At 44.3% G+C, this 72,089-nt stretch overlaps 3 protein-coding genes and 1 pseudogene across 3 annotated transcripts; 2 read left to right on the top strand and 2 right to left on the bottom strand.

Annotated features, from left to right (window-relative positions):
* The first annotated feature begins 14,990 nt into the window (after window positions 1-14,990).
* On the top strand, window positions 14,991-16,449 carry LOC123114860 (uncharacterized). The gene is made up of 2 exons (XM_044536246.1): window positions 14,991-15,270; window positions 15,521-16,449. The coding sequence occupies exons 1-2, from the start codon at window positions 14,991-14,993 to the stop codon at window positions 15,748-15,750; spliced, it is 510 nt and encodes a 169-aa protein (XP_044392181.1). The 3' UTR covers window positions 15,751-16,449.
* Window positions 16,450-17,943: 1,494 nt separating this feature from the next.
* LOC123114859 (uncharacterized) lies at window positions 17,944-19,989 on the bottom strand. Its single transcript, XM_044536245.1, has 5 exons — window positions 19,723-19,989; window positions 19,099-19,613; window positions 18,941-19,011; window positions 18,612-18,811; window positions 17,944-18,211 (listed from the first exon to the last, which is right to left on the bottom strand). The coding sequence occupies exons 1-5, from the start codon at window positions 19,987-19,989 to the stop codon at window positions 18,104-18,106; spliced, it is 1,161 nt and encodes a 386-aa protein (XP_044392180.1). The 3' UTR covers window positions 17,944-18,103.
* A 14,497-nt stretch (window positions 19,990-34,486) lies between these two features.
* Window positions 34,487-50,132, top strand: LOC123116393 (L-type lectin-domain containing receptor kinase IX.1-like; annotated as a pseudogene).
* Window positions 50,133-53,559: 3,427 nt separating this feature from the next.
* On the bottom strand, window positions 53,560-56,252 carry LOC123116392 (tonoplast dicarboxylate transporter). Its single transcript, XM_044537356.1, has 6 exons — window positions 55,613-56,252; window positions 55,054-55,540; window positions 54,689-54,732; window positions 54,482-54,577; window positions 53,880-54,390; window positions 53,560-53,809 (listed from the first exon to the last, which is right to left on the bottom strand). Exons 1-6 carry the CDS (start codon window positions 56,066-56,068, stop codon window positions 53,775-53,777), a joined length of 1,629 nt encoding a protein of 542 aa, XP_044393291.1. The 5' UTR covers window positions 56,069-56,252; the 3' UTR covers window positions 53,560-53,774.
* Between the last annotated feature and the right edge of the window lie 15,837 nt (window positions 56,253-72,089).

The following is a 72,089-nucleotide window of genomic DNA, read 5'->3' as shown; positions in this document are numbered from 1 at the left end:
CGAGTTCATACCAGCTTTTCCCATCTCAGTCAATCCATCATATATCATCATAATTGCCTTTCACTTGACGACCGAATGGTGTGAATAATAATAAGAGTGCACGTGCATTGGACTAAGCTGGAATCTATGAGCATTCAATAAACAGGAGAAGACAAGGCAATATGGGCTCTTGGTTAAATCAACAATGATGCGTATAAGAGCCACTTCAACAATTTAATCATGGTCTTCTCCTGCTAACCCCCAAAGAAAAGAAAAGAAATAAAAAACTATTTACACGGGAAAGCTCCCAACAAGCAAAAGAAGAACGGGAAATATTTTTGGGTTTTCCTTTTAATTACTACAACAAAGAAATAAACTACTACTAATTTTTTTGTTTTTCTTAAGGTTTATTAAACACACAAGAAGAAGGCAGGAAAAAGAAAATAATCTAGCATGGATATTACAGTGAAAGAGTATGAGCACCGACATCTAGCAATGAGTGTGTGTGAACATGAATGTAATGTCGGTGGGAAATACATACTCCCCCAAGCTTAGGCTTTTGGCCTAAGTTGGTCTATTGCCAGGGATAACCTGGCGGATACCCGTAGGTGAAGCTGGGGTCATACTGCGATGAAGAAGACTCTGACTGCCACTGGCTAGCAACCACCTCTGGATCCCAAGAATAAACAGACTGTCGTGGAGGCTCATCTTGTGGCTCCGGCTCCGGGGCTGGTGCAGGATTTCGATAGGCTTGAATAGCCGCCCACGGAACGATGTGAGGACCTACAGACAAGTTAAACAAAGAGGGAGCAGGCAAAGTAATAGTCTCAGGGTGATGTTTATCAAAGTACAATTTATATTTGAGCTCCCCTTCACGACTCTTAACAAGAAAATCATGCGCTAGCATACTCTTATAATCTAAATAAGCATGGGGTAACGATGTTTCCTCTTTCTCCTCATGCCTAATAGGTATTTCAAAATATTCAGCTAGGCGTGAAGCATAAATGCCTCCAAAGACGGGGCCCTTAGTATGGTTCAGACTTAACCATCTAGCAACAATTCCACCCATACTAACAGAGTTATTGCGGTATAAACCATGGAACAAAATGATAACATCAGGAACACTAAGGTTTCCACAGTTCCCGCGACCAATCAAGCAACGACTAGCAAATAAGGCAAAGTAGCGTAAAACGGGAAAATGTATGCTAGTAATCCTTGCATCAGAAACCTTCCTGGTTTCTCCCACCGTGATAGTGTTAATAAAAGCCTCTACTTCGTTACGGTGTGGTTCATCCAAGGTGCCCTCAAAGGATATTTTGCAAACCTCGCAAAATTCAGCTAATGGCATCTCCTTAACAACGTCATATAAACGAAACTCTACTGATGGAGGGGATTTCTTAGGGAAAAAGTAGAAGTTTTGCACAAAAGTATTTGTGAGTAAGAGATACTGATGACGTTGGTCGCGGAGGAAGTCGGTGAGGCTAGCATTCTCAATCAATAAATAGAAATCCTCATAAATCCCGGCTCTCCTCAAGAAGTCATCGGAAGGCCATTCACACGGCCGGACCTCCGCGGTGCGAGGCAAATTAAATTTGGGCTTCTGTTCTTCTTCCTTTTGTTTTTCCTTCGAGCTTCGGCTCGACGAGCCCCTCAAAAGTCTCTTCATTATTTCTGAAACAATCTGAAATTTTTAGTAACTTCAAATAAAAGTGAACCAACTTCAATAAAATTGATAGCAACTACTCCCACAAGTGCCTAGAGCCTATATCAAGCATTAGAACTACTTGGAACCATATGAATTTGACATGCAAGCTCAAGAACATGGTCACCTATGCAGCACAAATTTGCAATGAATAGAGCACTAGAACAAATACTAATTGGACCAATGGAGGAGTCACATACCAAGGAACAATCTCCCCAAGCAGTTTTGCGAGAGGTGCTTTGAGCAAGGAGATCGAAAATCACAACAACAGGGGCTGGAACTCGTGCTTGAGTTGGTTTTTCGTGTTTGTGTGAGGCAGAGGAAGAAGATGGGTGCAGGGATAAGTGGAGGAGGGCCAATGTGGGCCCACGAGGCAGGGGGGCGCGCCCTCCACCCTCGTGGCCAGGTGGCAGCTCCCCCCGTGGTAATTTTTGCACAGTAAATCCTCAAATATTCCCGAAAAAATCATATTAAATTGGCATGTCATTCTGAGGACTTCTATATTTGGGATATTTTTATATTGCACGGATAAATCAGGAAATAGACAGAAAAAATACTATTTTACTTTATTTCTACTAAATAACAGAAAATATAAAGAGCGTACAGAAGGTTGTGCTTCTAGTTTCATCCATCTCATGTTCATCAAAAAGAATCCACTAACAAAGTTGATCAAGTCTTGTTAACAAACTCATTCCGATTAACATGGAACCAGAGAAATTTCGAATAACACTATGTTACCTCAACGGGGATATGGACATCCCCAATAATAAGTATATCATATTTCTTCTTGGCAGTAGGGAGAGGAAATTCAAAACCTCCAAATATAATCGATGGAATTTTTCCAATAGAATTGATATTATAAACTTGAGGTTGTTTCCTCGGAAAGTGTACTGTATGCTCGTTACCATTAACATGCAAAGTGACATTGCCTTTGTTGCAATCAATAACAGCCCCTGCAGTATTAAGAAAATGTCTTCCAAAAATAATAGACATACTATCATCCTCGGTAATATCAAGAATAACAAAGTCAGTTAAAATAGTAACGTTTGCAACCACAACAGGCACATCCTCACAAATACCGACAGGTATAGCAGTTGATTTATCAGCCATTTGCAAAGATATTTCAGTAGGTGTCAACTTATTCAAGTCAAGTCTACGATATAAAGAGAGAGGCATAACACTAATACCAGCTCCAAGATCACAGAAAGCAGTTTTAACATAATTTCTCTTAATGGAGCATGGTATAGTAGGTACTCCGGGATCTCCAAGTTTCTTTGGTATTCCACCCTTAAAAGTATAATTAGCAAGCATGGTGGAAATTTCAGCTTCCGGTATCTTTCTTTTATTAGTAATGATATCCTTCATATACTTAGCATAAGGATTTGTTTTGAGCACATCAGTTAATCACATACGCAAAAAGATAGCTCTAATCATTTCAGCAAAGCGCTCAAAATCCTCATCATCCTTTTTCTTGGATGGTTTCGGAGGAAAAGGCATGGGTTTCTGAACCCATGGTTCCCTTTCTTTACCATGTTTCCTAGCAACGAAGTCTCTTTTATCATAACATTGATTCTTTGATTGTGGGTTATCAAGATCAACAGCAGGTTCAACTTCTGCATCATTATCATTACTAGGTTGAACATCATCATGAACATCATCATTAACATTTTCACTAGGTTCATGTTCACTACCAGATTGTGTTTCAGCATCAGACATAGAGATATCATTTGGATTCTCAGGTGGTTCAGCAATAGGTTCACTAGCTAGAAGTTTGCAAAGTCCTATCATTTTTCTTTTTCTTCCTTTTAGAGGAACTAGGTACATCAATGTTATTCCTCTGAGAATCTTGCTCGATTCTCTTAGGGTGGCCTTCAGGATACAAAGGTTCCTGAGTCATTCTACCAGTTCTAGTAGCCACTCTAACAGCATAATCATTTTTCTTGCTATTCATTTCATCCAGCACTTCTTTTGAGCCTTAAGTACTTGTTCTACTTGAGTGGTAACCATAGAAGCATGTTTGCTAACAAGTTTAAGTTCACCTCTAATATTAGCCATATAATCACCCAAGCGTTTAATCATATAAGCATCTTGTTTTATTTGTCTACCAAAATAAGCATTAAAGTCATCTTGCTTAAACATAAAGTTATCAAACTCATCCAAGCACTGACTAGCAATTTTAGTAGGAGGGACTTCATCTTTATCATATCTATAGAGAGAATTTACCTTTACTACCTGTGTGGGGATATCGGGATCAGGAGGTTCTTCAGTGAATAAGGAATTGAGATCATATACTTCTTCAACACGCGGTAAATTAAGACCGTGTATTTCTTCAATAGGAGGTAAATTCTTAACATCTTCAGCTTTAATACCTTTTTCTTTCATAGATTTCTTTGCCTCTTGCATATCTTCGGGACTAAGAAATAGAACACCTCTCTTCTTCGGAGTTGGTTTAGGAATAGGCTCAGTAATTGGCTCTGGAGCTGGCTCAAGAGGTGCCCAATTATTTTCATTTGTCAACATATTATTCAATAGAATTTCAGCTTCATCTGGTGTTCTTTCCCTGAAAAGAGAACCAGCACAACTATCCAGGTAATCTCTGGAAGCATCGGTTAGTCCATTATAAAAGATATCAAGTATTTCAGGTTTCTTAAGAGGATGATCAGGCAAAGCATTAAGTAACTTGAGAAGCCTCCCCCAAGCTTCTGGGAGACTCTCTTCTTTAATTTGCACGAAGTTGTATATTTCCATCAAGGCAGCTTGTTTCTTATGAGCAGGGAAATATTTAGCAGAGAAGTAATAAATCATATCCTGGGGACTACGCACACAACCAGGATCAAGAGAATTAAACCATATCTTAGCATCACCCTTTAATGAGAATGGAAATATTTTGAGTATATAAAGGTAGCGCGATCTCTCATCATTAGTAAATAGGGCGGCTATATCATTTAACTTAGTAAGATGTGCCACAACAGTTTTAGATTCATAGACATAAAAAGGATCAGATTCAACCAAAGTGATTATATCTGGATCAACAGAAAATTCATAATAATCCTTATCGGGAACACAGATAGGTGAAGTAGCAAAAGTAGGGTTGGGTTTCATTCTATCTCTAAGAGATTCTTTACCCCATTTAATTAGCAGCCTCTTAAGTTCATATCTATCTTGGCAGGCAAAAATAGCTGCAGAAGATTCCGCGTCAAAAAGATAACCCTCAGGAATAGCAGACATATCTTCTTCATCACTTTCATCATTGTATTCAGATTCAATAATTTCTCTTTCTCTAGACCTAGAAATTTGCTCATCTAGAAATTCACCAAGGGGCACAGTAGTATCGAGCATAGAAGTAGTTTCATCATAAGTATCATGCATAGCAGAAGTGGCATCATCAATAACATGCGACATATAGGAACGAATAGTAGAAGCAGGTTTAGATGTCGCTAACTTACTCATAACAGAGGGTGAATCAAGTGCAGAGCTAGATGGCAGTTCCTTACCTCCCCTCGTAGTTGAGGGATAAATTATTGTCTTAGCGTCTTTCAAGTTCTTCATAGTGTCCAGCTGATATAAATCCCAAGTGACTCAAGGAATAGAGCTATGCTCCCCGGCAACGGCGTCAGAAAAAGGTCTTGATAACCCACAAGTATAGGGCATCGCAACAGTTTTTGAGGATAGAGTATTCAACCCAAATTTATTGATTCGACACAAGGAGAGCCAAAGAATATTCTCAAGTATTAGCAGCTGAGTTGACAATTCAACCACACCTGAAAACTTAGTATCTGCAGCAAAGTGTTTAGTAGCAAAGTAATATGATAGTGGTGGTAACGGTAACAAAAGTAAAGGCAACAAAAGTAATGTTTTTGGTATTTTGTAGTGATTGTAACAGTAGCAATGGAAAAGTAAATAAGCGAGAACTAGTATATGGAAAACTCGTAGGCACCGGATCAGTGATGGATAATTATGTCGGATGTGGTTCTTCATGTAACAGTCATAACATAGTGTGACACAGAACTAGCTCCAATTCATCAATGTAACGTAGGCATGTATTTCGAATATAGTCATACGTGCTTATGGAAAAAAACTTGCATGACATCTTTTGTCCTACCCTCCCGTGGCAGCGGGGTCCTATTGGAAACTAAGGGATATTAAGGCCTCCTTTTAATAGAGAACCGGAACAAAGCATTAGCACATAGTGAATACATGAACTCCTCAAACTATGGTCATCACCGGGAGTGGTCCCGATTATTGTCACTTCGGGGTTGCCGGATCATAACACATAGTAGGTGACTATAGACTTGCAAGATAGAATCAAGAACTCACATATATTCATGAAAACATAATAGGTTTAGATCTGAAATCATGGCACTCGGGCCCTATTGACAAGCATTAAGCATAGCAAAGTCATAGCAACATCAATCTCAGAACATAGTGGATACTAGAAATCAAACCCTAACAAAGCTAACTCGATTACATGATAAATCTCATCCAACCCATCACCGTCCAGCAAGCCTATGATGGAATTACTCACGCACGGCGGTGAGCATCATGAAATTGGTGATGGAGGATGGTTGATGATGACGACGGCGATGAATCCCCCTCTCCGGAGCCCCGAACGGACTCCAGGTTAGCCCTTCCGAGAGAGATTAGGGCTTGACGGCGGCTCCGTATCGTAAAACGCGATGATTTCTTCTCTCTGATTTTTTTTCTCCCTGAAAGCCAATATATGGAGTTGGAGTTGGCGTCGGAGGGTCTCCAGGGGGGCCACGAGGTAGGGAGCGCGCCCAAGAGGGGGGAGGGCGCCCCCCACCCTCGTGGACAGGGTGTGGGCCCCCTGGTCTTCATCTTTGGCGATGATTTTTTATTATTTATTCTAAGATATTCCATGGAGTTTCAGGTCATTCCGAGAACTTTTATTTTCTGCACAAAAAACAACATCATGGCAATTCTGCTGAAAACAGCGTCAGTCCGGGTTAATTCCATTCAAATCATACAAGTTAGAGTCCAAAACAAGGGCAAAAGTGTTTGGAAAAGTAGATATGACGGAGACGTATTAGGAGGCCGGGCGACCGACGACCATGTGCTCGGCGGACCGACGGCCCCTCCAGAGAAACCGGGCGGACGACAAATGCCAGCCATGAGAAGGGCGTGCGCTTTGCTGACGATGGCTTCCTTCTCCTCGACATCGGCCTTGTGCCGCGGCCTCAATCGCAGCGCGCTCGGCGGCTCTCTTGGCCGCGGCGACGTTGGTTTTGGCGACCGCCCTCCGGCTCCTCCTCTTCGTTGATTCTGCGTTCAACTTGGCGATCTCCTCCGGCGTGCACTCCGACCGCGGCTTCCTTGGCGCCTTGCCCTTCTTCTTCTTGGCCATTCTGGGCGGGTCGACGGCCAGCCCGCCGGAGTTCGGCTGGGCGTCGGCCATGAACGGGGGAGGGAGTGGGACGGGCGGGACGTGGGAGGGTTTGGGAGGTGGGGGGGAATGGCGCCAAAAGGGCCGCGGTTTTTTTTTTGCTTTGTTTCACCGATATGCGGGCCAGGGGCGGACAAGCGTGCGCGTCCCGCCCGTCCGCGCGCAGTCCGTTTCGCCCTAAAAACGACGCAAACTTGAGTCGTGGATGGGTCGAAAGCGGACACAAAACGGACAAAAGTCCGTTTGCTCCCGCGCGCTGGACCGCCTCATTTGTCCGTTTTACCCAAACGGACGGGGCCGGACAGGATAAGGTCGCGCGGTGGAGTTGGCCTAATTGCAGCAGGACTGGTGGCAGTACCGCTTCTTCGCTGGACCACCGCATACCTTCTGATCGCATCTACGTCGTCGCCGTGCCAGACGGCACACGGCAGCGCCACCACCGGTCAAAGGACTCGCCCGGCTAACCTTGTAGGAGGAAGCCGATGATGGGTCACGGCGAGACGTGCTTCCCATTATTGATGGAATCTTGTAATGGCCAGTGGGCACACTGACACTGGCACATCAATTTTTACGTGTATCTAAAATTTCATGAACTTTTTTTGTGAGAGGTAAAAGTTTCATAAGAAAATATGATGTTTTGGCCTACACAAAAAAGAGAAAAACCCTGGCCCAAAAACAATAAAAAGGAAGGCCCAATTTTATAGACGTATTTGTTGTATATGTGCACTTTTTAAGGAATTATTAAGGTATATTAAATTAGGTTTCCGCCTACCAAAAATAAAGAGCTGTGTGGAGACGGGGCTCCAAATACAATGGTTTGGCCTACGCAAAAAAGAGAAAAATCCTGGCTTAATACACTACATTTGTATGTATATGTGCACTTTTTTAGAAATTTTTAAGGTATATAAAATCAGGTTTCCGCCTAACAAAAATAAAGAGCTGCGTGGAGACGGGGCTCCAAAACGCATTATCAGCCACGACATCACCTATATGACGGTTATGAGCGTCGTGTATGAGGGGTGACGCACATTTTATCGCTACGAGATTGCTAAATCTCAGCCGACTGAGACTTAATCAACTCTCATTCGTTGGTATATTCGTTGGATCTTACATGGAGATTCGTGTATAAGATTTTTTTTTCTTTCTTCTTTCTTATATGTTCTATCACGTGACTAAGACTTGGTTAAATTTCAGTCAACTAAGATCTAGCCACACCATTATCCATAATGGGCCCTGGGCTCTGTTCAGGTCGTTGTGACTTTTTTTGTGAGAAAACTTCCAATCTATTCATCTTCAATCATGGCAATACAACATACGCCTGAAATAATAAAAATTACATCCAGATTCGTAGAACACCTAGCGACAACTACAAGCACTGAAGCGAGCCGAAGGCGCGCCACCGTCATCGCCCCTCCCTCGTCGGAGCCGGGCAAAACTTGTTGTAGTAGACAGTCGGGAAGTCTTCGTGCTAAGGCCCCATAAAACCAGTGTAGCAGAACAGCAACCGCCGCCGATAAAGCGTAGCGTAGATCGGAAGGATCCAACCTGAAAAAACACAAACATAGACGAACTACGACCAGATCCGAGCAAATCCACCAAGGATAGATCTGCCGGAGATACACCTCCACACGCCCACCGACAATACTAGACACACCACCGGAACAGGAGCTAGGCAGGGAAGACCTTATTACATCTTCAGGGAGCCGCCGCCGTCTCGTCTTCCTGAATAGGACACATACCCTAACAAAACTTGAAGAAACATATAAAAATGGAGCCCTCCCGCCGGCATGGACCGGGATCCACAGCGCCGCCATGGCCCTAAGGACACCGGAGACGAGTCGAACCGGCGGCGGCGCCGCCGGGAGGCAAAGAAATCCTAAGCTTTTCTTGGGGAGGAGACTGCATTTGAACTTTTCAGGTCGTTCTGACTTCCCAACGCCAGCCTCACTATTGTTTTCAAGCGCTGGTACAATTATGTGTTAGAGATTTCTTTTCATTTTTCTTGCCAGGGTTTTTCTAATAGGTTTTTTTTGGATTTCTTCCCTGGGTATTATAATTGGTATTTAATCAAAATAAATTCTTAGTTGTGTATTAGTATAAATGTTCAAAATGTATTAAAACATTTAAAATTCTTCATTATACTTTTAAAAATTGTTCGCTGTGCATTAAAAATTTGTTCACCATGTTTAAACAGAAAAATTGTGTTTATTAAGTTTTATTTTTCATATTAAAATATTGTTCATTGTGTAATATTTTTTTTCAAACCATGTACTCAATTAATGTTTGTCGTGTTCAACAAAAGTTTCACTAATTATGAAAATATGTTCATTATGTATTAAAAATGTCCAACATGTCTAAAATTTGGTCATCTTGTCTTTTCTATAAATAAATAAAAATGGAAAATGGGGAAAACATAAAACCAAACAAACCGAAATGAAAAGGTACAACAGAAAACCTAAAAAAGTTCCAACAGCGCTGGAAAACAAAAGAACAGGAACAACTGAAAAATCCACAACAGAATACCTTCATAAACTTTGCAGCAGCACAGTGAAAGAAACAACAGGAAAACCAAAAGAAAAAACAGGAAAATCAAAAGAAAAAACATCAACATAAAACCCTCAAAACCACAGGAGCAGCACATCAAAGAAAAAACATCAACACTCAATGGCCCACTCCATCCACGTTGGACATCGTGCCATAAGCCTCAGCCTGGAGCGTCCCATAGATTGGCCCATCCACGATGCACGCACCCTACATGCGATAAGACTATCGTTCTCAAGAAAAAGAAAACGTGCGATAAGACTATCTAGGCCGATCCATTAAAAAATAGTGGGTTCTTTTTAACATATTCTCTAGCATTCATTTTCATCCATTTCATCAGAAAAATCATCAAAAATTCAGAAAACAAAAGTTCAGGAATTAAAAAAATGTTAATTTTAAAGATGTTCAAGAATTGAAAATAATTTTTTGATTCGAAAAATCATTTCTCAATTTATAAAGATGTTTTAGGATCAAAAAATTTAATGATTTTAAAGAATGTTTGTGAATTCAAAAAATATATCATGGATTCAAAAAATGTTCGTGGAAACAAACAATTATTCATGAATTATATAAATGTACATATATTCGGAAAACTACTCAAGAATTCCATAGTATATATTCATAATTCAGAAAAAATGTTTGTGAATTTGAGTATTATTTTTGAAGTCAAAAAGTATTAGCAAAATCAAAAAATGATCACCAATTTTAAAAAATGGTCATGAGTTTACAAAAATATGTACTCCCTCCGTAAACTAATATAAGAGTGTCTAGATCACTACTTTAGTGATCGAAACACTCTTATATTAGTTTACAGAGGGAGTACCTGCTTTCAAATAATGTTCAAGATTCCAAAAATTGTTTGAGGAATTTTAGAAAAATATCATGAAATTGAAAACATGTTCTCGAAATCAAAAATTGTACATGAAATTGAAAAAATGTTCACAAAATCAAAAAGTTATCATGAAATCAATTTCTTTCATGAATTTATAAAAATAAACACAAATTTGGAAATAGAAAAGAAAAAATAATACAGAATAGAACAATTAAATACAGACAAGACCGAAAGTAAAATACAGGAAAAGAAACAAGCCAGGGAAGGTATGAAAGTTGATTGGATAGATGGGCCTGCGTCACTTTGTGCAGCGTCATGTGGGAGCGACTAGTTGATGGGCGCTCCTTCGGGAGCCTCACAAGGATCAGCGCCACTTGGCGCGCTCTCAGCCGCCCGCCACATGTCGCACTCTGGGTGCTCCCTTCATTTTTTTTCCGCATGCATTTTTGGCTTTTTAAACATTTTATTTGGGTTTTTTCGACGTTTCTGTTTTCCACCGATGTTCCTTAGTTTTTGGATAAAAAAATTAGAATTGCGTGAAAAAAGATGTTTTTTTTCTTCAGTGAGAGTCACGGTTTTGCTTCCGATAGAGCCACGGTTTTGCTTTGGCGAGAGTCACGGTCGTGCCTCTCGGAGACGAAAAAACGGGTTTTCTGATTTTTTTTTTACATTCCGCGAGAGGCAAGGTTTGCTTCCGCTAGAGGCACGGTTGTGCTTTCGCGGTCGAAATCGAAAAAAATGTGTTTTCTGTTTTTTACCTTTAGCGAGAGGTCGAAAACGAAAAAAAAATTGTATCTCTATTTTTCTTCCTTTCACGAGAGGCACAGTTTTGCTTCCGAGGCATGGTTGTGCTTTCGTGAGAAGCACGGTCGTGCCTCTTCGAAAACGAAAAAATTATTTTTTTTGAAATTCTGACCATTTATGTAGAAGCAAATAATTTTTGAAATTTGTGAGAATATTGTTGAAATAGCGAACAACTTTCCAAATTCAAATTTTTTAAAGTAGCGACTTTTTTGATGATTTTAACATTTTTGAAAAAATGGCAATTTTCGAAATTCTGAACATTTTACCAAAATGTTCACAAATTTTTTAATTCCTAAACATTTATTAAAAGAAGGGGAAATTTTGTGAAGATTTGACCTGCTTTTGAAAATTATGAATTTATGAAACAATTAAAAAAAGTAAAGAAAAAAGAGAAAAGAGAAACCAAGAAACCTGTAGAAGCAAAACACTGATTCAAAAACATTCTAGAAGGTCCCAAAGCCGGTAAAACTGGAGTGGAACCTACTAGAAAGTTCCCGAAACCAAAAGGAAGAAAGCTTTTGCGTACAACTGGAAGTTATACGTTTCAGAGACGCTTTATGGCAACATGCAACAAATCAAAAATTCCGACCTACTACGCACATGCGCAATAGGAATTGCACATCAACTAATGAGATCACTAGTTAAAGGTTACCCCTTGTAAATGTCATTTTTCATCGTCCCTAGTGCTAACAAGTGGGCAGATTGCGTGTGCGCCACTTGTCGCAACCTAGGAGTTTCCTTTATTTTGATAAATTCATTTTTCAAAACGTTTTATCTCTTGGACCGTGTATCTAAATCATGAATACCTTCTTATTTCTCATCTCAATATCTTCAAAAGTAGATCACATATTAATAGGTTTTGACAAACTTTTTTTCATGAAAAAGAAAAAGGAAAACAAAAACAAAAATAAACAAAACTATAACAATTTTTTCCTTTCAAAAAAGAAAAAAAACGCAACGGAAAAACCGAAAACCCTCAAAAGCATAGTTGTGTTTTTTTACATTTTTTTAGAAGCACGTTTATGTTTCTCGCGGAAGCACTAGCTTTGCTTTTTCTCATTTTCAGGGAAGCACAACCGTGGTTCTTGTGGAAGCACACGATATGCTTTTTCGTTTTTCGGGAAAGCACAGTTATGCTTTTTCCTCTTCGAAAGCACAATTGTGCTTCTCGTGAAAGCACAAATACTTTTCTCATTTTTCAAGAAGCATAGTTGTGCTTCGCAGAGGCACATGTTGTGCTTCTTCTGAAAAAGCACAGCTTCCCAAACAGTAAATAAATGAACATATTTTTCCTTCAAAATCTAGAAAAACCAGACAAAAACAAAATGTCCTAAAAAAACCATCTAAAACCCAAAAGACATGTTAAAAATATATTAAAAAACGAAATCCAGAGGGAGTGCCTAAGACACGACATATGACGGCGGCTGGGCGCATCACTTGACACGCTTGCTGCCCAAAAAGTGATCCTTGTAAGGAGTCCCAAAAGGTAACCATTGGTGAGTTGCTCCCATCAAACTAGCCGGGCTCGACTCAAAAAAATAACATCGACTAGTCGGGCCAGTCGTGTAGCTGTATTACGTATGGGCTCTTACACGCTAGAAATCCCATTAGCCCAGAGCACGTCCTAACATATCATTCACGTTGCAAGTGAGAGACGTGACGACCCAAACCCTGAGAAATAGAAAAACGAGCTAATCTATGTGCTTCATAATTAACAGCACGACCCTTGAAAATAAACTTCAAGTTATGCAACTCTGCTTTCGCCCTAATCTCCGCAATGATAGCTCCATGCGCCCCTAGGGTTCCATTTGTGATATCGGACACCACCTGCTTGCAGTCGCTTGAGATCACGCAATGTGTCAGGTTCATGTCCTCTGCCAACGCTAGCGCTTCTCTGCATGCCGTTGCCTCCAATATCGTAGGATTGCTCACACCGTAAACAACCAGCGCCGAACTCCCCAGGTAGTTTCCTCCTTCATCCCTGCAAACAGCTACAGCTGCTCCACCTCGCTCATGCCTAACAGCAGCATCCACATGGATCTTAGCATACCCCGATGGCGGAGCCTTGGCTCTTGGGCGGGCTGAAGTAACCGATACAGGAACCCGGGCCGGTGTTGGTTTCTGTTGGGCTGAAGTTATCTGCAAATCATCGATGAACCTTCGAATGAATGCTTGGGTAGATTGTGGACTCTGAAAGATCCCTTCGTGTATTGCTTTCCTCCTAGCTGACCAGATCGCCCATAGGGTGACGGAGAGCAGCACAAACTTGTCGTGCTCTAACATCTCCATTAATGAAAACAACCAGTGTTTTGCATTAGGCTCTGTTACCGTCGTCATTTTATGCACCAATTCATTATCGATCAATGCCCAAACGCATCGGGATGCAGCACATTCCAGCGGCGAGTGCCTCCACGAGTCTGGTGCTCCACATAATCCGCAGCTAGCCGAATCAGCCATGTGTCTATGAGCTCGTACGTCGTTCGTGGGCAGGGAGTGTTTTGACAGTCGCCACAAAAACATTCGCACCTTAGCCGGGACGGGCGTTTTCCATAAAGTTTTCCACGAGCCTTCCTCAGCGTTTGAGTTTGAGGAGCCAGGGTTTCCATCAAGCCACGCTTCTCTTCTTTGCTTTGTAGCCACAATCATACGATAAGCGGACTTCACCGAAAAAACTCCATGCTTCTCATAGTGCCAGCTCCAGAAATCAGGCAAGTTACGTGTACACAGCGGGATGCTCAGGATAATTCGACTGTCCATCGGCAGAAAGGTCGCTTCTACCCTCGCACGATCCCAAGACGCGGATGTATGATCTATTAGCTCAGAAACTCTAGCCGGTGGATGTGTTGCTAAACACCCATATGGTCGCAGCATCTCCTCTCTCGGGATCCAATTGTCCCTCCATATATATGTTGTCTCTTCATTCCCGATCCTTCTAATCAATCCTTGTTTCAATGTATCTCTGCCTTCGATCACAGCCCTCCACACTTGACTAGGATGGCCTCCCAATTGAGCTTCTAATATATCAGATTGCGGGTGATAGATACTTCTGAGGATTCTGGCGCAAAGAGTATTGGGGTGCTGAAGTAACCTCCAGGCTTGCCTAGCTAACATAGCTAGATTAAACAGTTCAAAGTCCTTGAATCCCAAGCCCCCCATTCCTTTAGGTTGGGTCATTATTTGCCAAGAAACCCAATGCGGTTTTCGTTTGCCTTCCTTACTGCCCCACCAAAACTTTCTTATCAACTTGTTCAAATGTTCACACAGGCCCCTTGGGAGTTTAAAGCATGACATCGAGAAGACATGCACTGCTTGGGCTACAGCCTTAACTAACACCTCCTTACCTGCCGATGACATCGTGTTTGCAATCCACCCTTGAACTTTGCTCCACAAACTGTCCTTTAGATATTTAAAAGCACCGTTTTTTGAATTTCCAATATCAGATGGCATACCAAGATATTTCTCATTGAGAGTTTCATTGGGAACATTTAGTAAATCCTTAATCTCCAACCTTGCATTTTCAGGAACTCCTTTACTGAAGAAGATTGAGAATTTAGAGTAGTTAATTCTTTAAATATTAGTCTCAGTCGTGTCTGGTATGGCACCTCTCATGACCCTCGTTGTATCCCACATCATGTGGTTTTCGGTGATGAATAAATGAATTTTCACCCCTCAAAAAAAAATGTTGCAAGTGACAGACTGCGCATCCTCTCAGTCTCAGTCGTCAGGCCATGGCGAGTTCCTTTCCCACCCCGACCCTCTTGACGCCCAAGCTGTCCCTGCCACCGCTCGGTCCTTCGCGCCGCAACGCTGCCGCTGCGGCTGCCCCGTGGCCGCATCGTGGGCGGATCACCGCGACTACAGGAGGCGATGCTGCCGCAGCAGTAGCGACGACAGAGGAGGAAGCAAAGGCCAGGAAGGAGAGGAGGAAACGATGCCTGAGGTGCGGCGTCCTGTACCTGGACGAGGAGAACTCCCCTGCTGCCTGTGCCTTCCATGGCCACATCACCGGTAGGTATCGTATCAGCACCACCGACTGCCGCACTACACTACAGTACACTAGTTGCAAAATATCTTCAGGTTGCGGTTGGGCTTGCGACTCTGTGCGCGCTGTGTGCCACGAACGTCAGCTGGGGGCCATAGATCCTTGATCCTTCCTTCAGGCCGAAGCATATGACTGCCGCGGCCTATGCAAAACAATAGGCCCGAGGAGCTTCCCGAGGCCCGTTTGAGAGTGCACACATGCGTGTTTGTGTTGCAGGTGAGAAGGGGCTGTTTTCGCTGTCGCCGCCGCACCAGGGGGTCGACGGCGAGTGGAACGACAAGAGCGGGGTCATTGTCTACAGGTGGAACGAGCATGGCGACCGCCCCAACACCGGCCGTGCCAACTGGAAGGGAAGGTGGAGCTGCTGCCAGGAGCGGGACGAGGAAGCGCCGCCGTGCCGCCGTGGGTACCACGTCTCCTACGACGATGGCTTCACTCTCTTCTAGCCACACGTCTACACCGGTTGTATGAATATATGGAAGTTGTTGTTTTTTGGAACATGATACTGCTTTATGAAATGCAACAGTGTCCTATGTCCATTTATAAAGGAGGAGTACAATAGAGTTAAGAACAAGAAGAGAAAAAAATTATGTACAACAAACATCATGGTCTAAAGATCTCGGTTGAAAAATCAGGGTGGGTCGAACCTCTCCTCGGACTTGGCTTCTTTCCATGGGACTAGTTCGTGCCATCAGACTTCCTTTCTTCACTCTGTTTCTCTCTTTTAAGGTCATCCATGAGGTTAGCATGAGAACTGAACTCCACTTTGCTTCCTCATCATTGACTATGGATTATTTCACAAATGACTTAGCAGATACTCCCTCCATCCCGGAATAAGCTTGAGACACTTATTTTGGGATGGAAGGAGTAGTACTTATCAAGCCACACATAGTCAAATACTAGCGTGTAGTGCGCGGCGGCACGCCGCGCCACGTGAACCGATAAGGTATTTGGTTTTTTGCAATGTTTGGTAAGTCGTCCAAAGTAGTTCATACAAAGAAAGAGTACATCTAGTTGGTACACGCATGTGATCTACGGTAGGTGGTGATAATGGCTACTGGATACCGAATTGCAAAGGTTTGGTTTGCTTCTTAGACCAGAGATGTTGATCCTCTGTCTTGGTTTGTCTTTGTGATGTAGTGGTAGAGAGATGAATATATTTCTTCTGCTTTTGTTCTTGGTGATCTGTTCCCTGTGTAGACAATGTTGAAGTTGTTGCTGGATGCACATCTTGACTCTTAACGGATTGGCAAAATATTTAGAAACTGGAGAAAAACTTTTTTGGAGATCCTTGTTTGCCTTACTTCACTTGCTGAAGGTTTGCTTTTTGCCATGTCTCTATTTTTTTACCGAAAAAGGTTTTGCCATGTCTCTATTTCTAGCTCTTCTTTTTGTTCTTGCTCAACTCTTGTGTGGCTGAGCAGCTCTTGTACATCCGTCTTCATAGCATTGTAGTTGCAGTCGTTGATGACTATGGTGTGAAGAAAGCTAGTGCATGTTGTGAAGAAAGCTAGTGCATCAAGGGTGAACTAATCAGTTACCAATTTCTCTGAACCAGTCTTGACTCAAGAGGTGTCGAGTCAACAACACTTGCAGAACACAGTCCGCTGCACTAATCCTGGCAAGAGGTATCCAACAGTAGTAGCAACAACATTAGTAGACGGAATCAACAAAATGTCATACAAAGCAAACACCAAATACCGAAACACGTAAACATAGCTACATATGAATTACCTCTTAAGAGTGCATGACCAGGTGATCCCCCGATTGTTTATTAAAAAGAAACAATTACATACAGAAGCATCAGGGAGGAAATAAAGAAAGGAAATGCCTATAGGCTCACAAGGGAGCAATTTTGAACCTGATTCCCCTCACAATAATTTTACTCCCTTAAACTAAGAGAGGCCTAGTAAGATGTCAAGCGTATCCACATGAACAATACAATATGGTACATATAACTCTTTTAAAGTAAGGTTAGGCTTGTGCATACATACTAAAAATGATACTGAAGAACCAAATAATTCCAGAACAAACTTTATATTCGTGTAGGAACAAACTCCCCTAACATATTGCACCCTGCAGTTGAGTCACTAACACGCTGTACTTTGCGTAAATAGCTAGGGAAGCAAGCAACTTCTGCTTCAGTATAACCGCAATAGAAAACCGGCATGGTGAACATAAATAAAAATTGAAATAACAGCAAGAATACCCAAGCTAATTAATCAAAATATACTGTTAACAAGTTCCATTCTCACAATCAGGCGAGCTTTGGCTGGTGAAAAATACAAAATGATAGGATCAGTTAATAAAAATTGAAATAGCAGCAAGAATATCGAGACTTGTACAACCAAGTTAGCATTTCTGACACTACCACGTAAAACCACTCTTAGGTGAACTGTAATGATCATATATGATATATTCGCAGCCATGCTCTGCCAGTATCAATCAAAAAGAGAACTACAATCCTTGCAGAAGAGGACAATTGTGAATAGTACCTAGTTTTGACCAGGGCTCACCCAAACTGTGCCAAATACGTGTGTATCAGTGTGGCAACACAATTATCTGAAATTTAACATACAAAACCAGATCATGACAGCAAAATCAATTAAGGATTAGCCAAGAGCAAGCACACACAAAAAGAATAGGAGCATCCAATCCAATATGATCAAACTGTTTGAAAACAAAATAAACTACATGCTTGTACTGCGTTAAAGATGGTTTCATTTTCACATCTTGCAATAAATCGTTGAAGTTTATAGGGAAGGCGCCAGAAACAATTTCCATATAAATTGCTAAATGTCATATCATTATGAACTTCTCTTTGACTTCCCGCAATGACGATATGAAATGGCTATGCAGTGACCATGTGACTTGTGATAACAACTTCATGTCCCGCTTCTTATTTTCCTGAAATATCCAGCAAGTGTTGGCTATTTCATTGATAAGACGATAGCAGTATGCACAAACACCAAAGCGAAAGGAACAAAACTAAGAGAAAACTAAAAGAATATTAAAAAAAAGCATATTGGTCATATATTTTGCACCAGCTAGCCTACAATGCAGAATCAAACGCCGAATTGCCTGAATCAAGTTTTCAATGTGAAGGGATTTCTCCTGAAGAGACACCTTGCTGCTTATAACCTGCATCTATCTAAACCTTAATACTGAATCCAAACATGCACTTAACCTAGATGTTGATGCTTGTGTGTGTTTTAGTTCATATATGTAGACCAAAGCGTTCGTCCATCTATGGCTAGGCAGTGCAATACAAAACAAGAAGAGAAGTGAGAGAAGGTTGGTTGGCTACCATGGAGTTGGCAACTCTGTGAAGAACTTCATTCCCACAGATGACGATGTAGCCAAAATCGCCTTCATCCTCCTTTGGCACCGCGACGATCACTTCCTTGTAAAGATTTTCTCCCATGACTTCCCGCATCACTCCTATTGATTTTCCAATAGTACACGTCGAGCATGCTTTGAGTTCTTTTACCAGCAGATAGAAGACCCCTGCATATGTATACAGATCGACCATTGAGGTCAGTCAACATAAGAAATAAGCAACCAATCAGAGTAGATCAACCTTTGTGACCAGTAAAGATAGGCAGGAAGCAATCAATCAGAGGGCTCGACGCTTACAATGTGAACAGTGAACCGCAGTTTTGATTCGACTCCTGAGTCCTGACATATGGTGATGAGCATCCTGAAACCTGCAGCTCGCGAACACAAATCTGAGAATTGGAGGATTTGATCAACACAAACAGCGCATGAGATGACGGAACAAGAAGTCAACGTACCTGAGCTCGTCCGTGACGTCCTCCTCGCCCTCGCCGTCTCCATCTCCCATGTCGAGCGCGCCGACCACGACTCTGCCTCGGAGACCAGTCGCACTCGAGATGGAGCCCACGAGGAAGCGGGCGGGTGTGCCGAGGAGGGGGCGGAGCCCGAGCGCCCCGGCCGTGCAGCCGTGCCCCACCGCGTCGGCAACGGCGTGGCACTCCGTGGAGAGACAAAAACGTCCGTTATGGTTGGCCGCGAGTAGAGCTTGTGCCACGGACGATGGGAACTCGACGGGTACAGGGCCGAGCGCGAATCTTGCTCCCGTGAGGCCCACGGCATTGACGTCCTCCTCGCCGTGGCCCTCGCCACCTTCATCACCCAGGTCGAGTCGCCCTCCCGTGGCGATGGAGGTGGAGCCGCCGGCGCCGAGGAGCGGGGATAGCCCGAACCCGAGCGTCCAGGTCGTACCCTGCCGCGTCGGCGATGTTGTGGCACTCCTGGGAGAAAGGAGGGTGTCCGCTGTGGCTGGCCGCTACGTCGGCGCGTGCCACGAACGGGAGAACGACGAGGACGGGTCCGAGCGCGGATCCTGCTCCCGCATGGTCCACATGGTTGAAGCCCTCTTGCGTGGTCGAGCGCACGGACGACGACTCTGCGAGGGGGCCGTCGTGCCGGAGCCGCCGACCGCGCAGGTTGAGCCGGCGGGTACGCCGAAGAGCGGGCGGAGTCCGAGCGCCCCGGCCGTGTGGCTGTGCTCCGCCACGTTGGAAACGGTGTGGCTGTTGCTGGCGGTGACGAGGGAGGGGCGCCCGCCGAGGAAGGGCCTTGCTGTGGGGATGGCGGATCCCGCTTGGGGTCAGCGGTGTGACGACGGCGATAGGAATGGCGCGCCACTGCCTGAGTTCCATCGAGGAAGCAGAGACGGGGGCGGCGAGGTTGGAGGGATTGGTTGCGTGTACGCAGCCGGATTTGGGGCGCATACCAGGGGAGATTTTATAGTTGCAATACAGCGGCGAAGCGGTGATCGGTTGCACAAGATTTGACATGATCTTTCCAGAGCCAGACAAATCTAGAAGCAATGATCTAGAACCAATCCACGTGGTGCAAGACCAATCGACGTGGCGCAAGAATAGAAAAGGAGCGAGTCCACTAGTAATAAAAATATCAATCACACGTGTCACATTAACAAGGGCTGTAAAAAAAATTCAAAAAAACCCAGGTAAATCGAACCCTTACGGGCCTAGTCTTCTTAGTATGCAGCAGTTTACTCAAAAACAAAAAGTGCAGCAGTTCAGCAGGCACACCCCGCTGCGGCTTCACAGTTTTAGATTCAATTGCAACTCGCAAACCACAAACTTGAGAACACACCAGACGGTTCTGAGAACAACATGTGCATAGGCACAAACTAGACCCCAGTTTTATTCGAAAAGTACATAGAAAAGCTTTGATTGATTGCTCCAAAATATTTAATATGACCAAAATATCAATCCGCTATTAATTTTAGTATTATAGGACATGAAAATTTGTTGTGAGTGTGATTGCTAGTCCACGCGAGGTCAACTTGTATAAAGACGTGTACGTCCCCGACACCACCGATTGAGCACATCAGTTTTAACTTCGGACATGCGGCTTAGGCCTTATACAATGGCGGGTGCCTAGACATAGGTGCTTAAGGAGGGAGAACAGCTTGGGTTGCAAAAAAGAAGTTGTCTTGCAATACGGAGTGCTTAGCATAGATACTTGAGTTGCTTTAATATTCACGTAGCACCTAGCCTGGCACCTGCGTAGCGCCTGCCTAGCCTGGCACCTGCTACTATTTCAAGCTTCGCTGGACGTGAAGGGAGCAGTTATGTTTTGCAAGCACCGGCTGGCACCGGGAGCAAAACTTTGCTTCTACCTTCCTCTCTAAGCACCGGTGGAATCCAATCTCAGGAAAAAACCGGTTTTTTTTCTCTAGCACCTGTCTAGGCATCTGCCATTGTACATGGCCTTAGAGTTCCATGGCCAAGCTCCTCAATGCTGCTACCGTCGTGCATTCCTCTTCACCTACACCGCCCCGGCCATGGAGGCCGTGCCACCTCCGTTCTTATCTGGATCTTCCCGTTGTCTGTTTAAACTGGTCTGGTCGATCGGCGTGGCTGCCCGAAATTGAGGAAGATGAGTACGAGTGGATGGTGACGAAACAAACCAGTTTTGTTTTTGTTTGAACCAATCTGGTGGGAACATTGTGCTTTGTATTGCTGCAACACTTCTTGTTATATTGGGCTTCATTCCGATCTTCGTATATATCTTCTGATGGGAAGTGTGCAAAGAAGCCTCCTCAAATGGTGTGACAACTGTCAATGCTTCTTGATAATATTGAAGTACAACTATATGATAGTTGTAATTGCCCATGTGTGTGCAATGCTCCGGGTATTCTACTCACTATATTTGCCCATTAATTGGAAAAAACCATCCCTGTGTGTTTACTAATAGTTGATGTTTTGTCCTTCGTGTCATCGTCATCGTCATCATTGGCGCCATATACCTGTTTCATTGCTATGAGATGGAGCAACCTTCTCCTAAACACGACCCATATATACGTTGGTATCTTAAGACTCTTTATGTGATATGCTCTACAGATCTACAACATATGAGTAAGGGCTTACAATCTTATACAATACATTGTTTTACTATTTTTTGTTTGTTGATAAATCACAATAGGAAAATGGACATGATCGTGTGCCACTTCAAAATTAGATCTCTGTCCACAGGATTTGTATATGTATATATACATTATATATGTTTCCATACTACCTAATACCTTGGTAGATGATTCTAGTGAAGGAAATATGCCCTAGAGGCAATAATAAAGTTATTATTTATTTCCTCATATCATGATAAATGTTTATTATTCATGCTAGAATTGTATTAACCGGAAACATAATACATGTGTGAATACATAGACAAACATAGTGTCACTAGTATGCTCCTCCTCCTGGCCGGCCCTCTCCTCCCCTCCTTTATATACGGAGGGGGGGGGCACCCCATAGACACAACAATTGATCCCTTGGATCTCTTAGCCGTGTGCGGTGCCCCCTCCACCATAATCCACCTCGATAATATCGTAGCAGTGCTTAGGCGAAGCCCTGCGTTGGTAGAACATCATCATCGTGACCACGCCGTCGTGCTGACGGAACTCTCCCTCAAAGCTCGGCTCGATCGGAATTCGAGGGACGTTATCAAGTTGAACGTGTGCTGAACTCGGAGGTGTCGTGCGTTTGGTACTTGATCGGTCGGATCGTGAAGACGTACGACTACATCAACCGCGTTGTGCTAATGCTTCTGCTTCCAGTCTACGAGGGTACGTGGACACACTCTCCCCTCTCGTTGCTATGCATCACCATGATCTTGCGTGTGCATAGGAATTTTTTTGAAATTACTACGTTCCCCAACAGTGGCATCCGAGCCAGGTTTTATGCGTAGATGTTATATGCACGAGTAGAACACAAGTGACTTGTGGGCGATACAAGTCATACTTCTTACTAGCATGTCACACTTTGGTTTGGCGGTATTGTTGGATGAAGCGGCCCGGACCGACATTACACGTACGTTGGCGCGAGACTGGTTTTACTGCCGTGCTTTGCACACAGGTGACTAGCGGGTGTCAGTTTCTCCAACTTTAGTTGAACCGAGTGTGGCTACGCCTGGTCCTTGAGAAGGTTAAAACAACACTAACTTGACGAACTATCGTTGTGGTTTTTATGCATAGGTAAGAACGGTTCTTGCTCAGCCCGTAGCAGCCACGTAAAACTTGCAACAACAAAGTAGAGGACGTCTAACTTGTTTTTGCAGGGCATGCTATGATGTGATATGGTCAAGGCATGATGCTATATTTTATTGTATGAGATGATCATGTTTTGTAACCGAGTTATCGGCAATTGGCAGGAGCCATATGGTTGTCGCTTTATTGTATGCAATGCAATTTCCCTGTAATTGCTTTACTTTATCACTAAGCGGTAGCGGTAGTCGTAGAAGCACTAGTTGGCAAGACGACAACGATGCTACGATGGAGATCAAGGTGTCGCGCCGGTGACGATGGTGATCATGATGATGCTTCGGAGATGGAGATCACAAGCACAAGATGATGATGGCCATATCATATCACTTATATTGATTGCATGTGATGTTTATCTTTTATGCATCTTATCTTGCTTTGATTGACGGTCGCATTATAAGATGATCTCTCACTAAATTTCAAGATAAAAGTGTTCTCCCTGAGTATGCACCGTTGCCAAAGTTCGTCGTGCCCAGACACCACGTGATGATCGGGTGTGATAAGCTCTACGTCCATCTACAACGGGTGCAAGCTAGTTTTGCACACACAGAATACTCAGGTTAAACTTGGCGAGCCTAGCATATGCAGATATGGCCTCGGAACACTGAGACCGAAAGGTCGAGCATGAATCATATAGTAGATATGATCAACATAGTGATGTTCACCATTGAAAACTACTCCATTTCACGTGATGATCGATTATGGTTTAGTTGATTTGGATCACGTGATCACTTAGATGATTAGAGGGATGTCTATCTAAGTGGGAGTTCTTAAGTAATATGATTAATTGAACTTAAATTTATCATGAACTTAGTACCTGATAGTATTTTGCATGTCTATGTTGTTGTAGATAGATGGCTCGTGCTGTTGTTCCGTTGAATTTTAATGCGTTCCTTGAGAAAGCGGAAGTTGAAAGATGATGGTAGCAATTACACGGACTGGGTCCGTAACTTGAGGATTATCCTCATAGCTGCATAGAAGAATTACGTCCTGGAAGCACCGCTGGGTGCCAGGCCTGCTGCAGATGCAACTGATGACGTTAAGAATGTCTGGCAATGCAAAGCTGATGACTACTCGATAGTTCAGTGTCTTTGTCCTACTGTCCACTACGCAAGAACCAAATTCTACACTAGCCCAAATCCAGTGCAGGTGCCACAATGCCATGGCCCTGTTTCGAGTATAGCCTAGAACTCGCCTTTGGCACAACCATATGACTGATACGTCCATTTTGCATCATGCTTTTATATCAATATTTATTGCATTATGGGCTGTTATTACACATTATATCTCAATACTTATGTCTATTCTCTCTTATTTTACAAGGTTTATCATGAAAAGGGGGAATGCCGGCAGCTGGAATTCTGAAACTCCACGAAACATCTTTTTGGAATTAATAAGAATTATTGAGCGAAAGAAATACATTAGGGAGCCCACACTTTGGCCAGGAGAGTGGGGGGTGCCCCCCCTACTGGGCGCGCCCCCTGTCTCCTGGGCCCCCTCGTGGGCCTCCAGTGTCCATCTTCTGCTATATCAGAGCTTTTACCCTGGAAAAATTCGTGAGCAAGCTTACGGGACGAAACTCCGCCGCCACGAGGCGGAACCTTGGCGGAACCAATCTAGGGCTCCAGCAGAGCTGTTCTGCCGGGGACACTTCCCTCAGGGAGGGGAAAATCATCACCAACGTCATCACCAACGATCCTCTCATCGGGAGGGGGTCAATCTCCATCAACATCTTCACCATCACCATCTCCTCTCAAAACCCTAGTTCATCTCTTGTATCCAATCTTGTATCAAAACCACAAATTGGTACCTGTGGGTTGCTAGTAGTGTTGATTACTCCTTGTAGTTGATGCTAATTGGTTTACTTGGTGGAAGATCATATGTTCAGATCCTTGATGCATATTATTACCCCTCTGATTATGAACATGAATATGCTTTGTGAGTAGTTATGTTTGTTCCTGAGGACATGGATGAAGTCTTGCTATTAGTAGTCATGTGAATTTGGTATTCGTTTGATATTTTGATGAGATGTATGTTGTCTTTTCCTCTAGTGGTGTTATGTGAACGTCGGTTACATGACACTTCACCATTATTTGGGCCTAGAGGAAGGCATTGGGAAGTAATAAGTAGATGATGGGTTGCTAGAGTGACAGAAGCTTAAACCCTAGTTTATGCGTTGCTTCGTTAGGGGCTGATTTGGATCCATATGTTTAATGATGTGGTTAGGTTTACCTTAATACTTCTTTTGTAGTTGCGGACGCTTGCAATAGGGGTTAATCATAAGTGGGATGCTTTTTCAAGTAAGGGCAGTACCCAAGCACCGGTCCACCCACATATCAAATTATCAAAGTACCGAACGCGAATCATATGAACGTGATGAAAACTAGCTTGACGATAATTCCCATGTGTCCTCGGGAGCTCCTTTCTCATTATTAGAAATTGTCCAGGTTTATTCTTTGATACATAAAGGATTGGGCCACCTTGCTGCATTTTATTTACTTTATTTACTTGTTACTCGTTACCATTTATCTTATCACAAAACTATCTATCACCTATAATTTCAGTGCTTGCAGAGAAAACCTTACTGAAAACCGCTTATCATTTCCTTCTGCTCCTTGTTGGGTTCGACACTCTTACTTATAGAAAGGACTACGATTGATCTCCTACACTTGTGGGTCATCAAGACCCTTTTCTGGCGCCATTGCCGGGGAGTGTAGCGCTTTTGGTGAGTGGAACTTGGTAAGGAAACATTTATATAGTGTGCTGAAATTTTCTGTTACTTGTCACTATGGAAACTAATCCTTTGAGAGGCTTGTTCGGGGTATCTTCACCCCGACCAGAAGAGCAAAGAGTTGCTCCTCAACCTACTGAACTTTATGAAAATATTTACTTTGATATTCCTTCGGGTATGATAGAGAAACTGCTAGCTAATCCATTTGCAGGAGATGGAACATTGCATTCCGATTTACACCTTATCTTTGTGGATGACGTTTGTGGATTATTTAAGCTTGCAAGTATTCCCGATGATGTTGTCAAAAGGACGGTCTTCCCTTTATCTTTGAAGGGAGATGCATTGACATGGTATAGGCTATGTGATGATACGGGATCTTGGAATTATAAACGACTGAAGTTGGAATTTCACCAGAAGTTCTATCCTATGCATCTTGTTCATCGTGACCGTAATTACATATATAATTTCTGGCCTCGCGAAGGAGAAAGCATCGCTCAAGCTTGGGGGAGGTATATTCATGCCCCAATCATGAGTTCTCCCGGGAAATGATTATTCAAAACTTTTATGCTCAGCTTTCTCTTGATAATCGCAACCTGCTCGATACTTTCTGTGCTGGTTCTTATATGCTGAAGACTATTGATTTCAAATGGGACTTATCGGAAAGAATTAAATGCAACTCTGAAGATTGGGGTTCCGACAATTGTAAGGAGTCAGGTATGACACCTAAGTTCGATTGTGTTAAATCTTTTATGGATACCGATGCTTTTCGTGGATTTAGCGCTAAGTATGGACTTGACTCTGAGATAGTAGCTTCTTTTTGTGAATCTTTTGCTACTCATGTTGATCTCCCTAAAGAGAAGTGGTTTAAATATAATCCTCCTGTTGAAGTGAAAGTAGTTGCACCTATTACAGTCGAAGAAAAGACTATCACCTATAGTGATCATATTGTTCCTACTACTTATGTTGAGAAACCTCCTTTTCCTGTTAGGATAAAGGATCATGCTAAAGCTTCGACTGTTGTTCGTAAGAGTAATACTAGGACTTATACACCTCCTGAGCAAATCAATGTTGAACCTAGTATTGCTATGGTTAAAGATCTCTTGGGTGATGATTTAGATGGGCATGTTATTTATTTCTATGGTGAGACTGCTAATATTTCTAGACCAGATACTAAGATACATAGACCTGTCGTAGGCATGCCTATTATTTCTGTTAAAATAGGAGATCATTGTTATGATGGCTTATGTGATATGGGTGCAAGTGCTAGTGCGATACCTTATGATCTATATAAAGAAATTATGCACGACATTGCACCCGTTGAATGAGAAGGCATTTATGTTACTATTAAGCTTGCTAATAGGGATACCATTAAACCTATTGGGATTGTTAGAGATGTTGAAGTCTTGTGTGAGAAGGTTAAATACCCTGCTGATTTTCTTGTTTTTGGTTCCCCACAAGATGATTTTTGTCCCATTATTTTTGGTAGACCCTTCTTGAATACAACTAGTGCTAAGATTGATTGTGAAAAATATATTGTCACCATTGGCATAGATGGTATGTCTCATGAGTTTAATTTTGCTAAGTTTCGTAGACAACCTCGTGATAGGGAACCGCCTAGTAAGGATGAGATTATTGGTCTTGCTTCCATTGTTGTGCCTCCTACTGATCCATTAGAACAATATTTGCTAGACCATGAAAACGATATGTTTATGAAGGAAAGAATGGAAATAGATGAAGTGTTCCTCAAATAGGAACCTATGCTGAAACATAACCTTCCCGTTGAAATTCTTGGGGACCCCCCTCCACCCAAGGGTGATCCCGTGTTTGAACTCAAACCTTTACCTGATAATCTTAAGTATGCTTATCTTGATGAAAAGAAAATATATCTTGTTATTATTAGTGCTAACCTTTCAGAGCAAGAAGAAGAAAGATTATTGAAAACTCTGAAGAAGCACCGAGCAGCTATTGGATATACTCTGGATGATCTTAAGGGCATTAGTCCCACATTATGCCAACACAAAATTACAGTGGAGAAAGATGCCAAACCAGTTAGAGATCCTCAACGACGACTAAATCCCAAGATGAAAGAAGTGGTAAGAAAGGAGATACTAAAACTCCTTGAGGCAGGTATTATTTATCCCATTGCTGATAGTGAATGGGCAAGCCCTGTCCACTGTGTTCCTAAAAAGGGAGGTATTACCGTTGTTTCTAATGATAAAGATGAATTGATCCCGCAAAGAATTATTACAGGTTATAGGATGGTAATTGATTTCCATAAGTTAAAGAAAGCTACTAAGAAAGATCATTACCCTTTACCTTTTATTGATCAAATGTTAGAAAGACTATCCAAACACACACATTTCTGCTTTCTAGATGGTTATTCTGGCTTCTCTCAAATACCTGTGTCAGCGAAGGATCAATCTAAAACTACTTTTACTTGCCCTTTTGGTACTTTTGCTTATAGATGTATGCCTTTTGGTTTATGTAATGCACCTGCTACTTTTCAAAGATGCATGATGGCTATATTCTCTAATTTTTGTGAAAAGATTTGTGAGGTATTCATGGATGATTTCTCCGTTATGGATCCTCTTTTGACGATTGTTTGAGCAACCTTGATCGAGTTTTGCAGAGATGCGAAGACACTAGTCTCATCCTCAATTGGGAAAAGTGTCACTTTATGGTTAACGAAGGCATTTTTTTTGAACATAAGATCTCCGAGAGAGGTATTGAAGTTGATAAAGCCAAAGTTGATGCTATTGAAAAGATGCCATGTACCAAGGACATAAAAGGTATAAGAAGTTTCCTTGGTCATGCCGGTTTTTATAGGAGGTTCATTAAGGACTTTTCTAAAATCTCTAGGCCTCTGACTAATTTATTGTAAAAAGGTATTCCTTTTGTCTTTGATGATGATTGCGTAGAAACATTTGAAATACTTAAGAAAGCATTGATCCCTGCACCTATTGTTCAGCCACCTGATTGGAATTTACCTTTTGAAATTATGTGCGATGCTAGTGATTATGATGTAGGTGCTTTTTTAGGGCAAAGAGTTGATAAGAACTTGAATGTTATCCAGTATGCTAGTAAGACTCTTGATACTGCCCAGAGAAATTATGCTACTACTGAAAAAGAGTTCTTAACAGTTGTGTTTGCATGTGATAAGTTTAGACCTTATATTGTTGATTCCAAAGTTACTATTCACACTGATCATGCTGCTATTAAATATCTTATGGAAAAGAAATATTCTAAGCCTAGGCTCATTAGATGGGTCCTCTTGCTCCAAGAATTTGATTTACATATTATTGATAGAAAGGGAGCTGAGAACCCCGTTGCAGACAACTTGTCTAGGTTAGAGAATGTTCTTGATGACCCACTGCCTATTGATGATAGTTTTCCTGATGAACAATTAGCGGTCATTAATGCTTCTTGTACTGCTCCTTGGTATGCTGATTATGCTAATTATATTGTTGCTAAATTTATACCACCTAGTTTGACATACCAGCAAAAGAAAAAGTTCTTTTATGATTTAAGACATTACTTTTGGGATGACCCACACCTTTATAAAGAAGGAGTAGATGGTGTTATTAGATGTTGTGTGCCTGAGCATGAATAGGAACAGATTCTACGCAAGTGTCACTCTGAATCTTAATGGAGGACACCATGTTGGAGATAGAACTGCACACAAGGTACTACAATCTGGTTTTTATTGGCCTACTCTCTTCAAAGATGCTCGTAAGTTTGTCTTATCTTGTGATGAATGCCAAAGAGTAGGTAACATTAGTAGACGTCAAGAAATGCCTATGAATTATTCTCTTGTTATTGAACCATTTGACGTTTGGTGCTTTGATTATATGGGACCTTTTCCTGCCTCCAATGGTTATACACATATTTTAGTTGTTGTTGATTACGTTACTAAGTGGGTAGAATCTATTCCAACTAGTAGTGCTGATCATAACACTTCTATTAAAATGTTTAAAGAAGTTATTTTTTCAAGGTTTGGAGTCCCTAGATATCTTATGACTGATGGCGGTTCACATTTTATTCATGGTGCTTTCCGTAAGATGCTTGCTAAGTATGATGTCAATCATAGAATCACATCTCCTTATCATCCGCAGTCTAGTGGTCAAGTAGAGTTGAGCAATAGAGAGCTCAAATTAATTTTGCAAAAGACTGTGAATAGATCTAGAAAGAATTGGTCCAAAAAACTTGATGATGCATTATGGGCCTATGGGTATGTCTCCTTATAAGATGGTTTATGGAAAAGTGTGTCATTTACCTCTTGAACTTGAACATAAAGCATATTGGGCATTAAAGAGCTCAACTATGACTTCAAACTTGCCGGTGAAAAGAGGTTGTTTGATATTAGCTCACTTGATGAATGGAGAACCCAATCATATGAGAATGCCAATGACCCATGCTATTGTCAATCATTTACAATACATTTGACAAATATGACATGATATTAACTAGCAACATGAACATATATTAGCAGATGGAAATTAGTATGCATGTTTCTTGTTATTTTGTGTGAGGAATAAGAAATATGACGAAGGGTGCAATTAATAATGGATGCAAAATAATAACTGCAAGGTACAATTCGAGGATGTGACTACATAGGCTCATTCACCTCTACCATTTCTTCTTTGGGAAATTATTTTAATCTTGTTTATTTTATTGAACCGTACAATATGATTGCGTTGCACAAGTTAGTCGTTACAATAAACCAATAACTGCACAACACATATGTTAAAGTCATATATGCAGGATCCTTACAAAGTAATAGCTACAAAAAGAAGACAAAATTACCACATGTTTACAAATACTGCTTTTGTTAGTAAACAACAAATAAATTGCTCCAAGTAATCTGGATTTGTGTGTATCACTTCTAACATCTGTCAAGATGATTAAAAATACTCAAGGGATATCGTCCACACAATATATGACCGGTCATCATGCCGCTTTAAATGAACAAAATATCAAAAGAATTGTAATCCTCTTTTGTGTTATAAATATAGATCAAAGAGATTGCCGTGCTTCGTAGACTAGCTTTTCCGATATCAACATGTATGAAGAGAAGACTGAAAAGTAAGTAGGATTCTAACTAATAAAATGTGATGCCTTATTCAATGCAGTTACGATGAATCTACTATCTAACTGCGAATGGCTAGTAGATTAGTATATACTCATTATTGTGGTGATATAACTAGGACCATTTTGGAATATAACGGAAAATACGATGACAATACCCTCAAAAGAAAACCATTTTCTTTGTCAAAAAATTATCATGGTAGAAGTATATAAAACCATAAAAAATTATGAAAAAATCTAGTAGGCATCCATCCTAAGACTCTTGCTGTCGGCGGTCACATGACTTCACCAAGGGTAAATACTACCGAGTGAAACCGTAATAGCACATACTGAGTATTGACATGCGAATATAGTTCACATCTTAATAGGAGTCCACAAGGATAAATAATTAACAGGTTGGTTATACTACAAGTTGTGACCCCGATCACCTCCAACGATAATAACTTTCAGCAATGACACCCTTATGACAACATCTCCGCCCAAAAACCAACTAATAATTTGTCACTTTTTCATTCACCACCACTTGCATTCATGGCTTTCAGTTCCTATGCGAATACCGGTATAACTATGATAGGAAACTGGCGCAAAACATTATGAATCCCCAAGCAACTTTTATTGATCACTTGTCCAATCATATTCATAAAATCCTAAATATCACTAGCACACACACACACGAGTGGGGCCTGAGCACAACATGCGCGCAGTCATAAATCACACCCCATTTTTATTCCAAAAGTACACAACAAAACTTGATTGATTGTTTCAAAATATTATTATGACTAAATGACAATTCATTTGTTAACATAAATAGTCTAGAGGGGAAACACTGAAAGGTTATTGCATGTGCTACTGCTATTTGACGCAAGGGGCATCTAGCCATATAAGATGCGTGCATCCCCGCCGCCCGCCGATTGGGTACTATATTTTTGGAGGAAATTATGTGAATTTTTGTTTTCATTCTAATAGACGAGGTTAATATTGGTATTTCAAATTCTTGGTTTCATTCGAACACTTGAGATTGAGATTTTTGTGTTTGAACATTCCTTTCAAATCTAATATGGATACTATTCCGGTCTATGAACAACGTTTTCAATCAAACACATTAACCTACCGGAGAATGGCGGCCAACCAACATGGCCACATGGCGCATGCTGGTTGGCCGTGGCAAGAAACTTTTTGATTTTTTTTGGAAGATGAAATTGAGACCTTTTTTTCTTTTGAGAAATTTTTTTGGAGATTATTTTTGAAAGATGAAAGTGAGACTTTTGTTTTCTTTATCATTTTAAGAATGTTTTTTAGGCTTTTTCTTTTTCTTTTTGAGATGGATGTGATGTTCACGTGTTGTGAGAAAATTATCTTTTTAATTTTGAGATGAAGTTGAGGTTTTTTCTTTGAGAGGGAGAAATACACGCACATTTTCCTCTCAAGAGGCCTGCAATGGCGGGCCCCAACCACTAGTTAACTTCAATTGGTGGATAAACCATAATAAGAAAGTGGATTCAAGCTTCTGAATTGTCACAACGAAGATAATTAGAAATCCAGAGTTGACTAGGTACCAAAATTAGCGAACACGTGAAAATTGTTTTACCTAATTACTAAAGTTGTTGCACCGACACAAAAGTCATGGTATTTATCTATGCATGTTAGCTATGAGGACAAAGTGGAGGGAAAAACTTTACTTCAACGTGAATGCATCCCTTTTGTTTTCCGTAAGAAGATTGACATACTATGGATGATACGTTTCTTTAAACAGAATGAGTGCTTACTAATTGTAATCGTGCACCACTTCAAAATTCGATCAGGCATCTGTCCCCAAGAGTTATATACCGAGATGATTCTAGATTGCACAAACAAGTAGCTTAGTGCGCCCTAATCGATAGTCCTCAATTGGACTTCTGTCTAATTCATATTCACGTGTATCTGTTAGATCTTAAATCCTTTGACGAAATTAGGATCATGTGTGCCCTCATGTGCTTCAATCTATGCTTAATTTCTGCGATTCTAAGTATTCAAATGTCATAAAAGAAGGTTGCTTTGACGCAGCTGTTTGATGATCTTTTTTGTACTGATTCTTTTAATGCAAAATATAGAACTGCTAGCTTATGTGCATGCCAATCTCGGGTGACATGTGCATAAATGCTATGAAGGTGAATGGCCTATGACTCACGGCTCCCATGAGGATTTATACTATATTATTAGTTATAAAAACATGTTTTGGCTAGATTGTGTTAATAATCCCTCTGTTTTTATTTACTCCACATATTAGGTTTGTCTAAAGTCAAACTTTATATACTTTGAACAAATTTATAGAAAAATATATTAACATATGCACCACCAAATCAATACCATTGGATTCATCATTGCATATATTTTCACATCATATAAATTTGTTATTGTAAATATTCATATTGTTTTCTTCAAACTTGGACAAACTTTATAAAGTTTGACTTCAGTCAAAACTAATATGTGGAGTAAATAAAAATGGATGGAGTACACATGAGTCATATGCACGTTCATAGTGTGGGGAAGACTAGTATAGAATCAGCATTTCATGTGAGATCATGCGATCCAACCAGAAGGACAGTTGGATAATGGTATGATTTTGCACAAAACTCCCTTTTTCATCTCACAATGCAACACTCACTGCATTCTCAAAGTAAAAAAGGATTTTATTTTACTTCATGGTTTGATCATTCAGATTCACCTTAAGGAGAGGGGGGGGGGGGGTGATTGAAGTGCGGAATGAAACTAGGCCAAACCATCGGCACGTCGGACATCCCAAGAGTCCACTGTTGTGCCTCCACCATAGTCGTTGGTCGTCAAAGCCCATCATCGTCATCAGATTATGATCCCTTGCCCGAGTCGCCACCATGGGATCCAACTGTCTCGAGCTCCACTATTGCTAGTTTACATGGCCGAAAGAAATGGCCTCTGTGTTCGATCACCATGAGGCAATCTTGTGCACTTTCACATCCTATCCATTTTGTGTATATGATTTACAGTGTCTTCTATGTACATGTTTTTGTGGATTTGTAAACACTTTCTTGCACATTTGTTCCAACGAGATCTTTGTACATGTTTTTTGTCGAATCTGTATTGGATATTGTATTTGAGGCTGGAAACAATATGTGCTGCGCAGGAAATAAATATACAAGTTGTTGTTCATTTTAGGGATCTCTTCATTTTCCTAGCACATTAAACTTTCAATATCCATGCAAAATTTGTCAACGCTTAAAAATAGGTTAGTTCTGAAATCAGTAATGGTGGACATACGAATAAAAAAGTTCAATAGTCTTCGAAAGCAGTATGTTTAGAACATGTTCTACTTTGTAGCCACACGAGGGAATGATGTCAGTACTTGATTGACAAAGCTGGGTTGTAATGGAAAAATAAAATAAAAAATCCTTCTAATATGAAATTGACGAGAGAGTAGTACGTAGTCCTAGTACGAGTTCTTGGCCTCCTGTGCAAGATTTTCCTTCCGAGAAAGGGATCAATCTGGGGCGACGCGTGGAATTCAATATCAACTACGTGTACGGGTATATAATACGCATAGCAGAGGCCAGCTTGATGTAGACATTCAGGCCGGTCTTTGAGTCTTTGACCGTATGATCGAGGAAAAGAATGTCCCTATGATCGACCAATTAAAACCTTTACCTGAACTATCAACGACGATGATAGGAGGACTAACGGACTAGCGCAGCAGGTTGGTAGACCTTCCTGCAAATATAGTTAACGAGCAAGAGCTTGCACATAACGTATTTCATAGGCCATGGTGATGAAGAGAGCCAAGTGCTTTCTTTTCCCCGGCTTCCCATACTTGCGCCTACTCATCATGGCTAGCTGCCTTCCTCATGTTACCTCCCTTAGCTTCAGCTACAACTTCTCCGGTGCCGGCGTCCTCGCCGGCGCCGACCTCAAGTACATGAACGACTCCGCCCCCGCCCTCAACCGGATCGACCTGAGTGACCAACCACTCGAGGAAGTGGAGCACCGGCCGCGTAGCCCACGGGCAGGCGGTGCGTCTCTGGGACGACAGCGCTGGCAAGGTCGCCGGCTTCACCACCAACTTCGCCTTCGCCATCAAGCCCGCCAGCGATAACAGCGCGGCAAGTAGAACATTTTCTCATGACATGCATGGCGTTCGTACGTTTACCAATCGCTGCTTGCGCTACAGAGAGGTGATGGCATGGCGTTCTTCGTGGGGTCTTACCCGCCGAGCATGCCCACGGACGCGACGGGCGGGTACCTCGCGCTGTACAACAACCGCGACAACCCGGCCAACACCGACTTCCCGCCGACCGTCGGCGTGGAGTTCGACTCGTTCAGGAACTTCGGCTGGGACCCCACCGACACCAACTGCCACATCGGCGTCAACGTCAACAGCATCAGGTCCATGGAATACACGGCGCTGCCGGACGGCATCTTTAACGGGTTCATGTCGGCGAAGGTGAGCTACGACGCTCAAACGGCCACGCTCTCGGCCACTCTGCGGTTCGACGACTCGCCAGGGCAGATCACATACGCGGTCAGCGCAAACGTAGATCTGCGGAAAGCCGGTCTGCCGCAGGACGCGGCGGTTGGGTTCTCGGCGTCCATCGCGGACTTGATCGAGCAGCATAAGATTCTTTTATGGTCGTTCGACTCCACTATGTCCGGTAGGTGCCTTCGCTTGTGTTTACCTATGTTCAGCTTTTTTTATATGGAAAAAAGAAGAGGCTATGTTCAACTTCTTTACCGACTTAGGAATCATCTGAGAATATGTAAATGATAGTTAATTTGGGCAGCTCTGACAGAAACCCTTACCTCTCCTTCACCTTAGGCTGATCATAGTGGCGAGTATCATATACTCGTATCATGCATATGATACTAGTATATGATACTACCTCCATGGTGCATATTAACATAAAATAGTATCATAGATGATCATATTTATTGTCATGCACGACACAAAGTAGCATAGCATTTAACATGATACGGTGTCTACCTATGTTACTCTAACTCTCTCTCTTCATTAATTGTGTGTCACATAAGCATGTTTGCTAGTCCCAAGTGCATGTTACTGGTGATGTTACCTCCACTATGGCCAGCCTTATAAGAAAAGTGCCAAAATAATGAAGAGTGAGCAAAAACAGACGTGGATTCTTGGAACATGGTGCTAGGCACACCCTGTATAGCATTTTAATTTTAAAAAGTAAAAAAATGTTAGTTTTTTCATAAAAGACCATGTAAGTCATTTCTTCTTGAAACTTTATGCGAGAGTATAACACTAGGCACTATTCATTAAAAGAAGTTTCAAAATTGTTTGACCTTTTTATATTTAAAAACAAAATCCGATTAGGGTGCGCCTAGACCAAGGTTCATTTGGGTATTTTCGGAACAAAACAAACTATAATTTTTTTTCTACGGTCCCTTCTATTGCCATGTTTTTAAAGTTATCCTAAAATCAACCCTCTAAATTTATACTCCTTTCTTTTCGGTTTATAGGGCTTATCTTAAAATTTTGGTTTTTTCATTTTATAAGGCTCAATTTGGTTGTTCCCCATCACATGTTCAGATTCCAAGGTGCATTAAATCATTGCATGCAAGTATTAAGAGAAAATTGACCAATGCATGTACTTTATGCATGCATGCATTGCAATTAATGCATTGATAAACATAATTTTTTGAGAAAAATAAGAGCATTAATTAGGTGCTTTTGCAAACTACAAAAATATCCCACCACTCACCATCTACCTTGGTTGGTGAGATTTTTGAATTAAGCCCTATAAACCGGAAAGGAGGGAGTATACAGAGAATAACAGAATATGCAACGCTCTCTATATACTTTTTGGTGCCGGGAAATTTCATTCCTACCCGAGCACTTGCGCTCATCACTGTCCGTATCGCCCTCGCCGCTCTCATACGGCCGCAGCCTCATCCCCCTTCCCGCGCTCCAGCCATTATTCCCCACGCCCCGTCGCCATTCCCTCGGCTCCACCACCGCTCCCACAACCCCCATCATAGTACCCCGCCTCCTCACATTCGCACTGCAACCGCGTCCCTCTGTCATTCTACAGAGATCGCGGGTAGGGGTGTCTGCTTTGCATGTCGATGCTTCTCGACGCTGGAGGGGGCCTCCTCGCCCGCTCCCTTCCCAGGCGCCCCGTCCAACAGGCGCAACCTCCGCTTCGCGCAACGCTGGCGGGGTGTTTGAAAATATGTTGAACACCACATACTCCGAAGACACCATTAATTGGTACAATATCACTAACCCAGGGGACTAGGGCATTGCTCAGACTGGAGTGAAGAGAATGATCTACGCGTCCATAGAAACCTCCGATCACCTAGGTCGACGCCATGGGCGTAGCTGAAGAGGAGAGCATGCTCTAGGCTGCCACGTGCACTTCTAAGGCCTCCTAGGCGGTCGTAGCCAAAGAGGAGAGGATTCTCAAGGCGGTCATGGATTCTTCTGCCACTAGGGCCGAGTGGGAGGCCTGGAGAAGGGGTGTCTAGTCTTCCTTCGTTGTCGTTATAGAGATATCTTCGCACTCCACCTCTAATGACCACGATAACGGCCACGAGCCTTGTTATGTCGTTAGACTGCACCATCTTTGCCTTATAATATATGTTTATGTCGCATCTGGAACTTACCTATGTTTAATTATCCTTTTGTGAAGCATTTGGCCCTTATCTAATGTTTAGTTTTATGTAGTATCATGCATTACCTTAAGTATGTTCTGTTTGAATTTGCATTTGGAAGTTTGAAAATTATGCATTTGAAATGCTGCTAAATTGTGTGGTGTGGAAACATAAAAGTTTGAAACATATTTGTGTGAATTTGCTGAAATAAAGTTCTTTTACACACATATTAAGAGAAATAGAATAGAAAAATATTATAAAGGTAGCTGTTTTCAGGGAATCTGAAGTAACACGGCTCTCCGAAACCTTAAAAAAGGCTCTAGCTTTAAAGTCATTTTTAAGGCTCGTCATTTAGGGAATCTGCTAGAGTTGCTCTTTGCCATGTACACAGCATTAGCTCTGGTGCTTTTGTTCTGCTCTTTTTGAGGCAGCCTATTACTATTTTTTCTATTATTGTAGCACAAAAATTGCCAATTACCTAAATGATAAGGGCAATTGCACAATAAAAGGTGTAATCATAGCACAAAACAGAAATGTAATTGCATAAAAAGTGCAATTGCAGAAACAAAAAATATTGCACAAAATGTAAGTGATATGCTTGACAAACAAATATAACTCCAAATTAATAGAATTGTATAGGTAACGAAAATACACAATCAAAAGCCTTGCAAATAACAAATACCAAACATAAAATTATATAACATGTAACAAAAATAAATAATCAACCCCGTGCAAATACGAATAGAAAACCATAATTTTTATAGTTAACAGAGACAAATGATCAAATTCCTTTCCAAAAAGAAACTAAAAAAGTAAAATTTTATTGCTCAATCAATTGAGATTTACATTATTTTGTGTTTGAGCTATAATTTTTTCAGTTCATGTTCAACTCCAAAATAATATTTTTCCAAACAACAACCAAATTTCGATTTTTGCTTCGAACGCGACCATAAGCGTACAGTGAGAGTCATATGAAAGCAAACATAAAAAAGAAAGTGGGTTTTTTAGGACATGTGCAGGTGAACCCCTTATTTGGACCATCAAGTTCTTTAAGATCCATGCTCTCTCTAGAACATTTTACCTTAGAACTTTATGAGTCAATTATCACACAAGTACTACCATGTGCAGAAAATATTTCAGCTTTTTTGGGTGCAAGCATAAATTTCTCGATTTATAAATTTAGAATAAAATTTATTATTTTAGAAATTTCTGTTGCGTCAAAAATATGAAGCAATTTCTACACATGGGAGGATTTATGTGATGCTGACCTACAAAGTTTCAAGTCCAAATGTTTTTTATTTGGGAGAAACAAAAAAAGTATTTTGGAAACGAACTTTGATGCAAAATTAGTTGGTATAGATAAGAGGTGCACCTACACGCGTACTCAACTACAACTTTCGTTAGGTAGTTACTCTTTTTCTTTGTGCAACTCCGTAGTTTCATACTCCAGAGTATTACTGATTTAAAGTGCAAATTAGATGATCTTCTTAGAGCATCTTCAGCCGTTGGCTCCCCCAGGACGCATAAAAATCGCGCCCTGGGGGCGAGCCAGCAATTCGTTCGGCGCTAGGGGCGGTTTTATACCCAGTCGTCGCCCCCAGCTCGCCCTTAGGCGCCGATGTTGGCCCACTTTTGAAGCCCCATTTCAACGAAAAGGACCCATATGAACAAGAATAGGCCCATATTCGGCGTGGTTCGCCGTGGCTCGGCGTTCAATTATCAACATAAATATATTTTTAACACATATTTCATCACAGAAAAATGAAATACTTCAACAAAATAGTACAACAACAAATAGTTCAATACAAATTATATAGTTCAACAAATAAAAACTCATGTTTCATCACATGTCGCGCCCGGCGTCGCCCTTGAGCCTCCATAGGTGCTCTATCAGATCTTGCTGCAGTTGATGATGCACATGTGGGTCTCGGATCTCCTGACGCATACTGAGGTAGGCAGTCCAGGTTGCCGGTGGCTGGTGATCAACTTGGGCAAGAGTACCCTGCCTGTGGTATGGTTCAGTGTCAAACACTGGCTCTTCCTGCTCGCTCTCAATGATCATGTTGTGCAAGATGACACAGCAGGTCATGATCTCCCACATTTGATCTTTCGACCAGGTCTGAGCGGGGTACCGGACAACAGCAAATCGAGATTGGAGCACACCAAATGCCCGCTCGACATCCTTCCTGCAAGCCTCCTGAATCTTCGCAAACCAGGCTTTCTTGCCTCCAGGCACAGGGTTTTTGATGGTCTTCACAAATGTCGACCATCTCGGATAGATGCCATCAGTTAGATAGTACCCCTTGTTGTAGTGCCGCCCATTGATCTCGAAGTTCACCGGAGGAGAATGACCTTCAACAAGCTTGGCAAAGACAGGAGAGCACTGCAGCACGTTGATGTCATTGTGAGTTCCTGGCATACCAAAGAAGGAGTGTCAAATCCAGAGGTCCTGTGTGGCCACCGCCTCAAGTACCACACTACAACCGCCTTTGGCACCTTTGTACATCCCCTACCAAGCAAATGAGAAATTCTTCCATTTCCAATGCATACAGTCGATGCTTCCAAGCATCCCAGGAAATCCTCTTGCTGCATTCTGTGCTAGGATCCAAGCAGTGTCTTCCGCATTGGGTGTTCTCAAGTATTGCGGTCCAAACACTGCCACCACTGCCCGACAGAACTTGTAGAAACACTCTATGCTGGTGGACTCGGCCATGCGCCCATAGTCGTCATGTGAGTCACCGGGAGCTCCGTATGCTAGCATCCTCATCGCTGTCGTGCATTTCTGGATCGAGGTGAATCCAAGTTTGCCGGTGCAATCCATCTTGCATTTGAAGAAGTTGTCGAACTCCCGGATGGAATTCACAATCCCGAGAAAAAGCTTTCTTCTCATCCGATAACAGCGCCAAAATGTTTTGTCACCGTGAAGTGGAGCATCGGCGAAGTAGTCGGAGTAGAGCATGCAGTAGCCTTCGAGATGATGTCGGTTCTTTGCTTTCACCCCCCCCCCCGGCGCCGAGCCACCTCGCCGCAGCTTTTCATTGCTCGCTAGCAGCTGGGCGAGGGCGGCGAGCACCATGAGATGCTATTCTTCCTGGACGTCGGCCTTGGCTTCCTCCTCCAGCAGCGCGGCGAGCACTTCCTCGTCATCCGAGTCCATCGCCGAGGCAGACAAATCGCCGAACACCTTGCACCCGGTGGGCGTGCACCCGCCGCTAAACTGCCCCTCCGCGGCCGGAAACGCCCAGCTGCTGTCGGAGGGGCTGCCGCGGCGAACCTCTGCTATTTTTCCGGCAGGGAATGGCTATCTACCGGCTATCTACCGCTGAAGGGCGGCGGGCGGTGCCGGGATATAGCTAGTGGCGGCCGAGAGCGCGGGGGTGGGAGGCGAGTCGGGGAAGAAAATCTTAACTTTTCACCTGACGGCGTGGGCCAGCCGCGCTTTTCCCTTGCGCCGGAGCCCCCAAGCGCCCCCAGCGTGTCGGGTTCGGTCTGCGGCCGCCGGGCGGAAAAAAGGGCCGAACCGGCGCTTTCCGTCGTCCTGGGGGCGCGACTGGGGCTTTTTTGGCGTCGACGCCGAAAAAGTCGCCTGGGGGGCCTGTTAGGGGCGCGGCTGGAGATGCTCTTATGTGGCTTATAGTTTTATGATACATTAGAGCATCTCCAGCCGGCCCCCCGAGACACCCCCCAAGAGGCCTTTTTTGGCGCCGGTGGTTAAAAACCATTCCAGTCACGCCCCCAACATCTCATTTTTCGCTGGATTAACCCAAAAACTCAGCCGGCGACCGCAGGTGAAACCTAGCCCACCGGGAGTCACTTGGGGGCGGAGAGAGAAGACTTTACATGCAATTGGCCTATAGTCAACCTCCCATCCCCTCTCTCTCCTTCTTTTTCTCCAGGTCCCACCCTCACGTGCTCGCCTTCCCTCTCCCCACGACGCGCCTGCCTCCCCGCCTGCTCGACGTGCTCCCCCTGCGTGTTCTGGCCGCCCTCGACAAAGCGGAGTGGAGCTCGTGGCCAGGCGTGGACGGGGCGAGGGCGATGGCCTCTGGGGAGGCCACGAGCAACTCCGAGGTCGGGCGGGGCGGAGCATGGCCGGCGAGTTCACGGCCCGGCGAAGCGTGGCAGGGGCGGAGCGACTACAGCAAGAGCTGGCGTGAACTGGGTCGCGTCCCGGCTCCCGTTGGCCTCCCGCAAGTACGAGCTGGTGCGGGGGCTCACGGAGCTGGTGCGACCGAGAAGCTCGCAGCCGAGCTCCTGTGGCTCGGGCAGAAGTGGCCGGCAGCAGAGCGGGTCGCGGCCGGCGGGGCATGCCTGGGCTAGCGGGGCGCGCGAGGAGTGGTGGGGCATCTTCACGCCGGACCAGTGCTCCGGGATCAACCGCTTCGTCGCGCTCTTTGTCGTGCCGCCGCTCTCCTTCCACCACGTCGCGCCATCGCCGTGCCGCTGCACTCCATGCTCCAACACCACGCCGCGCCCCAGCAACCTCACCAACACCGGCCGGACAGGCGCAGGGCACGCAGTCGCAGCCGAGGCTGCGGTCCGACCGCCTCGCGGAGCTGCTCAGGGCGGAGCCGTCCGAGTGCGGCGACGACGAGGGCGAGGCGGACGCGGCCGTGCGTGGCCGGGCATGGTGCACCACGGGCATCAGCAGCCTCGACGGGTTGGCCAAGTGCGTGACGAGGAGGAGTCCATCGACGTGATGTGGAGCCGGAGAGCATGTAGCGGGAGCGGCCGGCGTGGTGCGCCTCAAGGTGGAGCCGGGAGGAGGCCGAGGCAGCCAGCCGTCGCCGTGCGTGACGAGATGCAGTCTGCGCGGGTGGAGAGAACGTCGGCGGCGGCACCGGGGGGTGCGCCGAGCTCGAGCAGCGCGTCGCCGGCGGCGGAAGACGAAGACGTGGCTGAGGGAGTCGCCCGGTCGGCTGGGGTCGTCGCCGACGAGCTCAAGCTCACGTGGCCCGGCAGTGCCCACAACATGTTTGTTGTAATGACAAAGTGAAAAAGAAAAAATAAGACACAACCTGGGAGGCACAACGGTTGGAAAATTTTTGCACCCAAAGACAAAGTTAGCGTCGGGGCCTCCCTAGGAGGCCGAAAAAACGCCTCCTGGGGGGCACAACGGCTTGAGATGCTCTTACGTGACTAGGTTTGGGTATGAGATCATACACGCAAGAAACATGTGGATGGAATACATTCATAAATGTGGTATTGTAGATGTTGATATTTTATTCTATAAATCTTGGTCAAACATACATACGTTTGACTTTCACGAAAATTGATAACCTTATATTCTGCAATGGAGGGAGTAGTTGGATTTAAAGCTAAAAAAATTAAGCGTAACAAAATGTTTTATTGTTTAGTTGTTGTTGTAAGTTCACAATGCACTACGTGACTATTTATTTTTTGAAACAAGGCAAAAGACTTGCCATATGAAATTTATTAACTTGATATGTTTATTGATAGATTCAAAGACGAAAAACAGAGGTCTAATTGCCGGGCTAGTATCCGCTGGTATCTTCGTATTGCTCGTCATAGCCTCATGGCTCGGCTACCGCAATTGTCTGAAAAGGAAGGGTATAGCATCTAGAGGTGCAAAGACCCCTCTTGACCAAGACATGGACAACGAGTTTGAGAAGGGGGTGGGGCCTCGGAGATTCAGGTACAACAAGCTGTCGCGGGCCACTCGGGGATTCTCCGACGATGAGAAGCTAGGCGAGGGTGGCTTCGGGGCAGTATATCGAGGGTTCTTGCAAGACCAGGGGCTGCATGTGGCCATCAAGAGAGTTTCCAAGACGTCGAGTCAGGGGAGGAGAGAATACATCGCAGAAGTGACCATCATCGGTCGGTTACGGCATCGCAACCTTGTCCAGCTTGTCGGGTGGTGCCACAAAGCCGACGAGCTCTTGCTCGTCTACAAGCTTATGACGAACGGCAGCCTCGATGCCCATCTCTACAATTCCACGGAAGTCCTAACATGGGCAACCAGGTACCATGAATTTGAGTGTATTTTTTCAATTGTTTCTAAGAGCAAGTATAATAAGTCCTAGTCAGCAGGCTACAAGATGTTTCATGTAAGCAAAATCCTATATGAAGGAGTGAGAAAGGGAGAGAGAGAATGAAGCGGGCGCTTCGGCTAGCGCCCAGCTGCAGCACACTAAACTAGAATAAATCGCCCGCATGCAGCCGATGTGAGAGCTTTTGGCCGGCGTTTCCACCTCTCTTCCAATCACGTGAGTGCCTTGTGCTTCTTCACATGCAAACAATTAATGATACAATCCATATAACAGCTAACATACAGCCAACCTATTATATGAGTTAACTTTTACAAGAGCTACAAGTGACATGGCACATTCTTAGAGCCAGCAGCAGGCTCTTCTATTAACCGTGCTCTAAGTCTCACCTACTGGTTTATGATGCAACATGAAGTTAAGAGATGTGGAATTTTGAGCAGTTGTGTAGATGTCGACCTAAAGTTACAAAAAAAGGTTTTATTTACCATCTGCTTTAGACATATTAAATAAATCAAGATGAATTCTCGGTGAACAGATATTATTTACACTTCAAGGTCACAGAGTATATTTTTGGTATTTGTCTTGTGGATTTTTTCTAAAAAAGGAGGTTCAAACCCTCATTTTTCTGGTGACATGTACAGGTACCAGATCATACTTGGCATGGGGTCTGCTCTGACATACCTGCACCAGGAGTGGGAGCAGTGCGTGGTGCACAGGGACATCAAGCCGAGCAACGTGATGCTTGACTCATCGTTCAACGCCAAGCTGGGAGACTTCGGGCTCGCGCGCCTCGTCAACCACAGCAGCGGCGCTCACACCACGACGACGTTGGCCGGCACCAAGGGCTACATGGACCCGGCGTACGCGGTGACCATCCGGGCTAGCGCGCAGACCGACGTCTACAGCTTTGGGGTCGTCCTCCTGGAGATCGCCTGTGGCCGGAGGCCCGTCGACCCGCAGGAGGAGGAGAGCAAGGTCCTGCTCGTCGAGTGGGTCTGGGGGCTGTACGGGAGAGATGCGCTCCTCGACGCGGCGGACGCGCGGCTGGACGGCGACATGGACGAGCGCGAGATGGAGTGCGCGCTGGTCACGGGCCTCTGGTGCGTCCACCCGGACTACGGCTTCCGGCCGTCCATCCGACAGGCCATGAGCGTGCTCCAGTTCGAGGCGCCGCTTCCGGAACTCCCCCCGGAGAGGCCGATGGCAGTGTACGCGCCGCCTCACGGAGGGTACAGATCGAGCTACACGTTGTCGACTGTGTAAGACTTAGGGTTTTGGAAAACTGCACGACACCCGTTAAGGATGTGGCTATCTCATATATATAAGGGGTACACCAAGGTGTACGATACAATATACAAGACATATACAGAAGCTATATGTAAATACAGCCTAACACCCTCCCTCAATCTTAACTATGCCCTAAAGTACAAAGTATGTTAAGATTGCGCCTGCAGCCTACAAACTGAGGTTGTGGAAGAGACTTCGTGAAGATGTCAGCAAATTGATCTTTGGAGGAGATGAACTTGATGTGAAGTAGCTTCTGTGCAACACGTTCCCGTGCAAAATGATAGTCAACTTCTATGTGCTTTGTCCGAGCATGAAACACTGGATTAGATGAGAGATATGTAGCTCCAATGTTATCACACCAAAGGACAGGCGGCTGAGTTTGAGGAACTCCCAACTCTCTCAATAAGGACTGTACCCATATGATCTCAGTTGTAGCATTTGCAACAGCTTTATATTCTGCTTCAGTGCTACTCCTGGACATTGTAGCTTGTTTGCGAGCAGCCCAGGCGATCAAGTTAGGACCAAAGAAGACAGCATGTCCCCCCGTGGATCGCCTGTCATCTGGATTACCAGCCCAGTCAGCATCTGAAAAAGCAGAAAGCGTAGGAGACGGTGCTGGCTGAAGGAGCAAACCATATGAGGCAGTAAAGCAAACATAACGAAGAATCCGCTTCACCGTTGTCCAATGAGAAGTCCGAGGAGCATGAAGAAATTGGCACACACGATTGACTGCATATGAGATATCTGGCCGAGTGATAGTTAAGTACTGCAGGCCACCAACAACGCTACGATACTCAGTGGCGTCATCAGAGGTGAGAGGATCTCCATCAAACGCAGACAGACGATCAGTAGCAGACATAGGAGTCATGACATGTTTGCATTTAAGCATACCTGCCCGTCGCAACAGGTCCATCGAATACTTATGATGTGTGAGTGTCAAGCCAGCAGAAGAACGTGAAACTTCCAGCCCAAGGAAGTAATGCAACGTTCCTAAATCCTTTACCGCAAAATCTCCACTCAAGGAAGATATCAGACGGTCAGCAGTAGCATCCGAGGAGCTAATGAGGATAATGTCATCAACATATACTAGAAGATACATCGTCACCTGAGGTCGATGCAGAAGGAAGAGCGAGGTGTCAGGAGTAGAGGGAACAAAACCAAGTGACCGAAGAACAGAGCCCAATCTGGCATGCCAAGCACGAGGAGCCTGCTTCAACCCATAGAGCGCCTTGACCAGGCGACACAGATGATGAGGACGAGCAGGATCAACAAAACCAGGGGGCTGACGCATATAAACCTCCTCATCCAGAACACCATGAAGAAAGGCATTCTGAACATCCAGCTGATGAAGAAACCAGCCCCGAGTAACAGCCAAGGACAACAGAAGTCGAATAGTTGTTGGTTTGATCACCGGACTGAACGTATCCTCATAGTCAAGACCATACCTTTGCTTGAACCCTTTCGCCATTAATTGTGCCTTATAGCGTTTAATAGAACCATCAGCATGCTTCTTAACCTTGAAGACCCACTTGGAATCAATGACATTGACACCAGAGACCGGAGGAACAAGCTGCCAAGTACCATTTGTCAACAATGCCTGATACTCTTGCTCCATAGCTTGACGCCAATGAGGAATCCCGAGAGCAACCTGGAAGTGACGCGGTTCAGCCGAAGGGTCTTCCTTGACATGAGCAACACATGCCACAAGCCAGGCGACCGTCCCATCTTTGCGTTGCTTGGGACACACAATACCGGATCGACTGCGAGTGTGTGGTCGAAGAGGAACGGCCGTAGGTGGTGCAACCAGTGGCAACGGCCCCGGCGATGAAGAAGTATCTGACACAGCCGGTGACGATGCAGTGACAACAGGCGAGGACGAGGCCGACCCAGGCGAGGCCGACCCGGGCGACAGACTCGACTGGATGGGCGAGTCAGTCGGCTCAAGGCCAACTGAGGCGCGGCAGCCCAGCCCAGGCGAGCTCGCCGGCTCAGGAGAGGCCGGCCCAGATGGGAGCACCAGCTCGGGGGAGGCCGGCCTGGATGGAATCACCGGCTCGGGGGAGGCCGGCGCAGGGGAGACCAGCCCGGGCAAGGCCGACCCAGGCAAAACCGACCCAGCCTCAGAAGAGGCCGGCACGGACGGAGCCGACGCTGAGGCGCCCAGTCCAGGCATGCATGGCGCATGCACAAGGCCATTCGCCACGTCGGGTGCAGTTGATGGCTCCGGCTCCTCCAGCAACTCCAGGCGAACTCCACGACCCGTTCCTGCAGCATGATTAGGCAACAACGCAGGAGAATATGCAATATCAACAAATCGAGCAGGCAGTGGAGGGGTGGATTGCAAGGAGGAGACTGGAGGTGTGGGAGTTATGGATAAAGACGAGAACGGGAATACACTCTCGTCAAACACAACATCACGCGAGATGTAGACACGGTTGGATGGAATATGAAGACACTTGTACCCTTTGTGAAGAGAGCTATACCCAAGAAATACACAAAGTTTGGACCGAAACTCGAGCTTGCGCTTATTATAAGGACGAAGATGAGGCCAGCATGCACAACCAAAAACTTTGAGAAAAGTATAATCTGGAACCTCATTAAGCAATAGTTCAAGTGGTGTTTTCATCCCAAGGAGACGTGTAGGAAGCCTATTTATAAGAAAACAGGCAGTAGAAAAAGCATCACTCCAAAAACGAAAAGGTGCTGATGCATGAGCAAGTAAGGTGAGACCGGTTTCGACAATGTGACGATGCTTACGTTCAGCCGTGCCATTCTGCTGATGTGTATGAGGACAAGACACGCGATGCGAAATCCCAAGCTTATTAAAAAAGGAATTGAGGTTGTGATATTCACCCCCCCAATCTGACTGAACATGAATAATCTTATGCTTAAGAAGACGCTCAACATGAGCTTGAAATTGCAGGAACACATCAAACACATCGGATTTACGGTTGATAAGATAAAGCCAAGTGAACCGACTATAAGCATCAATAAAACTGACATAATAATTATGACCGCTCACAGAAGTTTGGGCATGCCCCCATACATCAGAATAAATAAGCTCAAGTGGAGTTTTGACGACACGACTCGAATTAGAAAACGAAAGCTGATGACTCTTGCCTTGTTGACAGGCATCACAGACTGTGGCAACATCTTTATTGGACACAACGGGAAGACTATGACGATGAAGAACACTACGGACTATGGGAGTGGCAGGATGGCCGAGCCGTGCATGCCAATGAGTAGGCGACACACGGACACCAGTGAGTGCTCGAGGGGCAGAAGGCAGATCAAGTGCATATAAGCCATCGCGCAGGCGACCTCTAAGCAGAACGTCCCTCGTGGCCCGATCCTTGATAAAAAAATAAAAAGGATGAAACTCAGTGAAAACATTGTTATCACGAGTAAGCTGAGGAACAGACAATAGGCTACGAGTAGCAGAAGGAACTCTAAGGACATTACGAAGATGGAGAGATTTCTGTTTATGAGTTAAAAGAGAGGCCTGACCAACATGTGATATGTGCATACCTGCTCCACTGGCGGTGTGAACCTGATCATTACCACGGTATGGCTCCTGAACTGAGAGTTTGCCCATCTCGCCCGTCAAATGATTCGTAGCGCCCGTGTCCATATACCATGTTGGATCAATGGGATATGATGTAGTGTGGCCTGCTTGACGAGCAGGCTCATGAGTGGCCAAGGCAGCTTGTTTCTCGTTGCCTTTGCCATTGTTGCCGACGCCGAGGAAGTCCTGCTTGAAGCGGCGATGACAGCGGGAAGCAACATGACCTGGGATGTTGCACAGTTGACAAGGGAGCTGAACGCCACAAGAAGGGTAGGAGGCACACGAATGACCACCCCCGGTCGTGGGGAAAGGGGCTGCGGCAGGCGACCGCGGAGCCTGCAAAGTCAATGGTGCTGTTTTGCCCGCTGCAGTTGACTTGAAGGGCTTCCCTTTTCCACGAGTGGCAGCGTTGGCAGCCATGAAACTCGGATTGGTACGGCGAGACTTGATGCGCTGTTCCAATGGAGGTGGTGAAGTCCTCTTTGCGAAGCGGTTGACCAATGGAGGCCAGAGTGTCTGCGAGACGCGTCATCTTGCCGAAGTAGTCGGTAATGCTGAGGTCAAGAAGCTTGGTCTCTCCCAGTTCCGTACGAAGAGTGTGAGCACGAGCCTGCTGCTGAGATGCAAAGCTAGTGTGAAGGGCAGACCACGCCTCCTGGGACGTGGCAGTGAAGAGAACCAAGGAGGACACCGCCTCGGTGAGCGACGACTGGATCGCCGAAAGTATGGCCTGATCCTGAGCCACCCACGCATGGTATGCCGGGTGATGTGGTGGAGGACACGGCAAGGAACCGTCGACGTAGCCCTCCAGATAGCGACTGCGGAGAAGTGGCAGCACCTGTGCACGCCATGACAGATAATTGTCCGTCGTCAGCTTCACTGGGATCAGATGCGCGAAGTAAAACGGCGTGCTGGCCACAGCATGATCAGCAGGAGGAGGCGCCGTGTAGTAGGTCATGTGAGATGATCCACCAGATGCAGCCATGGCCGGAGGGTAGTAGCCGCCGTAGGGCAATGGCGGCGGCGGGGCCCTGTCCGACCCAGCGTTCGCGGCGACAGGTGAAGGCGTGTAGGGCGCGTAGGGCGCCGCTGCAACAGCGGCAGGAGACGCAGCTGCGGCGGGCGCGTAGGGCGGCGCCCCGTAGTGGCCCGTTGATGAAGTAGCGGCCCCGTAGGGGCCATAGGCCGCCGATCCAGCAGGGACGGGCGCCGCCCCGTAGGGGCCTGCGGGCGGGAGTGGAGCAGCCCTGTACGGGCCGTAGGCTGCCGATCCAGCGGGAACGGGCGCCGCCCCGTAGGGGCCTGCGGGCGGCAGTGGAGCAGCCCCGTGGGGGCCGTAGGTGGCCGATCCCATCCACGGACCGGTGTACGAAGGATCCCCGGGGCCGGCGGAGGCGCGGCCGGTGACGACGGCGGTGGCTGATCCGAGGAGGCGCCTACCATCGAAGATTGGCCGGTGTAGACCGAAACCAGGGGACGCGAGGAGAGGAACGGCGACGCAGGCGCCGTGACAGAAGCCGGCGCGACGGCGGCGACGGAGTTGGGCGCGATCGCGGTGGCGGAGGCGGCGGCGGCAGCAGCAGCGGAAGACATAGGACCGGTTAGGGTTGATACCATGTAAGACTTAGGGTTTTGGAAAACTGCACGACACCCGTTAAGGGTGTGGCTATCTCATATATATAAGGGGTACACCAAAGTGTACGATACAATATACAAGACATATACAGAAGCTATATGTAAATACAGTCTAACAGACTGGGAGTTCCGGCGCCGGCGGACGCTCGTCCACAAGTGACCGGACGGCAGCGAACAGCCGTTCATTTGCCATTGCGCCCACGACGAGTCAGACCACAAGGCCGACCGCCGCGTCCACGCCTGACCAAACTCACGCCCCCGGCATGACTGGGCATGTTCAGTCCACGAACTACTCTTCCTAGCACAATACTGTCAAGGTGCGACTGTTTTACTAGGAGTTTATGTATGTATTCACAGTGCCAAAGAATGAAAAAAGTTATAGAAGTGTAATGGGCAGAGGGGAACTCTACGTATGTACCGCTACACGCCTACACGCGAGACATATGCTTCCATAGCAACCCCTAAAAAAAAAATGCTCCCATATCACAACCAACCGATGCCGCCAGCCCACCGTATATGGTATGTTCCCAGTCAGACTGTCAGAGAGTCTCGTTTCAAAAAAAAGAAGAAGTTATTTTTCTTTCTCGTTTCAAAAAAAAAAGACTGTCAGAGTGGTCTGCACGACAATGATTTGTAGCGTTTAGGATTCGTATATATTGATATGAGTGAAGGAAACGACTGATCTGATAGATCCAGCGTCTAGCAACTAGGATTAAACCTGATTCATGTAACCTTCTCAATAGTCGATACAAATCACATTCTTAGAATCCCCTTGGTCCAAATGGATTTGACAATTTTGTGGCCTGGAACTTTAACCCTATGAAAAAAATAAAAACATTGTTCAGTATTTTATAAAAATGTTCATCGCTTTATATTATAAAAATGTTCAACATATACTACACAAATGTTTAGTGTGTATTCAAAATATGTTCATTCTATATTAAAGAATTTTTCACTGTGTATTTCAAAATTGTTCACCCTTTTTAAAAAATAAAAAAATATAAATCTATATATTTCTTGAAATATGAAATATTTCTGGAAAATCAGTCATTTTTATTTTATGAACAAACTTTGGAAAAAAGGATTATTATTATTAAAAATCTGAAGAAAAACAATTAAAACATGAACAATTTTTAAAAGTCCCAATATTTTTTGTATTTCAATAAAAATTAAATAAAATAAAAATAAGGGGAAAATAAAAAAACTTGAAAGAACAAAAAAATAACAAAAAAGCATCAGATGGTAAAACGTAAAAAACTGCAGGGAACGAACATACATCGTGCGAAAAGAACTACGGGTGTAAACTAGGCTTTGCCAACTAAAATGGGTTGGGTTGTGGTGTCGTTGCCTTGATATCTATATAATCTCTATCATCATTGTCTTGAATCTTCTGCTAAATTATAAGTCTGGGTTGGGCATAGCGGACCTAATTCCGTGTGCCTGCTTCTATGCTCGGTCTTCCAGACGCCTGGAGTCCTCCTATTCAACGGTAAATCCTATATTGCGAGTGAACAACACTAACCACTATGCCATCCTCACGCTTGTGTATAGCTACTTGTTTTATTACATTTCTATGTATAGCAAAAGCCCCTATGTTTTCTCTTTTTTTTGGTGTTATCTTTTTATTTTCTTAAATTAGTAAAAAATTATAAGTCGATGTTTTTTCAAAATTGATGAACCTTTTCAATTATAATAAAAGATCAAATTTGATGCACTTGTTTTCTAATTCGATGAACTTTTTTTGAAAATCAACGAACTTTTTTCATTTTTGGTGAATTTTTTCTAAGAATCGATATTTTTTTTAAAAAAAATCAATGAACTTTTCCCAAATTGATTAATGTTTTTCAAATTCGATGAAACTTTTTAAGTTTGTGGGATTTTTTCCAAATTCGATGAACTTTTTATCAAATGTTCACGGATTATAAAATTGATTTACATCTTTACCAATTTTCGCTAATTTAAAATCTGTAATGGTTTTAAAATTGTTATGAAATGATATCACATAATTTTAATAAAATGTACACAAATTAACAGTTGCTTCAGAAATTATAAAAATGTATAAAATATTCACAATTTTAAAAGTTTGTTTATAATTTTAGAAGTGTTGAAAAACTTTGTCGATTCCAATTTTTGTCCAAAAAAATGCTTGGATTTAAAAAATATTCGCAAGATTTTATAAAAGTTCATGAATCTGAAAATTCTTCAAGGATTTGATAAACTATTCACATAGTGGAACAAATGTGCCAGAATTTTTAAAAATCTTCGTGAATTAGGGAAAAAGAAGAAGAAGAAAGGACCAAAAGAAAATTAAACAAGAAAAATAAATATGAAGAAAATAGGACATGAGAAAATTAAAGAAAGCGGGTAGAGCAAAAAAAAACCAGCTGAGCCTTCCCTTTTTTTGAGTTGAGAGCAGAGCCTTCCCTAAATTGGAAGAAACACTCGGATATACCGGCCGAGTAGAGCGCGTGGGATGTGCATTTGATCGATCACCCCCCAACACGCGTTCAATAGGAAATGCAATCCGTATATGTGCGTTACTACCACATAATATAAGCATCAGGAAATACAAAATGACTAACTAACGGGGGCACGCAATTTTGTTGGGCGTAGGAGTGCTCGAGGGCTCGACGTGGAGCACCCCAATGCCGCCACTTATTGCACGCGGGGCACTTCACACATTAGAACTGCTTTTCCTGGCTTTTTTTTTCCTTGTTTCTGTTTTGGGGGGCTTTTTAGTTTGATTTACTCTGTTTTTTGTCTTTTGTTTTCCCTGCTTTTTTATCAACCCCTTGCGAAGCATTGGTTCTTTCGAAAAGCATGGATGTGCTCATATCTGCTCTCTCGTGGGAGCATAGGTTAGATTACACATAGTAAGTCACATGTTTGTATTCGTTGGGAGCAGACGTTGGAAACTTGCATGTTAGTGCTAGTTGGAAGCACACGTTACGAAGCACAAATTAGTACTAGCTGGGAACATAGATTTTTCGAAAAAAGTTATTTGAAACATGAGATCTGGTTTCATAGATCTCAACGTGGCGAATGCAACTATGAAAATGGTTCATAATTTGGACACATGATTCAGGAGATATTTCGTTTTGAAAAACCGAAACCAAAGAAACACAAACAAACCCAGCAAAAGTCTCTGTTTTATTCTATATGTATACTCAACCTACATTTCATAGGTTATACCGATCACTTATGAGTCCCAAGCAAATCAGCATTCAGCAGGTGTCCCCATGCCGAGGGGATGAGAGATTAGTATGTTAGTATCAAATCGTGTCGTGTCTTATCAACCACGATCACAATGCAGGATATCGTGTCGAATGTTCCGGTCAATCATCACCGGAAGCGATAAGATGACAGGGAAAGATGTCAATAATCAAGGCATTGCTTGGGACGTTCTGCGACTTGCTACTCATCATGCAATTGTTTATAGGTGGTGCAATCATACGATCCTGATCTTCATAGTAGTGGATTTGTGTGTGTATACATACAGAGACATGGCTGCTATCAGGTCTTGATATGGTGTACTCCCTCCGTCCGGAAATACTTGTCATCAAAATGAATAAAAGGGGATGTATCTAGATGTATTTTAGTTCTAGATACATTTCTTTTTGTTCATTTTAATGACAAGTATTTTCGGACGGAGGGAGTATAAGATAAGGCGATTGTGCAGTCTCCAGTTGATCTATACCCAACTCTACCTTGTGGTTTCAGAAAATGAAGGAGCTGCAAATTTCGGTATATTCATATGGGAACCGTTCGATACAAATTTTACATGCCGTCTCGTACATAAAGAAAAGAATATGACCCCATATCGTTCGTGAGGCAATGACACTGACTATACACTGTACAGCCTCAACATCCTACTACTAGACATACTATAAACCTACACTCTACACTCTACAGATTGATGAAATGTTCAACAAATATTAAGGTTCCTATACCTTCTGATCCATACCAAAAACAGCAACACCTGCATCAAATCAAGAGAAGGTCATGATTCTGCAGATTTTCTTGTTCAAGAGTCTGAAGTCTGAACTTACCTAGCGTTGGCAGCAGGACGGTGAGAGCCGTGACGCCGACGATTTTGATGGGCATGCCGGTGACCACCATGTCCTTGATGGTGACGTAGCCGGTGCTGAACCCGACGGAGTTGCCGGGCGACCCGGTGGGCAGCAGGTAGGAGAGCTGCGCGCCGACGGCGCCGGGCACCATGAGCAGCAGCGGGTGCACGCCGATGCTCCTGCCCAGCTCCGCCAGCAGCGGCAGCACCAGCGTGGTGGTGGCATCGTCGGAGGTGAACTCCGTGAGGAGGCCGCTGAAGGCGCACGCCACGGGCGCGACGGCCAGCGCCGGCGCGCCCCGCAGGAAGCCCAGCCACCCGGCGAGGATGTCCGTCAGGCCGCTCGCCTTGAACCCGTCGGCGATGGCGAAGCCGGCGCCGAGGAGGAGGACGATGTGCCACTGCAGTCTCCGGCACTTGCCCCAGTCCATGAGCTTCTCGCCGTCGCTCTTGCCGCTCGGGATTATGAAGAGCAGCGTCGCCATCATGATCTGCATTGCGATCAAGATGGGGTGTCCCGTCCCTTGAGCTCATGTGGCAGACTGTCCCTGAGAAATGATTGAATTTGTGGAGTCTACTTACGGTGACTGTTCCATCCCCGACATTGCCGTGGAAGAGAACCGACCACCCAGGGATGTCGTCCGTCAGGCTCCTCGTCATCCACAGGACGATCAGGCCCTGCATGAATCACCCATTGATCCATTCAGTTATGTTGCACTAGCACTCTGTTTCTAGGTTCAGGGAAAAAATGGCCAGAAAATTGTACTGATTGACAATGTGCAAACTTACCCCAAAGACGGCAAGAACCATCTTCTCTGCAAAGGCCATTGGACCTGGCACAAATCAAAATGAAGATCCCTATCAGATAACTAAACGATGGAATTTCAACGGGTGCCAAAGGGCAAATGTCAGTTTACTCCACGAAATGTTTGACCAAGATATTCAAATTGGCCAGATCACCAGAACATAGATGAATACTACAGCAGTCATTTTCCTCAAGTGCAATGCGCAGAGAGAGAGAGAGAGAGAGAGAGAGAGAGAGAGAGAGAGAGAGAGAGAGAGAGAGAGAGAGAGAGAGAGAGAGAGAGAGAGAGAGAGAGAGAGAGAGAGAGAGAGAGAGAGAGAGAGAGAGAGAGCAAGAGAGATAGGGGTACCAAGCAAGCTGAGCTCCCTCCTGAGATGGGTGCGGTCAAGGTAAGCGGAGAGCGCCCTGCCGGTGTTGTTGGAGCAGTACATGAGGCAGAGCGTGGCCCAGAGCGCCGCGAAGAGCACGAGCGACATGGGGAGGCCGAAGGACATCCAGGAGCTGAAGGTGATGGGCTCCTCCTCCGGGAAGTAGGTGGACCACATCCCCACCAGGATGATGTTGGCGCCCGTGCCGGTGAGCGTGGCCATCCCGCCGATCGCCGACGCGTACACGACGCCGAGCACCACCGCCTTGGAGAACCGCCTGAACTCGCGCGCGTCGGCGCCGGCGGCCGCGTCGCCGGGGAGCCTCTGCAGGATCCCCGTCGCCACCGGCATCATCATGACGGTGCACGGCGTGTTGTGGATCCACATGCTGATGAACATGGTCGTGCCGCAGATCCCCAGCAACAGCAGCGCCGGCTTCACCTGGTCCCCGCAGAACAGCGACGTGATCTGCGCGCGGGCCGAACAATGTCAGTACGCTGATCAAGCCGGAAGAATCAATTACTAAGAGCACGTGCGTACGTTGAGGGCCAGGCGGCGGTGGATGTTGTAGTGCTCGATGGCGAGGGCGAGGATGAAGCTGCCGAGGACGAGGGCGATGACGTCGTCCATGTAGGCCTTGGCGACGGCGTCGGCGGAGGAGACGCCGAAGACGGGGAAGAGGAAGAGCGGCGCCATGGACGCGACGGCGAGCGGCACGGCGTCGGTGATCCACCAGATGAACACCCACGCCAGCACGCCGAGCATGTTGCGCGCCGCGGCGTGCCCGGGGCCGAGGTCGACGAGCGCGCAGATCAGCGCGGCGGCCAGCGGGCCGGCCGCGATCGACAGGTACCTGTTGGCGAGCAGCGACGCGACGAGCGGCGAGCAGGAGGAGCGGTGGGCGCCGTCGTCCGCCGTAATGTCGTGCAGGGGCAGTAGCGACCTGGTCACGTCCTCCGACGAGCTCTCCCAGTGGCCGCTGCACCGCGGGTCCATGGCCGGTCGAATCCAACAGATCGTTACGGGCTGCTTTCGTTTCGTTCCGCCGTCGATGATCTGTACCCAGCCACGCGCGCTCTTGGTTGCTTCTTGAGGTGTGGTGTCCAAAAAGTTTGGTTGCTCTTATCGGCGCGGGAACACGGCACTGCTGTTCGATTGGAAACTTGGCAGGCGAGTTCACCTCGTGATTTACAGTTTTGGAAATGCATGGCCAGACAGCTTCGGAAACGAAAGCAAATAATGCATGCAAGCATTATTATTTTTTTGCGGGCAAAATCAGAGAGCTTTATCCAACAAAAGTGTTCCCCGCGCAATCAGCCAAAAGGCCGGTTACCAAAAAACTAGGGGTCTCCTCGAGCCAACATTCGATCACATTCAATGTGCATGCACGTTTTGCACATAGATGTGCCGGTAAGTTTGCTCACCTATTTACATGTTGAATCTCAAAAACAGAAAAATCACAACTAAGGTCTCCTATTTCATTTAGGATAGGAGCCACAGTCGAACGTGAATTGTGGCGTGTATGCCAGAGTTGCACTAACTCCTGACAGTCAGTTTCCATTATCACATGCGATAGGCCTCGAAGTTTTGCAAAGAGCGTTCCTTCTCGCATTGATAAGGCTTCCATTATCAGAGGATCGGATATGTCACCGAATAGCTTGCACCAAGCTCCTAGTAGCGCGGATGCTGACCGGGCTATGCCACCCGCTCCTCCTCGACCCTCTGCCACATTGAGTGCTCCATCGCAAGATATCTTGGTCATACTTGATTCGAGCGGCCTCCATCCATGACCTGGTAACACAGTCGCTTCATTGCGGGGTAGCTCCAGCAGCGCTAGGGCCTCCGGGGAGATCTAATCGCGACTGTTGGGTCTCTCCCCTCTTCCCCATGTTTGATCCGGTTGCGGGAATGCCAGATTGTCCACATGATGGTGATGATTTTTGTGCGATCTACATCCCTGATCCGATCGCCACATAGTATATCTCTGGCCCACGAGCGTGGGTGCAGTCGAGGGAGTCTGAGATCAAACCAAGCACTAGCTTCGCTCCAGAAATGTCGTGCATGGGAGCATTGTATTAGCGCATGCATGAGATCCTCCTCTCTTTCCATGCACACTTTACAAGTGTCTAGAACTGAGATGTGACAGTGCTTGAGGGTACATTCATCAGGTAGAATCCCCCGCAATACCCTCCACCAAAACACTCGTACCTTTGGGATCACTTTGAGTTTCCATAGGGTTGTCCACATCTGTTTATCATCCGTTGAAGCACCGGTAGTCGTCCCTTCTTCTAGAGCTAGATGCTCGTTTTGAGTCACTAGAGCACGTTACGTCGATTTAACAGTGTAGTTGCCTGATCGTTCAAAGGCCCAAGAATAAAAATCCTGTCCTCCTCCCCTCCTGATTGGTATATTGAGAATAGCATCAACATCTGGGGCGATAAAAGTTGTCCTTAAAAGATCCTGCTTCCATGACCAGTTTTCGGTGTCAATGAGATCCGAAACTGTCTGAACATTGGTGTTGGGAGGTCTAAACAAAGGTTTCATGGAAATAGTTCCTGGAATCCACTTGTCCGTCCAAGCATCAATCGAGCTCCCGTCTCCCACTCTCATAATAAGTCCCGCTTGTAAAGCTTTCCTGCCAACAATGATAGCTCACCAAGTAGCAGACGTTGATTTGGGAACAGTAGCATGCAAGAAATCTGTGTCAGGAAAATAGTGTCCTTTCATTACCCTTGCGCATAGAGAATTAGGGTTCGTCATAAACCGCCACCCATGCTTCCCGAGTAGCGCAATGTTAAACTGATGGGGGTCACGAAACCCCATACCCGAAGGAAATATGCCCTAGAGGCAATAATAAAGTTATTATTTATTTCCTTATATCATGATAAATGTTTATTATTCATTCTAGAATTGTATTAACCGGAAACATAATACATGTGTGAATACATAGACAAACATAGTGTCACTAGTATGCCTCTACTTGACTAGCTCGTTGATCAAAGATGGTTGTGTTTCCTAAACCATAGTCATGAGTTGTCATTTGATTAACGAGATCACATCATTAGTAGAATGATGTGATTGACTTGACCCATTCCGTTAGCTTAGCACTTGATCGTTTAGTATGTTGCTATTGCTTTCTTCATGACTTATACATGTTCCTATGACTATGAGATTATGCAACTCCCGTTTACCGGAGGAACACTTTGTGTGCTACCAAACGTCACAACATAACTGGGTGATTATAAAGGAGCTCTACAGGTGTCTTCGAAGGTACATGTTGAGTTGGCGTATTTCGAGATTAGGATTTGTCACTCCGATTGTCGGAGAGGTATCTCTGGGCCCTCTCGGTAATGCACATCACTATAAGCCTTGCAAGCAATGTAGCTAATGAGTTAGTTATGGGATGATGCATTACGTAACGAGTAAAGAGACTTGTCGGTAATGAGATTGAACTAGGTATTTAGATACCGACGATCGAATCTCGGGCAAGTAACATACCGATGACAAAGGGAACAACGTATATTGTTATGCGGTTTGACCGATAAAGATCTTCGTAGAATATGTAGGAGCCAATATGAGCATCCACTTTCCGCTATTGGTTATTGATCGGAAACGTGTCTTGGTCATGTCTACATAGTTCTCGAACCCGTAGGGTCCGCACGCTTAAAGTTAGATGACGGTTATATTATGAGTTTATGTGTTTTGATGTACCGAAGATAGTTCGGAGTCCCGCATGTGATCAGGACATGACGAGGAGTCTCGAAATGGTCGAGACATGAAGATTGATATATTGGACGACTATATTCGGAGACCAGAATGGTTCCGGGGGTTATCGGATGAATACCGAAGTACTGGGGGGTTACCGGAACCCCCCGGGGGGTTAATGGGCCTCATGGGCCCTAAGTGGAGAAGAGGAGGGGCGGCCAGGGCAGGCCGCGCGCCCCTCCCCCTCTAGTACAAATAGGACAAGGAGGGGGGTGGCGCCCCCCTTTCCTTCCTCTCCTCTCTCCCTTCCTTCCCCTCTCCTACTTGGACTAGGAAAGGAGGGAGTCCTACTCCCGGTAGGAGTAGGACTCCTCCCTGGCGCGCCCTCCCCTGGCCGGCCGGCCCCTCCCCCTTGGTCCTTTATATATGGGGGCAGGGGGGAACCTCTAGACACAATGATTGATCATTGATCTCTTAGCCGTGTGCGGTGCCCCCCTCCACCATATTCCACCTCGATAATATCGTAGCGGTGCTTAGGCAAAGCCCTGCATCGGTAGAACATCATCGTCGTCTCCACACCGTCGTGCTGAAGAAACTCTTCCTCGAGGCTCGGCTGGATCGGAGTTTGAGGGACGTCATCGAGCTGAACGTATGCTGAACTCGGAGGTGCCGTGCGTTCGGTAGTTGATCGGTCGAATCGAACTCGGAGGTCGCATCACCATGATCTTGTGTGTGCGTAGGATTTTTTTTTGAAATTACTACATTCCCCAACAGTGGTATCAGAGCCAGGTTTTATACGTAGATGTTATATGCACGAGTAGAACACAAGTGAGTTGTGGGCGATATAAGTCATACTGCTTACCAGTATGTCATACTTTGATTCGGCGGTATTGTTGGATGAAGCGGCCCGGAGCAACATTACGCGCACGCTTACGCGAGACTGGTTCTACCGACGTGCTTTGCACATAGGTGGCTGGCGAGTGTCAGTTTCTCCAACTTTAGTTGAACCGAATGTGGCTACGCCCGGTCCTTGAGAAGGTTAAAACAACACTAACTTGACGAACTATCATTGTGGTTTTGATGCATCGGTTAGAACGGTTCTTGCTCAGCCCCTAGCAGCCACGTAAATGTTGGGGAATGTAGTAATTTCAAAAAATTTCCTACGCACACGCAAGATCATGGTGATGGCATAGCAACGAGAGGGGAGAGTGTTCGTCCACGTACCCTCGTAGACCGTAAGCAGAAGCGTTGTGTCAACGCGGTTGATGTAGTCGTACGTCTTCACGATCCGACCGATCCAAGCACCGAACGTACGGCACCTCCGAGTTCAGCACACGTTCAGCTCGATGACGATCCCCGGGCTCTGATCCAGCAAAGCTTCGGGGATGAGTTCCGTCAGCACGACGGCGTGGTGACGATGATGATGTTCTATCGGCGCAGAGCTTCACCTAAACTCCGCGACGATATGACAGAGGTGGAATATGGTGGAGGGGGGCACAGCACACGGCTAAGGAACGATCCGTAGATCAACTTGTGTTGTGCCTAGAGGTGCCCCCTGCCCCCGTATATAAAGGAGCAAGGGGGGAGGGGGCAGCCGGCCTAGTAGAGGCGCGCCAAGGGGAGTCCTACTCCCACCGGAAGTAGGACTCCCTCCTTCCTTGTTGGAGTAGGAGAAGGGGGAAAGAGGGGGAGAGGAGGAAGGAAAGAGGGGTTGCACCCCTTGTCCAATTCGGACCAGAGGGGGGCTGCGCGCCTCCTTCCTTTCGGCCTCTCTCCTCAATTCCCGTATGGCCCATTAAGGCCCATATACTCCCCGGCGAATTCCCGTAACTCTCCGGTACTCCGAAAAATACCCGAATTACTCGGAACCTTTCCGAACTCCGAATATAGTCGTCCAATATATCGATCTTTACGTCTCGACCATTTCGAGACTCCTCGTCATGTCCCTGATCTCATCCGGGACTCCGAACTCCTTCGGTACATCAAAACTCATAAACTCATAAACTCATAATATAACTGTCATCGAAACCTTAAGTGTGCAGACCCTACGGGTTCGAGAACTATGTAGACATGACCTAGAACTATTCTTAGTCAATAACCAATAGCGGAACCTGGATGCCCATATTGGCTCCTACATATTCTACGAAGATCTTTATCGGTCAAACCGCATAACAACATATGTTGTTCCCTTTGTCATCGGTATGTTACTTGCCCGAGATTCGATCGTCGGTATCCAATACCTAGTTCAATCTCGTTACCAGCAAGTCTCTTTTACTCGTTCCGTAATACATCATCTCGCAACTAACTCATTAGTTGCATTGCTTGCAAGGCTTAAGTGATGTGTATTACCGAGAGGGCCCAGAGATACCTCTCCGACATTCGGAGTGACAAATCCTAATCTCGAAATACGCCAACCCAACAAGAACCTTTGGAGACACCTGTAGAGCACCTTTATAATCACCCAGTTACGTTGTGACATTTGGTAGCACACAAAGTGTTCCTCCGGTAAACGGGGGTTGCATAATCTCATAGTTACAGGAACATGTATAAGTCATGAAGAAAGCAATAGCAACATACTAAACGATCAAGTGCTAGGCTAACGGAATGGGTCAAGTCAATCACATCATTCTCTTAATGATGTGATCCCGTTAATCAAATGACAACTCTTTTGTCTATGGTTAGGAAACATAACCATCTTTGATAAACGAGCTAGTCAAGTAGAGGCATACTAGTGACACTATGTTTGTCTATGTATTCACACATGTATTATGTTTCTGGTTAATACAATTCTAGCATGAATGATAAACATTTATCATGATATAAGGAAATAAATAATAACTTTATTATTGCCTCTAGGGCATATTTCCTTCAGTCTCCCACTTGCACTAGAGTCAATAATCTAGTTCACATCATCATGTGATTTAACACCAATATTCATATCTGTATATGATTAACACCCAGAGTTCACATCGTCATGTGACCAACACCCAAAGGGTTTACTAGAGTCAATAATCTAGTTCACATTGCTATGTGATTAACACCCAAAGAGTACTAAGGTATGATCATGTTTTGCTCGTGAGAGAAGTTTTTAGTCAACGGGTCTGTCACATACAGAGCCGTATGTATTTTGCAAATATTCTATGTCTTCAATGCTCTACATGGAGCTACTCTAGCTTAATTGCTCCCACTTTCAATATGTATCCAGATTGAGACTTAGAGTCATCTGGATCCGTGTAAAAGTTTGCACCAATGTAACTTTTACAACAAACTCTTTTATCACCTCCATAATCGAGAAAACATCTCCTTAGTCCTTACTAAGGATATTCTTGACCGCTGTCCAGTGATCTACTATTAGATCAAAATTGTATTCCTTTGTCAAACTGAGAGCAAGGTATACAATAGGTCTGGTTCACAGCATAGCGTACTTTATAGAACCTACGGCTGAGGCATAGGGAATGACTTTTCATTCTCTTTCTATTTTCTGCCGTGGTCGGGATTTGAGTCTTACTCAATTTCATACCTTTGCAACACAGGCAAGAACTCCTTCTTTGACTGTTCTTATTTTGAACTATTTCAAAATTTTATCAAGGTATGTACTCATTGAAAAATCTTATCAAGCGTCTTGATCTATCTCAATAGATCTTGATGCTCAATATGTAAGTAGCTTTACTGAGGTCTTTCTTTTAAAGAACTCCTTTGAAACACTCCTTTATGCTTTGCAGAATAATTCTACATTATTTCCGATCAACAATATGTCATTCACATATACTTATCAGAAATGCTGTAGTGCTCCCACTCACTTTCTTGTAAATACAGGCCTTTCCAAAAGTCTGTATAAAACCATATGCTGTAGTGCGCCATTAGTGTCATTTCCATCTATAGCCCTTTTCCTAGTAGTGTGATCAACACATCAAAGCGTATATTCCAACTTCGAGATGCTTGCACCGGTCCATTGATGGATCGCTGGAGCTTGCACATTTTGTTAGCACCTTTTGGATCGACAAAACCTTCTGGTTGTATCATATATAACTCTCCTTTAAGAAAACCATTAAGGAATGCAGTTTTGACATCCATTTGCCAGATTTCATAAAATGTGGCAATTGCTAACATGATTCAAACAGACTTAAGCATCAATACGAGTGAGAAAATCTAATCGTATTCAACATCTTGAACTTGTCGAAAACCTTTCGCAACAAGTCGAGCTTAGTAGATAGTAACACTACTATCATTGTCCGTCTTCCTCTTGAAGATCCATTTATTTAACATGCCTTGCTGATCATCGAGCAAGTCAATCAAAGTCCATACTTTATTCTCATACATGGATCATATCTCAGATTTTATGGCCTCAAGCCATTTCGCGGAATCTGGGCTCATCATCGCTTCCTCATAGTTCGTAGGTTCATCATGGTCTAGTAACATGACTTCCAAAACAGGATTACCGTACCACTCTGGTGCGGACTGTACTTTGGAAGACCTATGAGGTTTTGTAGTAACTTGATCTGAAGTTTCATGATCATCATCATTAACTTCCTCACTAATTGGTGTAGGAATCACTGGAACTGATTTCTGTGATGAACTACTTTCCAATAAGGGAGAAGGTACAATTACCTCATCAAGTTCTACTTTCCTCCCACTCACTTCTTTCGAGAGAAACTTCTTCTCTAGAAAGGATCCATCTTAGCAACGAAACTTGCTTTCGGATCTGTGATAGAAGGTGTACCCAATAGTTTCCTTTGGGTATTCTATGAAGACGCACTTCTCCGATTTGGGTTCGAGCTTATCATGCTGAAACTTTTTCACATAAGCATCGCAGCCCCAAACTTTAAGAAACGACAACTTTGGTTTCTTGCCAAACCACAGTTCATAAGGCATCGTCTCAACGGATTTTGATGGTGCCCAATTTAAAGTGAATGCAGCTGTCTCTAATGCATAACCCCAAAACGATAGCGGTAAATCGGTAAGAGACATCATAGATTGCACCATATCCAATAAAGTCGTTACGACGTTCGGACACACCATAACGTTGTGGTGTTCCAGGTGGCGTGAACTGTGAAACTATTCCACATTGTTTTAATTGAAGACCAAACTCGTAACTCAAATATTTGTCTCCGCGATCAGATCGCAGAAACTTTATTTTCTTGTTACGATGATTTTTCCACTTCACTCTGAAATTCTTTGAACCTTTCAACTATTTCAGACTTATGTTTCATCAAGTAGATATACCCATATCTGCTCAAATCATCTTGTGAAGGTCAGAAAATAACGATACTTGCCACGAGCATCAACACTCATTGGATCGCATACATCGGTATGTATTATTTCCAATAAGTCAGTAGCTTGTTCCATTGTTCCGGAGAACGGAGTTTTAGTCATCTTGCCCAAAAGGCACGGTTCACAAGCATCAAATGATTCATAACCAAGTGATTCCGAAAATCCATCTTTATGGAGTTTCTTCATGCGCTTTACACCAATATGACCTAAACGGCAGTGCCACAAATAAGTTGCACTATCATTATTAACTTTACATCTTTTGGTTTCAATATTATGAATATGTGTATCACACGATCGAGATCCAACAAACCATTTTCATTGGGTGTATGACCATAGAAGGTTTTATTCATGTAAACAGAACAATAATTATTCTCTAACTTACATGAATAACCGTATTGCAATAAACATGATCAAATCATATTTATGCTCAACGCAAACGCCAAATAACATTTATTTAGGTTCAACACTAATCCCGAAAGTATAGGGAGTGTGCGATGATGATCATATCAATCTTGGAACTACTTCCAACATTCATCGTCACCTCACCCTCAACTAGTTTCTGTTTATTCTGCAACTCCCGTTTCGAGTTACTACTCTTAGCAACTGAACTAGTATCAAATACCAAGGGGTTGCTATAAAGACTAGTAAAGTATACATCAATAGTATGTATATCAAATATACCTATTTTCACTTTGCCATCCTTCTTATCCGCCAAATACTTGGGGTAGTTCCACTTCCAGTGACCAGTCCCTTTGCAGTAGAATCACTTAGTCTTAGGCTTAGGTCCAGACTTGGGCTTCTTCACTTGAGCAGCAACTTGCTTGCTGTTCTTCTTGAAGTTCCCCTTCTTCCCTTTGCCCTTTTTTTTAAACTAGTGATCTTGTCCACCATCAACACTTTGATGTTTTCTTTGATTTCTACCTTCGCCGATTTTTGCATCGCGAAGAGCTTGGGAATTGTTTTCGTCATCCCTTGCATACTATAGTTCATCATGAAGTTCTAGTAACTTAGTGATGGTGACTAGAGAATTATGTCAATCACTATCTTATCTGGAAGATTAACTCCCACTTGATTCAAGCGATTGTAGTACCCAGACAATCTGAGCACATGCTCACTAGTTGAGCGATTCTCCTCCATCTTTTAGCTATAGAACTTGTTGGAGACTTCATATCTCTCAACTCGGGTATTTGCTTGAAATATTAACTTCAACTCCTTGAACATCTCATATGGTCCATGACGTTCAAAACGTCTTTGAAGTCCCGATTCTAAGCCGTTAAGCATGGTGCACTAAACTATCAAGTAGTCATCATATTGAGCTAGCCAAACGTTCATAACGTCTGCATCTGCTCCTGCAATAGGTTTGTCACCTAGCGGTGCATCAAGGACATAATTCTTCTACGCAGCAATGAGGATAAACCTCAGATCACGGATCCAATCCGCATCATTGCTACTAACATTTTTCAACACAATTTTCTCTAGGAACATATCAAAATAAACATATGAGAGCAACAACGCAAGCTAGTGATCTACAACATAATTTGCAAAATACTACCAGGACTAAGTTCATGATAAATTTAAGTTCAATTAATCATATTACTTAAGAACTCCCACTTAGAAAGATATCCCTCTAATCCTCTAAGTGATCACGTGATCCAAATCAACTAAACCATAACCGATCATCACGTGAAATGGAGTAGCTTTCAATGGTGAACATCATTATGTTGATCATATCTACTATATGATTCACGCTCGACCTTTCAGTCTCCGTGTTCCGAGGCCATATCTGCATATGCTAGGCTCGTCAAGTTTAACCTGAGTATTCCGCGTGTGCAAAACTGGCTTGCACCCGTTGTAGATGGACGTAGAGCTTATCACACCCGATCATCACGTGGTGTCTGGGCACGATGAACTTTGGCAACGGTGCATACTCAGGGAGAACTCTTCTTGATAATTTTAGTGAGAGATCATCTTAAAATGCTACCGTCAATCAAAGCAAGATAAGATGCATAAAGGATAAACATCACATGCAATCAATATAAGTGATATGATATGGCCATCATCATCTTGTGCTTGTGATCTCCATCTCCGAAGCACCGTCTTGATCACCATCGTCACCGGCGCGACACCTTGATCTCCATCGTAGCATCATTGTTGTTATGCCATCTATTGCTTCTATGACTATCGCTACCACTTAGTGATAAAGTAAAGCAATTACAGGGCGTTTGCATTTCATACAATAAAGCGACAACCATATGGCTCTTGCCAGTTGTCGATAACTTCGGTTACAAAACATGATCATCTCATACAATATAGCATCACGTTTTGACCATATCACATCACAACATGCCCTGCAAAAACAAGTTAGACGTCCTCTACTTTGTTGTTGCAAATTTTACGTGGCTGCTACGGGCTTAGCAAGAACCGTTCTTACCTACGCATCAAAAACCACAACGATAGTTTGTCAAGTTAGTGCTGTTTTAACCTTCGCAAGGACCGGGCGTAGCCACACTCGATTCAGCTAAAGTGAGAGACAGAAACCCGCCAGCCACCTTTAAGCACGAGTGCTCGTAACGGTGAAACCAGTCTCGCGTAAGCGTACGCGTAATGTCGGTCCGGGCCGCTTCATCTCACAATACCGCTGAACCAAAGTATGACATGCTGGTAAGCAGTATGACTTATATCGCCCACAACTCACTTGTGTTCTACTTGTGCATATAACATCAACGCATAAAACCTAGGCTCGGATGCCACTGTTGGGGAACGTAGTAATTTCAAAAAATTTCCTACGCACACGCAGGATCATGGTGATGGCATAGCAACGAGAGGGGAGAGTGTTCGTCCACGTACCCTCGTAGACCGTAAGCGGAAGCGTTGTGTCAACGCGGTTGATGTAGTCGTACGTCTTCACGATCCGACCGATCCAAGCACCGAACGTACGGCACCTCCGAGTTCAGCACACGTTCAGCTCGACGACGATCCCCGGGATCCGATCCAGCAAAGCTTCGGGGATGAGTTCCGTCAGTACGACGGCGTGGTGACGATGATGATGTTCTACCGGCGCAGGGCTTCACCTAAACTCCGCGACGATATGACCGAGGTGGAATATGGTGGAGGGGGGCACCGCACACGGCTAAGGAACGATCCGTAGATCAACTTGTGTTGTGCCTAGAGGTGCCCCCCTGCCCTCGTATATAAAGGAGCAAGGGGGGAGGGGGAGGCCGGCCTAGTAGAGGCGCGCCAAGGGGAGTCCTACTCCCACCGGGAGTAGGACTCCCTCCTTCCTTGTTGGAGTAGGAGAAGAGAGAAAGAGGGGGAGAGGAGGAAGGAAAGAGAGGCTGCACCCCTTGTCCAATTCGGACCAGAGGGGGGCTGCGCGCCTCCTTTCTTTCGGCCTCTCTCCTCAATTCCCGTATGGCCCAATAAGGCCCATATACTCCTCGGCGAATTCCCGTAACTCTCCGGTACTCCGAAAAATACCCGAATCACTCGGAACCTTTCCGAACTCCGAATATAGTCGTCCGATATATCGATCTTTACGTCTCGACCATTTCGAGACTCCTCGTCATTTCTCTGATCTCATCCGGGACTCCGAACTCCTTCGGTACATCAAAACTCATAAACTCATAATATAACTGTCATCGAAACCTTAAGTGTGCGGACCCTACGGGTTCGAGAACTATGTAGACATGACCTAGAACTATTCTTGGTCAATAACCAATAGCGGAACCTGGATGCCCATATTGGCTCCTACATATTCTACGAAGATCTTTATCGGTCAAACCGCATAACAACATACGTTGTTCCCTTTGTCATCGGTATGTTACTTGCCCGAGATTCGATCGTCGGTATCCAATACCTAGTTCAATCTCGTTACCGGCAAGTCTCTTTTACTCGTTTCGTAATACATCATCTCGCAACTAACTCATTAGTTGCATTGCTTGCAAGGCTTAAGTGATGTGTATTACCGAGAGGGCCCAGAGATACCTCTCCGACATTCGGAGTGACAAATCCTAATCTCGAAATACGCCAACCCAACAAGTACCTTTGGAGACACCTGTAGAGCACCTTTATAATCACCCAGTTATGTTGTGACGCTTGGTAGCACACAAAGTGTTCCTCCGGTAAACGGGGGTTGCATAATCTCATAGTTACAGGAACATGTATAAGTCATGAAGAAAGCAATAGCAACATACTAAACGATCAAGTGCTAGGCTAACGGAATGGGTCAAGTCAATCACATCATTCTCCTAATGATGTGATCCCGTTAATCAAATGAAAACTCTTTTGTCTATGGTTAGGAAACATAACCATCTTTGATAAACGAGCTAGTCAAGTAGAGGCATACTAGTGACACTATGTTTGTCTATGTATTCACACATGTATTATGTTTCCGGTTAATACAATTCTAGCATGCATGATAAACATTTATCATGATATAAGGAAATAAATAATAACTTTATTATTTCCTCTAGGGCATATTTCCTTCAGTAAAAACTTGCAACAACAAAGTAGAGGACGTCTAACTTGTTTTTGCAGGGCATGTTGTGATGTGATATGGTCAAGATGTGATGCTATATTTTATTATATGAGATGATCATGTTTTGTAACCAAGTTATCGACAACTGGCAGGAGCCATATGGTTGTTGCTTTATTGTATGCAATGCAATCGCCCTGTGATTGCTTTACTTTATCACTAAGCAGTAGCGATAGTCGTAGAAGCTATAGGTGGCGAAACGACAATGATGCTACGATGGAGATCAAGGTGTCGCGCCGTTGATGATGGTGATCATGACGGTGCTTTAGAGATGGAGATCACAAGCACAAGATGATGATGGCCATATCATATCACTTATATTGATTGCATGTGATGTTTATCCTTTATGCATCTTATTTTGCTTTGTTTGACGATAGCATTATAAGATGATCTCTCACTAAATTTCAAGGTATAAGTGTTCTTCCTGAGTATGCACCGTTGCGAAAGTTCTTCGTGCTAAGACACCACGTGATGATCGGGTGTGATAGGCTCTACGTTCAAATACAACGGGTGCAAAACAGTTGCACACACAGAATACTCAGGTTAAACTTGACGGGCCTAGCATATACAGATATAGCCTTGGAACACTGAGACTAAAAGGTCGAGCGTGAATCATATAGTAGATATGATCAACATAGTGATGTTCACCATTGAAAACTACTCCATCTCACGTGATGATCGGATATGGTTTAGTTGATTTGGATCACGTGATCACTTAGATGCTTAGAGGGATGTCTATCTAAGTGGGAGTTCTTAAGTAATATGATTAATTAAACTTAAATTTATCATGAACTTAGTACCTGATAGTATTTTGCTTGTCTATGTTTGTTGTAGATAGATGGCTCGTGTTGTTGTTCCGTTGAATTTTAATGCGTTCCTTTAGAAAGCTAAGTTGAAAGATGATGGTAGCAATTACACAGACTGGGTCCGTAACTTGAGGATTATCCTCATTGCTGCATAGAAGAATTACGTCCTGCTGTAGATGCAACTGACGACGTTAAGAACGTCTGACAGAGCAAAGATGGTGACTACTCGACAGTTCAGTGTGCCATGCTTTACGGCTTAGAACCGGGACTTCAACGACGTTTTGAACGTCATGGAGCATATGAGATGCTCTAGGAGTTGAAGTTAATATTTCAAGCAAATGCCCAGATTGAGAGATATGAAGTCTCCAATAAGTTTTATGGATGCAAGATGGAGGAGAATAGTTCTGTCAGTGAACATATACTCAAAATGTCTGGGTATAATAATCACTTGATTCAACTAGGAGTTAATCTTCCTGATGATAGTGTCATTGAAAGAATTCTTCAGTCACTGCCGCCAAGCTACAAAAGCTTTGTGATGAACTATAATATGCAAGGGATGACCAAGACTATTCCCGAGCTCTTCGCAATGCTAAAAGCTGCGGAGGTAGAAATCAAAAAGGAGCAAGTGTTGATGGTCAACAAGACCACTAGTTTCAAGAAAAAGGGTAAAGAGAAAAAGAAGGGGAACTTCAAGAAGAACAGCAAGCAAGTTGCTGCTCAAGAGAAGAAACCCAAGTCTGGACCTAAGCCTGAGACTGAGTGCTTCTACGCAAGCAGACTAGTCACTGGAAGCGGACTACCCCAAGTATTTGGCGGATAAGAAGGATGGCAAGGTGAACAAAGGTATATGTGATATACATGTTATTGATGTGTACCTTACTAATGCTTGCAGTAGCACCTGGTTATTTGATACTAGTTCTGTTGCTAATATTTGCAACTCAAAACAGGGACTACGGATTAAGCGAAGATTGGCTAAGGACGAGGTGACGATGCGCGTGGGAAATGGTTCCAAAGTCGATGTGATCGCGGTCGGCACGCTACCTCTACATCTACCCTCGGGATTAGTTTTAGACCTGAATAATTGTTATTTGGTGCCAACGTTAAGCATGAACATTATATCTGGATCTTGTTTGATGCGAGACAGTTATTCATTTAAATCAGAGAATAATGGTTGTTCTATTCATATGAGTAATATCTTTTATGGTCATGCACCCTTGAAGAGTGGTCTATTTTTATTGAATCTCGATAGTAGTGATACACATATTCATAATGTTGAAGCCAAAAGATGCAAAGTTGATAATGATAGTGCAACTTATTTGTGGCACTGCCGTTGGGTCACATTGGTGTAAAGCGCATGAAGAAACTCCATACTGATGGACTTCTGGAATCACTTGATTATGAATCACTTGGTACTTGTGAACCATGCCTCATGGGCAAGATGGCTAAAACGCCGTTCTCCGGAACTATGGAGCGAGCAACAGATTTGTTGGAAATCATACATACTGATGTATGTGGTCCAATGAACATTGAGGCTAGCGGCGGGTATTATTATTTTCTCACCTTCACAGATGATTTGAGCAGATATGGGTATATCTACTTAATGAAACATAAGTCTGAAACATTTGAAAAGTTTAAAGAAATTCATAGTGAAGTGGAAAATCATCGTAATAAGAAAATAAAGTTTCTACGATCTGATCATGGAGGAGAATATTTGAGTTACGAGTTTAGTTTACATTTGAAAAAATGCGGAATAGTTTCGCAACTCACGCTACCCGGAACACCACAACGTAATGGTGTGTCCGAACGTCGTAATCGTACTTTACTAGATATGGTGCGATCTATGATGTCTCTTACTGATTTACCACTATCGTTTTGGGGTTATGCTTTAGAGACGGCCGCATTCACGTTAAATAGGGCACCATCAAAATCCGTTGAGACGACACCTTATGAACTTTGGTTTGGTAAGAAACAAAAGTTGTCGTTTCTTAAAGTTTGGGGCTGCGATGCTTATGTGAAAAAACTTCAACCAGATAAGCTCGAACCCAAATCGGAGAAATGTGTCTTCGTAGGATACCCAAAGGAGACTATTGGGTACACCTTCTATCACAGATCTGAAGGCAAGACTTTTGTTGCTAAATCTGGATCCTTTCTAGAGAAGGAGTTTCTCTCGAAAGAAGTGAGTGGGCGGAAAGTAGAACTTGATGATGTAAGTGTACCTGCTCCCTTATTGGAAAGTAGTTCATCACAGAAACCGGTTCCTGTGACAACTACAACAATTAGTGAGGAAGCTAATAATATTGATCATGAAACTTCATATCAAGTTACTACCGAACCTCGTAGGTCAACCAGAGTAAGATTCGCACCAGAGTGGTACGGTACTCCTATTCTGGAGGTCATGTTACTTGACCATGGCGAACCTACGAACTATGAGGAAGCAATGATGAGCCCAGATTCCGCAAAATGGCTTGAGGCCATGAAATCCGAGATGGGATCCATGTATGAGAACAAAGTATGGACTTTGGTTGACTTGCCCGATCATCGGCAAGCCATCGAGAATAAATGGATCTTCAAGAAGAAGACTGACGCTGATGGTAATGTTACTGTCTACAAAGCTCGACTTGTTGCGAAAGGTTTTCGACAAGTTCAAGGGGTTGACTATGATGAGACTTTCTCAGCCGTAGTGATGCTTAAGTCTGTCCGA

This window comes from Triticum aestivum, chromosome 5B, assembly GCF_018294505.1.
Source record: "Triticum aestivum cultivar Chinese Spring chromosome 5B, IWGSC CS RefSeq v2.1, whole genome shotgun sequence".
Lineage (NCBI taxonomy): Eukaryota > Viridiplantae > Streptophyta > Magnoliopsida > Poales > Poaceae > Triticum > Triticum aestivum.
This window is presented reverse-complemented; position numbering and strand designations above follow the sequence as displayed.

Bases quoted from the DNA above. Each gene is read 5' to 3' on its own strand.
- LOC123114860 (XM_044536246.1), top strand. From the start codon at position 14,991: ATGGCGAGTTCCTTTCCCACCCCGACCCTCTTGACGCCCAAGCTGTCC. The intron at 15,271-15,520 runs GTAGGTATCGTA...TTTGTGTTGCAG, and splicing joins CTTCCATGGCCACATCACCG to GTGAGAAGGGGCTGTTTTCG.
- LOC123114859 (XM_044536245.1), bottom strand. From the start codon at position 19,989: ATGGAACTCAGGCAGTGGCGCGCCATTCCTATCGCCGTCGTCACACCG. The intron at 19,012-19,098 runs GTACGTTGACTT...CGCGAGCTGCAG, and splicing joins GACGTCACGGACGAGCTCAG to GTTTCAGGATGCTCATCACC. The intron at 18,212-18,611 runs GTAGCCAACCAA...TGGATATTTCAG, and splicing joins ACAGAGTTGCCAACTCCATG to GAAAATAAGAAGCGGGACAT.
- LOC123116392 (XM_044537356.1), bottom strand. From the start codon at position 56,068: ATGGACCCGCGGTGCAGCGGCCACTGGGAGAGCTCGTCGGAGGACGTG. The intron at 54,733-55,053 runs GTACCCCTATCT...GATTTGTGCCAG, and splicing joins GAGGGAGCTCAGCTTGCTTG to GTCCAATGGCCTTTGCAGAG. The intron at 54,578-54,688 runs GTAAGTTTGCAC...TGATTCATGCAG, and splicing joins TGGTTCTTGCCGTCTTTGGG to GGCCTGATCGTCCTGTGGAT.